A 72,089-nucleotide genomic window follows, 5' to 3' on the forward strand; every position below is an offset into this window, starting at 1 on the left:
CCCCAGAGATAAACATATTTTTGACAAGACTTTCTCTCTTTTTTGAGTTTGAGATGGATAACAGAGGCATAAGACTTGCCTAAGAGGGTAGCATGACTGTTGATTTGAGCCATACTAACTGTAAGTGGTCATGGTGACATTTTTTAGTGTAACAAGGCCTTTGATGGCTGTGGGTTTCATCCTTTTGGCATTCTATAGGATTTGCCTATAGGGGTTGAAGGAAAAACCTTTAATCTAGATGTGGAGGTGGCTGATGCCCCTCTAGATTACAACCTTCTCTTGGGTCGAAGTTGGTCTTACGCTATGACAGCGGTCGTTTCATCGGTCTTTCGGGTTATAAAGTTCCCTCATAAAGGAAAGATCGTAACAATAGACCAGCTGGCTTACTTTTCATCCGACCCAGCCTCTTCTGAAAGTATTTAGCATGTCGGTAAAACGACTATCCCGTATAAGGATGTTGGAGTAGGACTCTTAAAGATGTCGGTTTACTGGGAACTTTTCCCTTTCCTCCGATCAACGCATCGTCTTCATTTGCAACCATTCATATGATTACGTCAGACACCATTGTTTATGATGATCCTTCGATCATTCCTTCTGAATCTGAGATAGACTCGTTTGGTGATGTCATGCCTTTGAGTCCATATGAAATTGCGTATGAGGCCGTGCAATCGTTTACCGACCCATCTTCAACTGAAAATGACTTCATGAATGTGGTCCGTGAGGAATCACTTTTCACATCAAGCTCGGATTTAGTCACATTTTCTGAACTTGTTCACTCTGATGAGCAAATTTGTGAAATCCTATGTGTAGATGATTTACCATGGGAAGATCTCCATCACAGATCTTCGTTTTTACCCGAGAATGATCATTTTGAAAATGATTTTTCATCAATTTTTACGACTGAATATGTCAAGGAACCTCAAAATCCATTGAAACATCCAGATTCAGAGTTAAATTTGGAAAACATCTCTCGAACTATTCCTATTGACATTTCGGTTAAGCCTGGAATTGTTGAGATCATTCATATAGGTGCCTCGTGTACAGATGACGAAATTCAAATATATAAAGCCCTATTTCAAGAATTTCGCGACGTGTTTACCTGGTCCTATGAGGAAATGCCAGGAATTGATCCCGCGATTGTTGTTCATGAGATTAAGACTTACCCGGACGCTAAACCCGTCCGGGAACGTTTGCGTCAGATTCACCCAAGAAAAGCTGCTGCAATTAAAGCAGAAGTTGAAAAATTACTCAAAGCAGGTTTCATTTATCCGATCCCATTAACGGATTGGGTATCGAATATTGTTCCGGTTAACAAAAAGCAGGGAACAATAAGAATATGCATCGATTATAGGGACATCAATCGATCCTATCCAAAGGACAATTACCCAACTCCCTATATCGATCAAATCATTGATGATTGTGCCGGCAGCGAAATATTCTCCTTCATGGATGGTTTTTCCGGATACAATCAAATCAATATTCCACCTGCCGATCAACCAAAAACGGCTTTCATTTGTCCATGGGGGACATTTTCTTATTGAAAATTACCTTTTGGGCTCAAGAATGCCGGAGAAACTTTTCAAAGGGCCATGTCTTATGCGTTTCATGACATCAAGCACATTGTGCAACCCTATCTCGATGACTTGCCTGCTCATTCATTACATCGAGCTGATCACCTTATCCATTTACGAGCAATATTTATGAGGTGTAGCCATTATCGGATTCAGTTGAACCCGCACAAATGTGTCTTTTGTATAGAAACGAGTCGATTGCTGGGATTTTTATTTTCGAAAGCCGACATTTGCATCGATCCCTCGAAGGTCGAAGCTATTGTCAAATTTCCTCCTCCTTCGAGTCTTCGCCAACTCCAAAGTTTGCAAGGGAAAGCAAAATTTTTACGACGATTCATTCCTAACTACGCCGAGGTTACAAAGGGTTTTACCCGGTAGTTGAAACAGAATACTCCATTCTATTGGGATGAGATAGCTCAAAAATCTTTTGATGCACTCAAACACGCGTTGACCCATGCACTGTTATTGCATCTTCCCAACTACAACCAGGATTACTTCTTGTATCTCGCTGCCTCTCATTCCACCATTGGAATGGTCTTAGTTCAGGAAGATGAATTCGGAACTGAGCATGTGATATATTACCTTAGTCAAACCTTAAATCCAACTGAGCTAAAATACTCACATGTGGAGAAATTGGCATTGGCAACTGTTCAAGCTGTCCAACATTTTCGTCACTACATTTTACTACGTAAAACTACAGTACTTTCGAATTGCAACCCTATGATCTACATTTTGACCAAGCAATTGCTAGGGGGAAAGTACTCTAAATGGATTGTTATTCTGCAGGAGTTCGACTTGGAATTTGAGAAATCTAAGTCTAAGAAATCTTTAGTCTTTGCGGAGTTAATGTGTGATTTCCCGCGTACTAATACAGACACTGTGGCGGAGGAGCCCATTGCGGACGAATCCTTGTTTCTAATCAGTACCTTAGATCCGTGGTATGAAGATATCATCGTTTATCTCCAGACCCAGTCCTTTCAGCCGGAAATTTCAAGGTCAGAACGTCGGAAAATACGATTCTAGTCCCAACAATACACGATTATTGGAGATACTCTTTATCGCCGTGGGGCGAACTCTGTTTTTCAACGTTGCTTAACTCACGAGGAAGCTGAAAGCATTCTAAATGACTGTCACTCTGGAGCGTGTGGCGGTCATATGTTTGGGTATGCCATAGCCCAAAAGATATTGTGCGCTGGCTACTTCTGGTCGTCTTTATTTAAAGATTGTATTACTGCGGTCCGAAAATTCCACAAGTGCCAAATATTTGATCAAAAGATGCGCGCTCCACCTGCTCCTCTCCACCCTATAATTTCCGTTGGTCCTTTTTCCAAATGGGGTATCGATTTTATTACATGTAACCCTCACTCGGCCGGGGGGCATGCGTATATCATCCTTGCGGTAGATTATTTTACCAAGTGGGCCGAGGTGATGCCTACATTTGAGGTAGACGGCAAGACAGTTGCAATTTTCGTATTCAATCATATAATTGCTAGGTTTGGTGTCCCGCAAGCGATAATCACTGATCATGGGCGTCATTTTCGAAACGTTATGATGACCGAACTTATAGGCCAGCTTGGTTTACGTCACGATAGTTCAACCCCTTATTATCCACAAGCTAATGGTCTGGTTGAATCCATCAACAAAGTTTTAGTCATCATGATCCGATGACTCATTGGGATTCATCGGTCGAATTGGCATAACATGTTATTTTCAGCACTTTGGGCGTACCGAACTTCAGTAAAAACATCAACAGGGTTCACTCCTTTCCAACTAGTCTATGGTATGGAAGTTGTGCTACCCATTGAATGCGAAATCCTGTCACTGCAAATGGCCATCGAGTTACTTCCAGCCACTTCCGAAGAGGAAAAGTGTTTGTTATACTTGGCGCAATTAGACGAGAATCGACGTGATGCTGCATTGGAGATCGAGACTCACGCAAAATGTATGAAAGCTCAATATGACCGAAATGTGACCCCTCGAAATTTTTTGGAAGGAGATCTAGTCTTAGTTTATGATCAAGCTAATGATAAATTAGGTGCTGGAAAATTCGTTCCTATGTGGCATGGTCCCTATGTTGTCAAGTGAAAGCTAGCAAAAGGGGCCTATGAATTGGTAGACTTTGATGGGGACTCTTTGGGTAAACCCAGAAATGGTCTTTACTTGAAGAGGTATTATGCTTAAAGAATGGGTATGGAGATTTTTAGTTAGGATAGCTTTTCTTTCTGGCTGGTGTGTTTTAGTTTAAAAAGTGTGCTTAGCTTAGAGAGTGTTTTTTCGTCATTATTCCTGCTTATCTTGGTTTTACTCTTGATATTGCAGATGTCGATGCCTCTCCAAACATACATTGGTTTCGCTGATGGTGCTTGTCGTAATAAACGGAACATTTCTTCCACAGCTTGGGTTATCTATTCGCCCTCTGAAGAGTTAGTATCTATGCATGGGGTAAGCCTTGGTCAAACAACGAACAACATTGCCGAGTATAGTGCAGTGATTGAGTTATTATCTGAATCTATTTCATTTCGGATTCGGAGTTTGATAGTGAGGTTAGATTCTGAACTCGTTGTATTATAGCTTAATTGAGTGTATGCCATTAGAAATCCAGTATTATTAAGATTATTTTTGAGATTGCGTCTCTTGGAACGTGAATTTGATTATATTGAATATCAGCATATTCCAAGATCTTTAAATACATTAGCAGATGCAATTGCTTCTCGAATGTTAAGTAGACATTTGCAATAATAAAATATGTAAATTTAAAACCATTCCATAGCATGATTTACAAGATAAGCCGATAATAGTGACATATTATATATTGGAGTGTATCAAAAAATACATCGTCCTCGATCATAGGTTGAAAAACACCTTATGATCAACAAAAATGATAAGTACAAAAAGCAAAATGTCATATGTGCTCACAATAGGCGATCATCCTATCACTGGTGATGATCTCGATAAGAAACCACTGCACGGGCCACTTTGCAAAGGAACCTCCTAAAGGTCCTAGGACCCCAATCACATAGCGCTGAAGTCGACGAGGAATGTCATCTATAGTGGTCTCCAGAATATCTCCTGTCAAGCGCTCAAGATGGCCCTCCAACTTGGCCAAAACCTCTGCTGATTCATCTTGTGGGACTGGCGCGGCTGCAACTGGTTCTTTCCTCTCGTAAGGCCGGAGAGCAGCTGGTCGGTGTGGACCCACATCTGCATTTGAAACTTTTGCTATCAGTTTTGGGACGATGGAAAACTAATAAAAAAAAATTAAAATAGGAAAAATGTTGAAAATGATTTTACCTGAGTCATCCCACTGCTCTCCTGGTTGAAGAGCCATGTCTGGGTCGCCACGAAAATCTACCCTAGCGTAAGGGAAGTCCTAAATAGAAAAGACCTAGTTTTCCAACCACTGGAAATACTCAGGTTTGAATCGAGCAACCTCTGTCCTCTCGTCCGGGTGACGGGCCATAACTGCGACCCATCGCATCAGTTTGGGCTCTCGAGGAAACTCAGCTCCAACAGTAAGATGTTGCGGGATCAACATGGGAACCCTCTCCAGACCAAAACTCACAACCAAAGCCCCATAACCAAAGGTCTTTAGTTGTCTGTTCTTGGCCCTGGTCAGTTGGCCTTTCACATTAGCCAACACAGCATCGCACCAGTTGAAGATGGTGCCTCGAAAGCAATCAACTGCCCTATGCATATGGGATCTGGTGGCAATATGTAATGCGGCACTCCCACAAAGTCTGGTGACAGTAAATGTGATCACCATGAGTTCAGGACGAGATATGGTATTTATGTCTATCCCTTTGTCTCTAGCCTGGTTGTTGCAGAACTGTAGCCGGAGGCTATCGACAGACTGGCCACCTGGCCTAGCCCCAAACAGAGTCAAGTCTTCGCCTCTCTTAGGCAAACCAGTCAAGAAATATATGTCCACCGACTCGATTTCGAGCTGGTGGCCACCAATGAAGAAGCACTGGTCCTGTATGCTCCATCTCTCAACTAGCCACCGTAAGAAATCCACCTGAGCCCTCATGTCAGGAATGGCCCAGAATTTGTACAAGCCGCACGCCCTCAAAGCATCAAGTGAAGGTTGATGGTTCCATGCGGCAGCATCCACGTCCTCATGCTCTCGTTCACGCCAAACTAGCATGATGTACTCTCTGCATCAAGTAAAAAGATAAATTAAAATGCTAGAAATTATTTTGTTTGGTCCAGTTTTGAGAATTTTTGGGTTAAAAACCCTTGCGGCGGGGATCGCACCCTCCGAGTTAGACACAGTGCGTGGGACCGCACCTTGTCTACATGGAAGGTGCGAACCCCTGACTTTTCCCAATGGAGAAAAAGTCGGGGTCCGCAGGCTAGCAGTGGTACACCAGCGGGCCCCCGCGCATGGGTTTTAAGCCTAAAAACCCTCCAAAAAATGAAATGAATGACTAAAACAAAAAATGAAACGGTTAAAAATGATGAGTAGGACGATGTGGATTACCTGGAGAAGACGGCGTTCGATTCCGACGGTTGGATTTTCCACAATCTTCACGGGAAGTTTTCTGAACAAAAGCACTATTTTCTCACCCAAAACTCAAACGGTAAAAATGAATTCACGAAGACCCTTTTTATAAGTTTTTTGAGTAAATAAATTGCAAATTTGTTTATGTTTCACTTTGAAAAGGCATTTTTGCGACATTTTTATCCATTTCAAATAGGTATGAGTAATGTTTGCGTTTTGTTCAGGATAACGATTATTCAGGCGAAATCTATCATTTTCAACGGAAAAATATTTAGAGTCACCTTTAAGCTCTTTTCTGACTCCTGAAACATGAAAAGATTGCCGAATTTTTCTTTTAAACTCGTTAAAATGGAATTAAAAGACGTTCCACTTACAGCCTGTCGGATTTTTGTCGTTTCAAAATTTGATATTGGTTATAAAACAACGTGTCATTGATCGCTTTTTTACTTTTTTGGGTCAAGGGCACTAATGACGAAAAGTACTCCTTGGTCGTAAAAGATCAAGCGGTTCTCTCAAGTATTATTTTATACTTTTTCGGGCTTGGGAGACACCAATTTACGAAAAAGGTCAACCCTGGAGTTTTCTTAAGTTTTTTCAGACTCTCTAAAATTGAAAAACGCCGAATTTCTCCTATATTGGACTCGTTAAAATTTCACAGTAAAGGACCTATTCAATTACAAACAGGAACGAACCACTCCTTCTTAGGGTCCGAATTTAAACTAGGTTGGAATCATCTGAAGGATGAGCTTATAATCAAGCAAATGTTATCCTCCTCAAGCTTGTCAAAAATAAAGAGGTACTTGCCAGAAATGATGGGCGAAAAGAGAGAAAAATGAGCCTGCTTGTTATACTTTGTAACCACTCTTGAACACGACACTTTTATTCACCTGGGTGGGGAAATCCTTTGCCTAATAGTTGATCAAACCACATTGAAAGTCTTCAGCCGGTTTCTGGGTATTAACTTTGGGTCAATTGTCACCAATCCATCTATCATGTCATTATGTGTTCAAGAGGTCACTGCCAATAAGCCATTCATCTGCAAAATATCTGTCATCCATATTGACCATCCCTGAGTCAGTCCTTGCAACTAAAAATTTCTTCAACTTGATCTATGATTTCGTGTTGTGGGCTTGCCTGCGACGGATCGCTTTCTATCGACTTCAGCTCATTATCTAGAAAGACGATCTAGAAATCGTCAGTACCTTGGAATCTGCATGCCTCAATGGCAGGTTTCTCGCCTTTGATGACAGGTTGCATCATTGACCTTCGATCAAAGGACTCCGTGACATGCTCGACATCAACACATTTATTCACATTTCATGGATTGTACTGGGTACTTTGAGAGCCATTGACATCACTGGTGGTTTCTCTCACACTTGTTAACAGTTTACATCATTGACTGGTAATCAAGTGGTTTCTACCATGTTCGACATCAACACATTCATTCGCATGGATAGAATCATACTGTTTCGGGAAGTAGAAATGAAGACCCTGGATCTAGTTTCCACAATCCAGGCTGCAAGGAATTTTGTATTCATTATATAATGGACTATTGATAAACAGATGGCTGCATCCATACTATGTCCACATGAGTCTATACTTGTGATGTTTTACAAGATCATTCCTGTATCAGAGCAGTAGTTAGTTTTTAAGTCAGTTTTAATCTGAGTATGGGAATGCCTACCTCAACGATGATATGATCTCATATATATATCTTGCATTGAATGTTTTTACAGGTTCCAACCGGGCTCTCCACAAGACGATCCTCGAAATGATAAAGTACTTCACTCTTCCTAAATGTTAAATGAAATCCTCATCTACTACAGACTTCGCACTTTAGGGGGCAATCTGTTACACAAAAACATCGTCACCATGATTCTTTGCAGTTAGTATGCATCTACCATCACTTGTACTATCCTCCTAAGCAAGTCTCAGACCTCAGCTCTTCAAGTCAAGCTTTGAAAATAAGAGAAAGACATTAAAAATCAATGAAACTCAGGTTCCGCACTTTCTCTCACTGTTACCTGCGGTCCCACACCTTCTGTTTACAAAAACTGTAGACCTGTCCGCTCTGTCCCTAAAGGTGTGGGTGTGGACCCCTGTGAAAGTAAAAAAGGCGCAAGTTTATTCTAAAAAACTCACTTTGGGTTAATTCTAGATTATTCTAGAAGGAATTTTGACGTGGATTTGCCGCTCTTAGGTGGTTCATGCATCCCAAAAGAGAAGGAGCTAATCCCTTGAAGAGAGGAGCTATCCCTTTGAAGGAGGGCTTTATCCCTTTGAAGGAGGACCTAGTAACTTCCCTCCATTGCACTATAAATTCATGCATTGGGCTGGTTGCTAAAGAAGTTGGAAGCTGAAGATTTTTGAGGGTAAATGCTGGTGAAATTAAGAATTCCTAGTTGAGCTTAAGAGGAGAGATCACATACCTTTTTGGCTTCATTGGGAAGTGAATGAAACTTGTCAAAGTAGAGGAGACTTCTTGCTGGACCCTGGGAGGAGCTTGTATAGCGTCAAGGCACAGGTTGTAAAGTTCTTCTTCTTTTGAATTAATACAATCAAACTCATTTTTCTCAACAAGTATCTCATGTTATTTGTTTCATGAACTCCTTGACTTTCATGTTAAATATGTTTTATGATATTGGCTTTTCAGATGCTATTTAATTTGTTTGCTTCTTTGTGTTTGCAGATTTGCGACAAAGGAGCTCATTTGGATCGAAGGAGCGAGGGCATCCACAAACTTGCATTGGACTTAAGGTAGGCCCTAAAACACTTGTTTGCCTTTGTTTATAAAAGCATATTTAGAGAAAGATGGTGTCTGGTTGGTTTGCTTGTTATTAGGTCTTCTTTAGATTCTAGGAAGGTCTATCTTGTCCGCAAGATCGACTTATTCTGTATGACAGCCCCGCTACTCTTTACTTTGGTTTTATGTCATTTCTTCAATGTCTTTCTATGGTTTCAGCTTCCTTCAGGGTTCTGGTCCTTCGTTGTTCTACCACAACTCTCTCCTTAACTTAACTCCACTCGTGCCTTTATGCTCCTCCACCTTCACTGTAACACTAAAGGCTTCCTCTTGTACTATCGATGTGTACAAAACCATAACACCTCTCTGTTACTCTTCTTTGTATTTCGCCTCCCTTCTAGATCTGCACCTACAACCTATGTTACACAGAATAACTCAAGATCATATACAATATACATCTCAATTACTCAATACACACACATGAACTCAAAATCGAGTTGTCTATTTAATAAACATGTATTTACACAGGAACTCTTTCCTTGGCCTGATCTTCTGTATCAGTGGCCTTTGTTCCTGCTTGTAGGCTTACAATCTAATTGATTGACTTCTCTAACTACCTCTCTAACTAGTGACTGACTAACTCGCTCTATGTATTTTAGGCTTACATTTATACAAAAAGGTTATGTTGAACTAATTCTAGTTCAGATCCTTAATCTGTTGAACTAACTCCTCAATATCCTCTAAGTCCACTTTTAACTCCTACTTATCCCTAAGAATCCTCTCTAGCTCCTCAAATCATGAGACCAATAAGAGTTACAATTGATTTCCAACTCTCTCATCATCATTAATCACTCATGTTCTCCTACATTCGAGAGCATTTACAAATATCCTCACACTTATCTAATTAATTCCTACTTTAACCACTCAAAACATTAATAATTACATACATAGGAATCCAAATTCCTTGAAAATACAAGATCCCCTATGTCTACTAAAATACAATGATGTTTCTAAACCAATGCTCTAGCATCAGACTCCCAAAGCACAAAACATTCATGATCTCCTGATCATGTGTCTTCATATGTTGATAGAAAAACGTTTAGGGTCCCAAACTTTAGTTTATAGTTGTCTGAATGCTCTGCACCTTTATTGTTGTTGTATGTCAGTTGTCTTCTATTCCATCTTCCTCCCCTTGTCAATCATTTTCAAGTTCTGATTGATCATTCTTCTTGCTACTGTCAATCTCCTCCATATGGACTGCTTCATCATTAACTTCCATGACTCTTCAATCTCCATCTCTAGCACATCCTTGGGTTGGTCCATACTCTGCCATTTATTGCTACCTGTTTCTCTCTGCTTCAGGTTGTTGTTTCTATCCACTAACTCTTCAAACTGATGTTTATTATCTTCTCTTTGAAGTTGTCGGATTCTTACTGCCACCCCTTCATCCTTACCCTCTTTCATGATTATCTCTTTCTGCATTGAATCCTATTCTTTCTAGCAATTGAACATCTTTGTTCCATGGATTAAACTTTTCCACAAAATCCTTTTCTTCCATCTTTACTTGCCTTCTCATCTGTGCCAAATTTTCTCCAGCATCTGCAACTAAACCTGCACTCACAAAACAATTATTAAGATTAAAAACATAAGGCCTCTCTGCCTCTTCTTCCTTTGGCAACACATCAGTATGCTACTTTGATTCCTCCTCCTCTATAAGCACATCAGTATTATGATTTTAATTCTCAAAAGAATTCATGAGACTGTAAACTATTCTCTCATCCTCACCATCTGCTTCAATGGTTTCTTCCTACTCTTGTCCACTGTAGTGAACTCCTTCCTTTGCAATCATACTGTCATACTCTGAATTTCCCAGCAAATACTCCAGCAATTCAATTTCTCTGTGACACTTCATAAGTGTTTCATCACCACTTATGATTCCTGCATTTATACTTAAATTATTAATTTGAAAATTATAGAGTTCAACAGTCTCAATTGTTGCTTCACATATCAGTTCTTCAGACTGAATCTCTTCTCCTTCCTTCACAAGCAATTGTTCTTGTCTTGTAACAGCTTCAAACATCAATGTTTTACTAAAGTCTTTTTGTTGTTCCAAGTCCCCTACATGACTCAGAAATATTTTGATGGTCCTCTCTTCAACCTCTTCAAGCCCTCCACTTGGGTGCTTGATATCATTCTCCACTTCTTCTTGCTTTTGGCCACCATCATGAGTCAAAATTCCTCTGCTTCTAGCCCTTGCATTATGCTGAAGAGTAAAACTTTTCCCCAACTGTGTACAGGAATTTACATGAGACCTATCTATCTCATCTTCTTTCATAATATAATTTAGATTCTTCCTGTCTTCTTCCTCCTTTATAACAATATCAGCAAATTGTCCTTTTTCACATGTTTTACCTGTAAACATACACAAACTATCTGAATTAAAATCATGTGACCTTTTTGTTTCACTTGAAGTTTCAATATTCAAGTCTTCATCTTCACCCAAAACTTCACCATGCTCTGGTTCACAAATGGACACTTCCATTTCTAGCTCAGCCTCTCTGAGTTCTTCCACCAGGATCTTCACTTATCTCTATCATAGCCTTCTCTGTAACTTATGCCACTTCACTGGCTTTTTCTTCAAGACCCAACTTAGTCTTTGGTTTTCCTCAAGTATCATCATTAATACATTGAGTTGTTCTTTCATCTCAACAATCTCTTTGTCAATTTCCTCTTGACTCATCCTCTTTCCATTTACCTTGGCATTCTCTTTCTTCACTTTTCTTCTGTTGTGGTCTTCCTCAGAACCTCTGTTATCTCTGTTATGACTATCAGTAGTCATCTTCTTCTCTATCTTCATGAGTTCCTCACTCATTTACTATGAGCTACATTAAAGCCTCTGCAACAGCAAGTCCTCCCTACTGCCACTTACCTCACCAAGATTTCCTCTGTACTTGGTCTTTTGGCAAGCACTTGGTTCTCTATTCTCTAGAACCTCTTTGAGCACTTCTCTATGCTCCTTCTAGGCTTCAACTCATTTGCACCTTTTAATAACACAATTGTCCTCTTGTACTTCAATCAAAAATGAAATACTAGGTTCTGACCACCTCTTCTTTCACTCAGAAATTCTTACCAGCTTTCTTCATACCTTAGTAATTCTACCCACATCCTTTGTGGAATTGCCTTTGTGAGCTGCAATAATACCTCTACAGTAACAAGTCTCCTTCTTGCTACATATGCCTCACTAAGCTTCTCTCCTCTGAACTCAGTCTTTTATCATTTATCTTGTTCTTTCCTCTGGAACCAATTGAGCACTCCTTTCTCTAGGTTGCTGCAATCTTCTCACCTTCCTTTGTTGTCACCTGTGTATCAATGATATTCAAACCAAAGGTAATTTCCAAGCTTTCAAAAGCTTGCTGCTGCAAAATTCCTATGGTCACCTTAAAATGCTTTTTCTCACTTCCTTCTGAGAACACTCTTATCCTCTCTGTCCAACCTTCAGTTGGATTCTTCAGGTTCACTGCCACTTGTTTATCTAGTCTTTCATTCACTTTGTTCTTTAGAACATATCAACTTTCCTTGTCTATCTGCTTCTATCAATATTTACTCTATCTTTAACCTGCAAAACTCAAACCAGAGTTAAATAAACAATACCTGTATGATTTCACAAGCAGTCTCCATCCACTCTTCACATTCGAGTGAATCTCCATTTTCCTTAAGAAAACAAACATCACTATGTTTTCTTTATGCTTCTGCAATGTCTTCTTAAGAGTATCACTTACTCTCATCTTATCTCATGCCTTCTACTTATCAGATTCAAATAACCTGATCTCCTCCTGCCTGTATACACATCTTTAAAACATAACACATAATTTCCTTATTCAGCTCTGATACCACTTTGACGCAGGAAAAACCTATGATACCCACAATATGCATATAAAATGCATAATCTCATCTGTCCCAGGAATTTCAGTGACCAGCCTAATCAAGCATTCATAAATTAAGGTTTAAGGCCCCTTAATTGAACCCTCATGTGGAACAAGTTAATAACTAACCCTAGTCTGACCCTTAGTTAATCCTTTTGTGTGATTGCGAAGTTCAAAGGACTCAATAGAATGTGCACTCAAGATTCTTGATTTGTGATATGCGATTTCCCTTTCCACCGTTGATTTCGTCCATCAAATCAACAGCTATCACAATATTGAATCACACCATCATGTGACTTCATCGCCTCTCGCATGCGATATGCAATAACACAATCGGACTCCAAATAAATTAAAACCGTGCCTATAACCTCCTCGGGTCCGCTCTCCACAAATATTTTCATTTCAATCTCCACCGTCGATCTTACCTTGAATATGACGGTTGATGTCTTCCCTTGATCAACAAACTTGTTCAGTGATCCTACACCATAGATCGAAACCCATTTGATTCGATGGTCCACAATGATATCGCACAGACCACCTGCACGACATTTAACTGCCTTATAGATCTGATAATGATTATACAACATTAATCTATAAATGTTTGTGTCTACCCTTAAGGTTAAAGTTCGATATCTTTACAACCCGATATCCATTGGATGATGAAGGCCATCAAATCCTACAGTCTGCAGACCTTCAACTAGCATGTGGGTTATCAACCAACTTAACCCCCCATTTGACTGTGACTTGAGCATTGACTTTTGCGATCAATGGCTAAGATCAATTACGGGACTTCAACAGCAATTAGGGCTTTCGTACACTCTCTACCCCCGTTGCTCTTTACTTTGGTTTTATGTTGTTTCTTCAATGTCTTTTTATGGTTTCAGATTCCTTTAGGGTTTTGGTCCTTCATTGTTCTGCCACAACTCTCTCCTTAACTTAATGCCACTCATGCCTTTATGCTCCTCCACCTTCACTGTAACACTAAAGGCTTCCTCCTGTACTGTCAATGTGTACAAAGCCGTAACACCTCTCTGTTACTCTTCTTTGTATTTCGCTTCCCTTTTGGATATGCACCTGCAACCTATGTTACACAGAATAACTCAAGATCATATACAATATACATATCAATTACTCAATACACACACATGAACTCAGAATCAAGTTGTCTATTTAATAAACATGTATTTACACAGGAACTCTTTCCTTAGCCTGATATTCTGTATCAGTGGCCTTTGTTCCTACCCATAGGCTTACAATCTGATTGATTGACTTCTCTAACTACCTCTCTAACTACTGACTAACTAACTTGCTTTATGTCTTTTAGGCTTACATTTATACAAAAAGGTTATGTTGAAATAATTCTAGTTCAGATCCTTAATTTGCTGAACTAACTCCTCAATATCCTCTAAGTCCACTTTTAACTCCTACTTATCCCTGAGAATCCTCTCTAGCTCCTCGAATCATGAGAGAAATAAGAGTTACAATTGATTTCCAACTCTCTCATCATCATTAATCACTCATGTTCTCCTACATTCAAGAGCATTTACAAATACCCTCACACTTATTTAATTAATTCCTACTTTAACCACTAAAAACATTAATAATTACATACATAGGAATCCAACTTCCTTGAAAATACAAGACCCGCTATGTCTACTAAAAGAAAATGATGTTTCTGAGCCAACTCTCCTGCATCAATTAGTCATTCAAGTAAGTCATTTTTAGTTGTATTCCTTATTAGCTAGTCACATATTTTAACCCGCCACTAAATTAGTGATTTATGTTAGTCGTTTTTAGTTTGGTCACTTAAGATTGCTCATTTTTTGTAGTATTTCACTTGGAAAAGTTGTGGTGACTAACGTTTTTAGTCACCTAGTCACTAATTTCTCATTTCTACTAGTGAAAAGTCAACTATGTGATTTTTAGAGTGTTGGATCCTTTCTTCTATAAACACATTTTATTTCAAAAGAAAATTGAACTCTTTACAAATTGGAATATGATAAAGTGGTAGATTTAAATCTCACCAATCCATCTCCATGCATTGTAGTGACATTTCCCCCTTTCAATGGAATTCTTCCACACTTTATAATACAAAACCTCATGAAAATATAACTTGAATAATTTCTATAAATACCAATGATTGACTATTGTGTTACATCTCTATTACTCTTTATGCAATATTTGATAATGTTTATTTAACCATATTTTTTATATACATATTAACTAATAAATTGGAAATGTGACATTTCACATTAGAATTAAGAAAAAATAAGATATTAAGGACATCAATTTCTATTCATTTAGTAGCATAGTTGATCATATTAATAGTAACAATATCTCAAAAGAAAATTTAAAAAAATCTAATTTTGTTTAATGTGCTTCATGCTAGTGACTCGCTTGAGCACTTAATCATCTGTGTACTCAATAATGTTTTCAAACACTAACTAAATTTGTCCCGCTTAATGCCAAAATTTTTGAGGATTTTTTTTAGTTATAGATATGCAAATGTGCTCAATAGAAGAGGGAATATGGTACCAAATCATTAATGTATTTTCTTTTTAGCTAAAAGCTAGCATTAGACTTCAAAATCACGGGAATTCCTTAAAACAAAACCCTAATATCTTTAGATAACTCTATGAGCTTCATGAGAACCATTCCAAACTCGTCAAATGCATTAATGCTTCAAATAATATTCCTCGACCCTAATTTATAGCTCAACATATCATTCTCTATATTTTAAACCACTTTTGTCTAATCCTTACTGAGTAAAACCCTAGCTTTAAAGATTCTCAAATAAATAATTTTTTGGCCAGCAAAATCATACAAGAGGCCTTGTTTACTTAATTTTTTCTTTGTTGCTAAATTACTCATCTCATAGGCCTATCTAATACCTATGATAGATAATGTACCTATGGCATGCTCAACCCCTTTTCACATGCATGCAAACAAAACTAGAACTAACAGACACGTGGAATAGGGAAATACCTTATCATAAAAGGTTGTTGGGTGTTTTCTCCTAGTGGTTGGAACCTTTGAGATCTAAATCCTTGGTATTGATACTTTCATCAATCCTCACACCTAGAAAACACCAAATACTATAACTTGCATCAATGTTAGCATTATCAAAATAAAAATCATAAAAGCATAAACGTTTTCATAATAGAAAAAATAGAAACATGGGGAAACATAATTTCTTTATGATACCAAATGGCTACAATAGTTGACATCCTATAGGAACTTGTCTTCAACCCATCCTTTCACCAAAAATCATAGCTAAGCTCCCTACTAGTGTTGGATTATCAGAAAGTGGAATTGAGTGTCAATCATTTTACTTATGTTCACGTCTCTCTCTTTGCTTCATGGAGATATTTTCTTTTATATATGAGTTCGCAAAGAGAATACATCAATATAAGCACTTTCTTGACTAATTTTGGTTCAATGATTTCATCCTTATCTTGATATTTGATCACTTTTTTGCCTTGTAAATCCTTATCCATGCACATTAGCAACCCAATTTTCTCATGTGTTTCTAGAGTGTTCAACTCTCTCTTCTAGGCCAATTGGAGTGTTGCAACTCTCTTTTTTAGTATCCCAAGGGAATTGAAGGAGTAAACTATGACCTTCTCTAGTGTTTCCACGAAACTTGTGTTGCATTCTAGCCTTCGTCCTATGTTTCTTCTCTAGTAGACTTAGGCTCGAGTTCCATTTTGATCTATAACATATTCCTCCTAGTGTGTGAGGTTAGAAAATAAAATGGTGGCCAAAATACATTATATCAATATAGTTATTTTGGGAGACAAAGGGAGTCAAGGATGCATAACATATAAGAAGTTTCAAAAGTCATAATCAAATATATATGATATACGTTCCTAAAGTAGGCATACCCATACTTTGTATCAAAAGAATAGAGCATGGTCACCAACACAATACATTGTGGACCCATGTCATCAAGTTTAGAGCATAATCATGAAAAATTTACAATGTGGATCACTATCACAATATATATCAGTAGGACTGCAAACACCAAGAGAGAGTACCCAAAATTTTGTCCCAAAAGTACATGATACATTCTCCATTAGAAGTTTGGTGAAGAAACATGCATGAGTGAGGTAGCTTTAATACCCAAAGGTCTTCAAATTGTCTCTATAGTACAACCCTACTACATGCGATTGCATGAATTGATGTCAAGCATGCAAGGGAATTGTCTAACTACTAGGAATTAAAGGACCTTATTAATAGACATGAGAGATACCACCAATTGATGAAAATGATTCCAAATATACCTAGTATAATATAATGAACATGAATAAATGACATGATGTCAAACATCATAGAATTGGTTAACAATGGCCAATGAGAGAAAACCATTATTAACTCAAGGAATCCTACCACTAAGGACTTTAAGCTCTAAGATACTAATGTACTTCTAGATCTACATCCAAATCATGAGTTGAAATCTATGGGAAGAGATTCATTAAGGTAGGTCCTTGGTGCATCCCCCATCATTGGACACAAAATTGACACCAAGATAAGATAGATGACAATAGTTAATGATGCTTGATACACAATTGATATGGGGATGGTTGATCTAAAAATTCAAAAATCACTATAGATAAATGACTCTAATTAGGACTTCCCTTGAACATATAACGACACGAGACAAATGTGAACTTGGAAACTTGACTAAAGAAAACCATTCAGACACAATGGTGACATAGAAGGCATCATCACAACACATGGGACTGGAAGGTTAACCAATCGAGTGAGATACTGAATTGATAAATGGGTGACTTGATGCATGGTGATGGTTTCACTTAGAAGCTAGGTTAAGAATGATTGTAAGAGGATGTTCAAGGGTGACTGATGGCTACCTTGGTAGAATGAATATGAAAAATACTTTCCCACTCCCTTTTGTACGGATGATCTCCTTCACATTTTTATGAGCATGAAACAAAAGATAAGTAAGGTCGATAGTGTTTTTTTTTTCATTTAGTTTTAACAATCCTAAAAAAGAGTTAAAATTATCCTCCTATCTATGTGTTGGGTCTCCAAAATGACATCCATTTCACCCTACTTTCTTTCACTTTTCTTTAGTATTTACTATATTTTGTAGATCCATAACCATGCATTAAGACCATCTTCATGATTAAATATGGGTTTAGATATTATTTTCCAATACATTTATTTTGGTATTTTGGGTGAATTTTTGGTTAAATATTAGTAAAAAAACATGTATTCACTTATGTATAAAATTTGGATGAGTTTTGTGATGTGTGTAGGCCTATTTGAAGATTCCAACATAGTCATATTTGGCCTCTAAGTCTCAAATTCGATGTCCTCTTCAAAATCTTGAAGACTTAAGGAATATTTGAGATCATTGATCAAGCACAATTCATGGAGAAGACACATGGAAGTATTCATAAGTGTCTCCTATCAAAGCTAGGAGAGTTTTGTGAGAGGATATGAAGAGATTCTAGTTTCTAGATGTTAAACACATGCTTGTAACCACATGAGATATAATGTGAGAGGATATGAAGAGATTCTAGTTTCTAGATGCTAAACACATGCTTGTAACCACATGAGATATATGTGGATCTAGGAGAGATTTATGGATCTACATTTATGAATTAGTTATCTTAATTTTTTTTATAAATAAGAGTGCCTTATCCTCTCAAAAGGTGTGTTAGGTTTGAGAATGCTAAAGCTATGCTTATGCTTGATGTGTTAAATATTCTAACTATTAGCTATGCTTATGCATCATGTTATGAATACAATCCTTTAAGTATGGTTAAACTTTCATGATGAGATATTGTGTTTGATCAAATAGCATCCTGAACTTTCCACCTCTCATGCACTTTAGGATGCCCACCTGATGAGTATGAGTGTATTTTCATGTTTCATTTTTGTAATATAGATTAGTTTATGTTTATTTCAAGTCTTTTTATTAGATTCTTTGTTCCATTTATGTTCTTTTGCAGGTCAAGTGTCATTGTTTTCATTACATAGATTCATTGATTCATTGCATTTAAATTTGTTTGCTTTTAGATTCATAGATAGCCATCAATGATTCTAATTTTACAAAGCATACATCAATAATTTCAAATGATCCCTCACTGGTTTTAGAATAGGTTGCCTTTAAATTTCATAGTTTAAGAATTCAATACTTTCTTAGTATAGTATTTGCTACTTTCTAGATTAAATTTACTTTCAAGTCAATAGAATAGATTTACTTTCCTATTTATAATATAGATTTACTTTCATGTCACTAGAATATATTTATTTTCATGTCAATAAGTTTACTTTCACATCAATTTCCATTTCAATTTCATAGATTAAAATGTTTCTTTCTAAGTTCTGAATGTGATACTTTTGAAAAAGAAAGTGTGTGCATACTCATCTTAGACATTTTTCATGAATAGGTTTTATTTCAGTCTTGCAATTTCTTTCAATATATTAGAATTTCCTTTTGAAATTGAAAGTTGATTCCTAACATATATTGTACCAGTGTACTTCACAAGCATCCGAACCTAGATTGACATTTAATGCAAGTAATTTAACTCACAATTAAATTACCCAACATTTTGGCATTATTGTCGAGGAAGTATACATAGGCATTATCTTTCAATTTATAATGTCTTTTTAGCTTTCAATCTCATTTTTAGCTACATATGTAAAGCATGATAAACAGGATGCATGAATTTCAATCAATTTTTGTACTATAAGAGTTTTCGATACTAATCCATTTGTGGACATGAGATCTAGAATGACAATCAAGCGTTTATTAGAGAGAAAGGACCACATTGAATATTGGTTTCAAAAAGTGACTACACCACAACATTCGTCCATTTTTCAACAAATCCTGGCACCAAATCCAAATGTATAGTTAGTTTCTCATATCCTAGTGGACATTGAAATATCTTTTTCAAATTTGGATGTGAGAACACTAGAGATATTGATCCGTAAATGGTTTCATTGGAAATACTCATACATTTGGAAAAAACTTTTCTTTTTCAAAATAGAGTAGGATAGAATAGGAAAATAAAACCAAGCTTGGTGAGTTTTTGAAATTTTTGTTTTGAAATTTGATTTCATTTATTTTCTTGGAAATTCTCATTTGGTGGTGCAGTAAGAGCCACCTCCTTCACTAACCACTTATTGGAAAATATACAAGAGAAGGGATGTTCATGAAGGAGGAAGACAAGTAGAATTCTGAGAGCTAAAGTTTGAGGTCTGAGAAAAATTCTTATTGTTTTGTTTTTAAAATTTTAGATTTCAAATGAATAAAGAATTACCAAAATTCCTAAGTACACTTCTTGCGTCTTGTTGTGAATTGGAAGATTAGAAAGGAAAATTGGATAAGTTACCATTGATTTTTGCAATGAAAAACATAAATTTGATAAAATGACTACGAGATCTAAATTTACTATTCATTCTAAAAAAATATTGTTTAAAATTTGATATCCAACCAACAGATTTGTCTCAATATAACCAAATAAATTTTTTGATTAAAAAAAATCAATATTAAGTTTTTCAGAGAAATGGATAGTTTCTTTTACTTTATTAAATAAATTAAAAAATTAAAAAAAAATAAACACACACACACACACACACACACACACACACACACACACACACACACATATATATCATTTAAAATTATATTAAAAAAATAATAAAAAAACATTAAAAATTTGAAAAATAAAATTATAATACAATTAAAAAAACTAAAACTAAAAACAAAACAATAAAAAGAAAAAAAAAAAACATAAAATAATAAAAATAAATCTAAAAATAACCAACAATATTTTTTTTTTACATAAAAAAATAAAATAAAATAAAATAAAATAAACCAACCAAACGCACTCACAAAACATTAAAAAAACTAAAACTAAGAACAAAAAATCAAAAAAATGAAATGACAATAAACATAAAAACCCATACATATTAAAAACAAAAAGTCATGCACATTAAATCAAATGACGACTACAATTCTATATGCATGTGGTAATGGTGAATTAGTGAAAATGAGGGGTGTTCGTGAAAATCTAGCTTATCATCAATTTGAATAAGAAAATGATTGAATTATAAAAGGAAAAAAGCAGGGAACTAATAGTCCCATAGACTATTTTTGGTCTCGCAGACGTTAAAATATCATTTCATTTCATTTCTCCACTACTCATGTTTCGAATTTGATTCGAACTTGCAAACAAAAAAAAAAGAGTTATGTGGGGATGCAAATTCTTGGTTATGTAATGGTCATTCCATGTTGAAGTATGTTGCGAAGATATGTTCTTTTGGCAAAAGAATGAATTTGAATTCAACCGAATATATCCATAACTACTTAACATTCACCACATGTGGCTCAATGGTGAGTTGGTTAAATTACTAGGAAGAAATCCAACGGAAATCTTGGGATAGTTAATCATCTGTCATTTTTGTCGCATTGTTATCATTTTGTTGCCTAGTTAATATTTCCAACTTAAATAAAGGTTTTTCCAGTTTCATTAAACAACACATTCATGTGGCCTAATTGTAAACTGTTGAATTTGTAATATACATGTCATGAGTTAAAACCACAAGAAGGTCATTTCTTAATGATGTAACATTTTGATAATCCACCATTAATATAGGTAAAATTTCACTGCAATGTGAAAACATAAGATTTGTCCATGTGGCAACACATAGTTGGTCAGCCTAGTTCACATCATTACATAGTCAAATGCCCAGTCAACATGAAAACTCAACTCGCCACATCAACATTGTGCCTCGTCAACATCCCAACTTAGCATACACATCAACAGTCCATGTCAGCTGTCACATCAACAACCTAGTTAGCTTTCCATGACATCAACCATATTGTCACATGGCACTCTCTAGTGCTGCCATGTGGCGCCCCTGCACAATTATTTCACTATTTTTCAAGAACTTTAGATGAGCATAACTTTCTCACATGATATTTGTTTGATGTGATTCAAGCGTCATTGGAAATATCTCGATGAGATATATGTCATGAAGTTATTTCCATCAACTTTTGAAACCTAAAAAAAGTCACTTTTTAGGGATTTTGTAGCAAATGGACTTGGAAAAATAATCAAATCATTAAAAGCATGTTTTTAATTTTAATTTTATTTAATATGGTCTTTTAATCACTTAAAACATATATAAAATGAAGAAATTATCAGCAAAACACTAATGGGTAGTCCAAGGTGCACCACTTCCCGAAAGGTAAAATTGCATTTCATTTTTATTTTATCTTCTATGAATCTGTATTATTAGCACTATTTATGAATTTTTTGCGTATATGTCGTATGAAGAGACAATGATCACCTCTTTCCTTCAAGAATCTTACATTTTATTGCATATTAGTGCTAAGTTTTTGTAGGTTCCAGGATTATTAAGGAAGATCAATCTATGCATAAGTGTTTTCCAAAAACCAATTTCTTTTCTAAAAAAAAAAACATGAAGAAGTCAAGTCCATGTCAAATTACATCCATCATGTCATTACTACTCATAAATTTTCCTCTCTTTTTCTAAGCTTACAGTCCATCCATGAATTTCTATCTTCCTACTATTACATCATAAATTCAAAACCATTTCCCTTTTTGCAAGTTTTATATTTTCCTATCTCACCTACATTTCATCCCTAACCCTTGAATAAAGTCATTTATCTCACTTACAATGTTGAATTACCTCATAGTCCTCTTCCTTTTTTCCAAATAAATCCTTCTTGATAAGTGCAAATATTTCATCTATGGAACTTACCTTATTAGTTTATACTCGCATTAGATGATGAAGAATTCATTAAGGCCTTCCTTCTAACAAGTCTTGAACCATCGACTTCAACACATTATCTAGTTTCGAGACTAAAGTTATTTTTTAGTACCTTGAGACTTGCATGCCTTAATGGCAAGTTCTCTCATTAATAAACAATGAGAATACATCAATGTGCCCTATTTGTTGGATCTTCTAGGTGACTTGACTTCAACTCATTTATTTGTACCTAATAAGATATACATGGATGTCTTGGCTTGCATTGACATTAATGGTGAGTAGTCTCGTGTTGGTTAATGACATTCATTAATGACTGGTAACCCAACAATTTATTTCTATGTTCGACATCAACTAAATTTATTGACATAGATAATAATTATTTCATGGTACAGATATGAATGAGGGCTATATGATTATGCAGCTTGCAATAATGTTCCAATAAATCAAGATTCAATTTTAAAGTTTAGCAATAGTCTTAGCAAGAAGGCACAAAAGTCTAACTTCAGATTTCATCCTCTATTCCTACAATCAAGAAGAAACATACCAAAATATTTCACTTCACATTCCATGATCTAGAAGTAACAACCACGACTCACAAATTCATATCTCATTGACTTTTCAAGTAGGTGAAGGTATGTTATTTTCTAATCTTTAATCATTAATTCCTTGAATGCTAAAAAAATGTATTTGGAAAATTTCCCATGTTACATTGCTTTCCCCATTTTCAAAAGACAAAAACACCTTCATATGAGGGGGATATCCATTACCATTTTCATTTCCATATTCACCTCATACATTGTTGATTGGTGTGTTTCTCCCAACTTATTGATGATGTTCTTTGGTTCAAATATGGATATGTTTTCGAAAAAATCAGATTATGAGCAAGGATTGATTGAAGTATATGAATAGGTATTAATTCTGAATGAATTTTCAAAGCATTATTTGTTGTAGAAAGAATAAAAATAAAATAAAAATTACACAAGAACCAACACCTGAAATACTTATGGTTTCCACACAAGAAACAACCACAAAAAAAAAGTATTTTCCACTTAGATATCTTTAAGGAAAAGAAGACTCTCCACAACATCAAGGTCTTGAGAAAAATAATTAATTCAAGAAGACTTTACAAGTCTTGTAGGTATCTCAAAGTCACAAGATGACTTAACCTTTCACTCCATAAAAGGTTGCATAAAAGAGAACAAAAGACTATTTTCCATGACAATCAATGCTAAGTTGCATGAGGACATGCAACATTTTCAATTGAGGGGAATGTTGGGTCTCCATAATGACATCCATTTCACCCTCATTTCTTTCACTTTGCTTCAATATTTACTATATTTTGTAGCTCCATAACCATGCACTAAGACCATCTTCATGATTAAATATGGGTTTAGACATATCATATTCTAAGACATTTATTTTGATATTTTGAGTGAAATTTTGGTTAAATATTAGAAAAATAACATGTATTCACTTATGTATAAAAGTTGGATGAGTTTTGCGATGTGTGTAAGCCTATTTAAAGATTCCAACACAATCAAATTTGGCCTCGAAGTCTCAAATTCGAATTTCCTCTTCAAACTCTTGAAGATTTGAGGAAGATTTGAGATCATTGATCAAATACAATTCATGGAGAAGAATCATGGAAGTTTTCATAAGTGTCTCCTATTGGAACTAGGGGAGATTTGTGAAAGGATATGAAGAGATGTTGGTTTCTAGATGCTAACACATGGTTGTAACCACATGTGATATATGTAGCTCTAGGAGAGATTTGTGGATATACATTTATAAATTAGTTATCTTATTTTTTATATAAATAGGAGTGCATTCTCCTCTGAAAATGTGTGTTAGGTTTGGGAATGCTAAAGCTATGCTTATGCTTGATGTGTTAAGAATTGTAAAGATTAGATATGCTTAGTATTCATGTTATGAATATAATCCTTTGAGTATGGTTAAGCTTTCATGATGAGAGATAGTGTTTGATCAAATAACTTCCTGAAATTTCCACCTTTCATGCACTTTAGGATAGCCATTTGATGACTATGAGTGTATGTTCATGTTTCATTTTTGTAAAATACATTAGTTTATGTTTATTTCAGGTATTTTGACTAGATTCTTTTTTCCATTTAAGTTCTTTTTCAGGTCAAGCATTATTGTTTTCATTTCATAGATTCATTGCTTTCCAATTCATGTTAAAGATTCATTGCATTTCACTTTGTTTGTTTTTAGATTCATAGATAGTCATGAATGATTCTAATTTTATAATGCACACATCAATAAATTCAATTGATCTCTCACTACTTTCAGAATATGTTGTCTTTAAATTTCATAGTTTAAGAATACATTGCTTTCTTAGTATAAGATTTGCTACTTTCTAGATTAAATTTACTTTCAAGTCATAGAATAGATTTACTTTCCTGTCAATAATTTAGATTTACTTTCATGTTACTAGAATAGATAGATTTACTTTCTTGTCAATAATATAGATTTACTTTCATGTTACTAGAATAGATTTATTTTCATGTCAATAGAATAAGTTTACTTTCAAGTCAATTTTCAATTCAATTTCATATATTAAAATATTGCTTTCCAAGTTCTGAATGTGATACCTTTGAAAAGGAAAATGTGTACATATTCATCTTAGACATTTTTTATGAATAGGTTTTATTTCAGTCTTGCAATTTCTTTCAATAGATTAAACTTTCCCTTTGAAATTGAAAGTTGATTCCTATCATATATTGTGCTAGTGTACTTCAAAATTATACAAACCTGGATTGACATTTAATCCAAGTAATTTAGCTCACAATTAAATTACCCAACACTATGTATTTTTCGAAATAATTTTTAACAAGTTTGAAAAAGGGGTAAAAGTGTAACCGTGTATTTTTTATGGTTTAATGAGTGAGTGAATGGAAAATAAATGGTTTTATGCTTTCATCTTGGATACGAGTAGGAAAGAATGCAAGCAACTCAACATTTTTAGATATTTAACGATCTTGAAAGAACATCAAAAGAGGATCATGTTTTTTATTATTCAACTCACCAAAAGGAAGATCCTTCTAGAGAGTTGAGTGGCATGCTTGTATGAATATAGTTATGATGCTAATAGAACTAACCTAAGAAAATAAATAAAGTAAATATTAAGTGTCTAGAAGAAGTAAACTACTCGTAATAGCAGTCTCTCTATAAGCTATAAAATGGGTCACAAGATTAAGGTGATGAAAATGAAAATACAAGAGGAAAAGTGTGACTATAAAGGTGATACACACAATGAAGGAAAAAATAATGTAGCACTATGTTGCAAGACATTAGTAACCATGGGAATAGGCAACCAAAAATCAACATGAAAAACAATGAGGAACCCCCTTTATGGGCTATATATGGCTAGAAATAATGGGAAGAGAGATAAATGAGGCTCAAATTCATTGTGGTCATGAAAGAGGGTTCTAGGGCCTATGAATGATCGCAACATGGACACCAAGGTGGAAATCATGTGATACTCTAGGGTTCCCATGGAGTTTAGGCTCTATTGTGCTAGTTACGACATATGGAAAAGGAATGGTTAATGTCACAACTTAATGGGGAAGGACCTAACACATTGAAACAATAAAGAGAAAGAAGAATTGATATGTGTCCTATCTCTATATGCCAATTTTGAACTCATACCTTTAGTCGAAAGTGTAGAGCTGGAATGATCATTATCCCTATCCAAATATATGTCAAAAAACTTTATAAAAGAATCAATATCCTGAAAAGATAAATATAAAATGATAATAATATCCCATAAATGAAATATCTAATAAATAAATGAAAGCCTAGTGTGAAAATGGATATTTTTGAACCACTTCCCCCCATAAAAGGATAAATTTGTGACCATTGTGTGCATTATTTACCCAAGCGAGAAAATTTGTGGAAAACCAACTCCTTACTAGAATTTGTTTCTCATATTTTAGGAGTATCATGCCATCAATTGTGATTCTTTCACCAGTACGTAAGAGATCTTGTCCTCGTCTTTCATTTAATTACTTTTTTGTTTCATTTCCATAAAAGTCAAGTTTGAGGGAGACACTTTTTAAGGTCGATAACACTCAACATTCTACCATAATATTGCTAGGAAATTGAAATAGGGTTTAATTCTCCGATGTAAGAGGGATAGAGCATTGCAACTTTGTGGAAGCCTAAGCATGGTTTTGAAACCCCCAAAAGTCAAATCTAGTCTCAGTAAGGCATGGAAATTGTCCCTTAATTTTTTCTTATGATGTGACACTAATATATGTTTATTTATTATGCATATCCATCATCATGATTGAGTGACAGAAGAGGCAACATGATGTTAATGATTTGGAAGCCATGCGAGACCCAGGGACACTTATAACTTTACACAATTGTGGCCTCCTATAATTCTTTAGAATGTAGAATATGAAGGCTCAACTCATGTTGTTATAGAGAAACATCTAATGGTGGGATCCTATGGAGCATTGCTTTGAAGTGAAAAAACTTTCATTGAGCATAGATTTCAAGTATATATACTTCATGATGATCCTATCAAGGTAAGGATACCCAATAGTGTTGTCTGGAGGGAGACTGACTAGGGAGAGACCCAGAAATGACTTCATTATTGATTAGTGTGTTCCCATTGCAAAATAAAAATAAAAATTGGGAAGATTTTGATTAAGGATGTCATCAAACATCTCCTATTGATGATCCTATTCATGATGACCTAAGTGGTAGGTTCAACTAGTCTGCACTTGGCTTCCAAAAGCTGAGTGGATGTTGTTATGTGATGTGTGCCCTCAATGATGTTAAAATCTTGTGAAGGGTTGCTAGCCAACCTAAAAGGTCATTTTAAAAAATGTATAAAAATAATAATAAGTATTTTGGATATGGTAGCATCATTATATCATCCTTCCTTGATTGTGTCCCTCTGTTATGACCCCAAACCACATCACCACGTATAGGGAAGTTGGAGCCACAAATAAATAGATGGAATGACCTGATGACTAATCCAGGAGGTGGAGTTCAGACATTAGCATATGAACTATATTACTTCAACTAGCTTGATGAGAAACTAATAGTCATAAATGACTATGCATATCAGGCATCCAATTTCTACTATGATCTCGAGTTAGTCCTGCCTCATGGTGAGTAATGAGGTGATTTGGGTGACTATCTGATGTTTTTTTCTTTTTATATTATTTGCTTTTTATGAATTTTTCAAGTTCTTTGGATTCCTTTAGTATTATATTGTACTAATGCGTACCTTGTTTCTTGGCATACATGTCATACCTCAGAGACCAAAGGGGGAGTCTCCCTACATTTTTTAGGGATAAACTAGAGAGGTTGTGCCTACAATTGAGCATGATGAGGTATATATAGGCAAGGATGATGATCAAAATGAGTTGTAGACAGTGGAAACTTAAGGATATCACCATTGTTGTTCCATTCACTCATCTAAAGGAGGTTCTGAGGCACATGTACATAACATAGTAGGCATGTCTAGTACGATGGGCCCTCTTCTTCACTATGTGGCCATGATTATTTTTCTTTATTGAGCTCATGGATACTTGGATGATGATTATTCATTTAGCCTTTTAGTATTATTTTACACCAAACAGAGAATTTTTAGGCATTAGTGCTTAGTTATGGGCCTATGACCCAAAGCCTGTGTGCCCAATTTTTAACACTATACTAGATTTATATGTTATTTATGTAAGAAAAGTCATATTTCTATATATACATATGTGTATTTTCTATTACTTATGGTTGATTACAATAATTATGCAGATATTCCCATGTGTTTATGTACATGCATGCTTGTTTAATTATGTCTATAAATGTTACAAATCCATTTGAACATGTAGTTATCAAATCGATCAATTAACAGATTAGAACTTCTAGGGACATGTTGATAAATAATATAGTCAAATGATAAATCAAGAAGATGTAGCCTGAGAGAGTAATGAAGTGTAACAAGATGCTTGAAATTGTAAATGTGATTCAACTAAGATACCACAAGTTGTGAGCCTATATTTACCACTAGCTGATGGATTCTTAGAGTTATGGCATCGCATAAGAGTTCAATGAATACACTATATTCCACAACAATTTTTCTAGCAGGGCCTAGAAATATGCCCCATGAATTCAAAAGTTCATCAGTGGGTGAGCCGATCACACAGGAAATAGAATAAATGTTATAGGAACTATGGCAAGCATCATTGACATATATTACATATATTGAAGAGGACACAAACATATGAAAATGAAGAAAAATAATGATAATCAAATAGTTGGAATGTATCACACATGTAGAATAAAGTGAAATCAAAATCTGATTACATATGTACTGAGCATGATGTTGAGTGTCCTAGGCATAGTACTTCTTTAGATAGAGCTTGTTACGGATCTTAGAAAGAGGATTTCCATCATAATTGACCAACAACTATGTCCCATTTTTAAGTACATATTTAATAATCAAGGTACCATGTTAGAGGTTTCTAACTTTGTGACACCTAATTTATTGTGATCCTAATCATAAACCAAGACCAAGTCACCTTCAAAATGCACACAAGGTCAAATAGCTTTGTCATATTGGAGTTTGAATCATCTCTTATGGGCCTCGTTGGCCAAATTTGTGTCATAATGTTGTTTATCTAGTTGGGCCAAGTAAAGGAGGTGTTCTTCCTCAGTAGAGGTATCAAAGAGAAGTTCGAAAACTAGTTTTAATGATGGTATTTCACATTCAATTAGAAACACCACTTCCATGCATAGATAAGTTGGAAAGGAGTAAATATTGTGGAGTTTTTGTCCAAGGTATGTATTGGGTAATTTAATTGTGAGTTAAATTACTTGCATTAAATTTCAATCCACATTCGTATAGTTGTGAAGTACACTCAGACAATATATGCTAGGCATTTAAATCCTACTAAAAAAGGAAATTAACCTATGGAAATGATTGCAAGACTCAAAGAAAATTTATTAATGAAAAAATCTAAATGAGAACACACACACGTTCTTTCTAAAATACTATATCTATAAAAGCATCGAATTCAAAACTTGAAAGAAACAAGTTATTCTAATTCTATAGTATGAATCTTTTTGAAATTCTATTGGATTAGGAAATGAATCTGATCTACTAAACTTGAAATCGATTCTAATATATTGAACTTGAAATAAATTCTAATTTATTGGTCTTGAAAGAAATTATAATCTATTGAAAGCAAACGAATTTAAATTAAAATGCCTAAAGCCTATTGAGATTTCCGATATATCCATACTAAATAGATCCAATCATAACTATCAAATTATCTATGAATCTGAAACTAAGCAACTTAAATGAAATAAGCACAAAATAACATACAAAAAGTTCATAGAAAATGATGCATCTAATCAAAAGACTTGAAATAAAATTTGCAGAAAATGAACATAAAAGAAACTAATCTCTCTTGCAGAAATGAAACATTAAAATACACTCATACTCATCAAGTGGCCATAATGAAGTTCATGAGAGGTGGAAAGTTTTGGAAATTATTGATCAAACACCAAATCACATCATGAAAGCGCAACCATATCAAATGATTTTATTAAAATAAATAGTATTCATAACATCAAGCATAAGCAGAACCCATCCTTAACATTCCAAAACTCAACATTGAAGCTTGAGCATATCTACCAAACTAATTAACACCTTTGAGAAGATAAGGCACTCCTATTTATACAAAAACAAAGATAACTACTTCATGAATGCAGGTCCACAAATCTCTCCTAGATCCACATATCTCTCTTAGATCCACAAATATCTCATGTGGTTACAACCATGTGTTAACATCTAACAACTAGAATCTCTTCATATCCTCTCAAAAATCTCTCATATCTTTGATAGGAGACACTGATGAAGATTTCCATGATTCTTCTCCATGACATGTGTTTGATCAATGATCTCAAATTTTCCTCAAATATTCAAGAGTTTGAAGAGGAAATTCGAATTTGAAACTTAGAGGCCAAATATGACTATGCTGGAATCTTCAAATATGCCTAAACACATAAAAAAACTCATCCAATTTTTACATATAAGTGAATACATGTTATTTTTATAATATTTAACCATCAATTCACTCAAAATACCAAAATAAATATATTGATAAATAATATGTCTAAATCCATATTTAATCATGAAAGTGGTCTCAATGCATGGTTATGGAGCTACATAATATGGTAAATACTAAGAAAAAAATGAAAGAAAAGAGGGTGAAAGGGATGTCATTTTGGAGACCCAACATTTCCCCCCAATTAGAGATGTTTCATGTCCTCATGCAACCTTGCATTAATTCTCATGGAATGAATTCATTTTCTATAGCCTTCTGCAACCTTGAGGAGTGAAAGATTTGTAACTTTAAGATACTCTAAAAGACTTGCATTTTGTCTTCAAATTTTTTTTTTCTCATGAGCTTTTCTCTAAAAGATATCTAAGTGGCACCCCTTTTGGTTGGTTATTGTGTAACAATCATAAGTATTTCAAATTTTGGTTCTTGTGTGTGTGGAAAAACTTTCATTTTGTTCTTCTTATTGTCACAACAAAGAGTACTTGAAAACACATTTAGAATGAAGACCAATTCATATACATATCAATTCCTCATAATTTGAATATTTTCAAAACATATTAATCTTTGAATAGAATAGAAACACTAGTCAATTGGAGAAAACATGTTGGTCAACAATATGCATGGTTATGGAATATGGAATTGACAATTGTAATGAATATCACCCATCCCCCCCCCCCCAACTGAAGGTGTTTTCTATTCTTGGAAAATGAGGAAAATAATTTGGCATGGGAAATTTTCCAAAGACATATCTCTTAGCATTCAAGGAATTAATGATTCCATATTAGAAAACAACATACGTTCACCTACCTAAGAAGTTAATAATCTATGCATCTTAGAGATCTCGGTTGTGACTGCTAGATCATGAAATGTGAAGTGAAAGAATATGATATGTTTCTTCTTTTCCTCTTGGTTGTAGGAATAGAGGGTGAGATTTGAAATTGGAATATTTGTACGTTCTTATTGCTAAAACTAATACTACTACTTCTAAACTCTAAAATTGAATCTTGATTTATTAGAACACTACTACAAGTTTCTGAAATCATATAGTCTTCATTCATATCCGCATCATGGCATAATGTTTATCTATGTGAATAAATTTTGTTGATGTTGAACATAAAAAGAAATTCTTGGATTACTGGTCATTAATGAATGTCATTAACCAACACAAGACTACTCACCATTAATGTCAATGAGAGTCAAGATGCCCAAGTACATCTTACTTGGTATGAATAGATGAGTTGGATTTGAGTCACCTAGAAAATCCAAAAAACAGGGGACTGATGTATTCTCATTGTTTATTGGTGAGAGAACTTGTCATTAAGGCATGCAAGCCTTAAGGTAAAACAAATATGTCTAGTCCTGAACCTAGATAATGTGCTGAAGTTGATGGGTCAATACTTGTTAGAATGGAGGCCCTAATGAATCCTCCATCATCTAATGTGAGTATAAAAAATTTATTTAGAGGACCATAGATGAAATATTTTCATTTAATAAGCAAGATTTATTTAGCAAAAGGAAAAGGACAACAAGATAACTCCACATGTAAGTGAGCTGAATGATTTTATTCATGGGTTATGGGTGAAAGTAAATGAGAGAGGAAATTATGAAACTTGCAAAGGAAAAATCATTTTGAAGTCATGATCTAGTAGTAGGAAGATGGATGATGGACTGTAAACTTAGAAAGGAGGAAAATGAATGAGTAGTAATGACATGATGAATGTTCTTCTAACATGGACTTGACTTCTTCATGTTCTTCTGAAAAATAAATTGGTTTTTGGAAACCACTTCTTCATAGATTGATCTTGTTTGATCATCTTGGAACCTGGAAAAGCTTAGCACTAATCTACAATAGATCGTAAGATTCTCGAAGGGGAGATGTGATCAGTCTCTCTTCATATGATATATACACAAAAAATTCATAGATATTTCTAATAATACAAATTCGAGAAAGATAAAATAAAAATGAAATGCACTTTTACCTTTTTGGAAGTGGTGCACCTTCGACTACCCGTTAGTGTTTTGTTGATAATTTATTCATTTGATATCTGTTTTAAGTTATTCAAAAACCAAATTAAAGAAAAATTATATTAAAAACATGTTTTTAATGATTTGATGATTTTTCCAAGCCCAATTGCTACAAAATCGATAAAAAAAATTGACCATTTTTTTACTATCTCAAATTTTAATGAAAATAACTTCATGACATAGATATCATTGAGATTTTTCCAACAACGCTTGAATCACCTCAAACAGATATATGAGAAAGTTATGTCCATCTGAAGTTTTTTCAAAATAAATAAAAATTTGTGTACGATTTCAACGTGGCAACACCAAGGAGTGCCATGTGGTAGAACTAGAGGGTTCGACGTAGTAATGTAGACATTGATGTGGCATATGACATGGACTGCTAATGTGTCATGCTTTCATGTATTGTTGATGTGGTAGTGGATGACATGGAAGACTAAGTTGGCACGTTGATGTGACAGGGCGACATGGGAGGTTGATTGTGCATGATGAGTCGGCAGGTTGACTGGGCCATGATGTAAATTGGGCAGACCAATGTTATGCTACCACATGGAAGTGAAATTGTTGCAATGTTAAGTCAAAATGTTGAAAAAATAACAAATTTTGGGCTTCAAAGGTTTTGCACTTCAAACTTACTACAAATTTCCACAACTTACCATTAGAATACATTGATCAAATGTATTTTGAAATGTGAACAAACTCTATTTACATTTTAATATTTTAATGGTGCAACTAAATCGCTAATGCTACGACAAAACGTCATATGGCCGAAAAACTACATTCTGGGATTTCTGTTGGATTTGATCCAAAATCTCTGTTATGCCAACAAACTATGCAAGCTTTGTGTCCCACAAATTAGTCACATTGCCACCGTGATATTTGATTTCAAATTTAACACACCTACCCAAAATATGAAACCGTTAGTTGGCTTACAAATTATACAAACCAAAGCTTAACCATTGCACCAAAGTTGAATGCTTGGTCAAGCAACATGATCATAATTTTTTTTTGTTGTAGGTTTTGGATAACGCTAAAACCAACTTGAATCCAAAGCTACATTCGCCATAGCTACATAAACCAACATCGCAAACATGTTTGTAGCAACTTGTTTTAGTCGTCCTTCATTTAGTTTACGTAATGGGTTTCTATGGTTTATGCCTAAGGTTATGTTTTTTTGTTTTTTTGTTTTTGTTTTTATGTTTCATTTAATTTTTTTTAATGTGTTTTGATTGTTTTTTGTGTTCTTTCTAAGTTTGTATTATATATTATTATTTTTTTTATTTGGTGAGGTTAACCCATGACCTATGTCATGGGATTTTGTGTATTATTATTTTTTTATTTGTTTTGTGTTATGTGTTCTATTGTTCTATTTGCTTTTATTCATGTGCTTCTATATTATTTTTTTTGGGTTGTTTTATTAATTTGCGTTTTTATTATATAGTTTGTTTTAATTTGTTGTTTTTTATTTGTTTTATTTATAATTATGTTTCGTTTTTATATTTTTTTAATGATTATATATATATATATATATATATATATATATATATATATATATATATATATATATATATATAATTTTATTATTATTATTATTATTTTAACTATATTTTATTTAAAAAATACTAGTTATTTTTTTCTTTTTTCTTTTAATATTAATGGTAAAACTAAAAATCTTATTAGAAATATGGAGATCTATAAAAAAATTTATTATTATTATTATCATTTAATTAAGAAAACCCTCTTTAGCAATTTTGAGACAAATCTAATTATGAACTAGAAATCAGAATTTAAGCAATTTTTTTTATAATGAATAGTAAATTTAGATCTTGTAGTCTCTTTTATGAATTTTACTATGAAATTTCAAAGAAAACTTATCCAAATTTTTCTTGCTAATATTCTACGTTGCAACAAGGCGCAGAAAGATTTCATTCTTTATTCATTTGAAATCTGAAATTTGAAAAGCAAAATCAGGAGAGTTGATCTCAAACCTCAAATTATTAGCTCTCAAAACTCTACTTGTTCTTCTTCTTCACAAATCTCCCTTCTCTTATAGATTTTCCTGCCAATGGTTAGTGAACAAGGTGGCTCTTATTGCATTACCAAATGAAAATTTTCAAGAAAATAAATGAAATCAAACATTAAAAAAAACTCAAAACATTAGCAAGATTAGTTTTATTGATTTATTATATCCTACTCTATTTTGAAAAAGATTTCTTTTCTTGTCAAGTGTAGGAGTATTTTCAATGAAGTTATTTACGAATCGAGATTTCTAGTATGTCGATATCCAACTTTTGAAAAATATACCTTAATGTACACTAGGATATGAGAGATCAATTGTAAATTTGGATTTGGTACTAGGATTTGTTGAATAATGGAAGAATGTTGTGGTGTAGTCACTTTTTTAAACCAATCTTTAATGTAGTCCTCAATTTCCTGGTTCTCTTCTTTAGTTATCATGCCTTTAATTTCTTCTGGAAGTTCTTCATTCTTTAAAGGGTACCAAGGATATGGAGACAAACATGCCAAAAAATAGTCAATTTCTTACTCGAATGGTTTCTCCTCATCAGCTACAGTCCATGGCTCTTGGCTCTTATCTAAATGTTTTATCATCATTTTAGATCTCTTTTCCATAAATGGATTAGTATAAAAACTCTTATATTACAAAAAATGATTGAAATTCATTCATCCTATCTATCATGTTTTACATATGCAGCTAAAAAATGAGATTGAAAGCTAAAAATGCATTCTAAATTGAAATTTAATGTCTATGTATACTTCCATGACAACGATGCCAAAATGTTGGGTAATTTAATAAATTACTTGCATTAAATGTCAATCTAGGTTCGTATACTTGTGAAGTACACTTGCACAATATATGCTAGGCAATTAACTCTCAATCAAAAAGGAAATTAACCTATGGAAATGATTGCAAGATTAAAAGAAAATCAATTAATGAAAAGATCTAAATGAGCACACACACACACATGCACGTTCTTTCTCAAATACTATATCTATCAAAGCATCAAATTCAGAACTTGAAAGAAACAAGCTATTCTAATTCTATACTATGAAATATTTTTGAAATTCTATTCTATCAAACATAAAGGTAAATCCTATTCTATTAGACTCAGAAATGAATATAATCTATTGAACTTGAAAGAAATTCTAATCTATTGATATTGAAAACAATTCTAATTTATTAAAAGAAAATGACTTGAAATTAAAATTCCTAAAGCCTATTGAGATTACTGATGTGTGCATACTAAATAGAGTTAATCATAACTATCAATTTATCTATGAATCCAAAACTAATCAACTTAAATGATATGAGCATAAATAAACATAAAGAAAGTGCAAGGAAAATGAAGCATCTAATCAAAATACTTGAACTAAACTTTGCAAAAAATGAACATAAAAGAAACTAATCTATTTTGCAGAAATGAAACAGTAAAATATACTCATACTCATTAAGTGGCCATCATGAAGTGCATTAGAGGTGGAAATTTCATGAAGTTATTGATCAAACACCAAATCTCATCATGAAAGCACAACCATATCGAAGGATTATATTAAAATCAATAGTATGCATAACATCAGACATAAGCATAATTGATCCTTAGCATTCCAAAACTTAACAATGAAGCATGAGCATAGCTCTCAAACTTAACACCTTTGAGAGGAAAAGACACTCATATTTATACAAAAACTAAGATAACTAATTCATGAATTCAGATCCATAATTATCTCATGTGTTTACAACCATAAGTTAACATCTAACAACTAGCATCTCTTTATATCCTCTCGCAAATATCTCATAGCTTTGATAAGAAACACATATGAATACTTCCATGATTCTTCTCCATAACATGTTCTTTATCAATGATCTCAAATCTTCCTTCAATCTTCAAGAGTTTTAAGAGGAATTCAAACTTGAGAATTAGAGGCCAAATATGATTGTGTTGGAATATTTAAATATGCCTATGCACATCACAAAACTCATCCTACTTTTTTTTATAAGTGAATACATGTTATTTTTCTATTATTTAACAATAAATTCACTCAAAATACAAAAATAAATGTATTGGAAAATGATATGTCTAAACCCATATTTAATCATGAAAGTGTTCTCAATTCATGGTTATGGAGTTATAGAATATGGTAAATGTTGAAGGAAAATGAAAGAAAATAGGGTGAAATAGATGCCATTTTGGAGACCCAACAATCTGATAAGACCATAATGCTAAAAAGAGCGTCATATGCCAATTAGGTTTCTAATTCCCTACCATTTGTTGAATTACAATATTAAAAAAATTATTAATAGCTTCTAGTTGACTATTATCCTATCGATATTAGGAAGTGGACTTTTCATGGTGAAACCCAAACTTGGTTGTTAATTCAGTCATCATTTTGTTCCAAAAGTAAGACCCATGTTCTGTTACAATTTTCTTGGGAACACTAAACTTAACGATGATGTGGTTAGAAGTGAGATGTGGCATGGTGGTACCATCATTGGAAAAGGTAGGCATGGTCTCAACATATCTGGTAAAGTAATTGATGGTCATAATGATGTAGTTATGTCCATTCACTAAGGTAAGATTACACTGCATGAAATCAATACCCCATTTAGAAGGGGATGACAACAACCATGGGGTGAAGGGGAGTTAAATGAGCATGCATTTTGCAGGTGAATATCTAATACGGATGACACTTTTGGACTATATCCATAGAATAATTGAAAATTGAAAACCATAAATAACCAGAACATAAGATTTTTTGGGTAATGACTAACCTGGAAAGATGACTTCCACATGCTCTGTCATGGAAATCATTCAACACACGATGAGATTCATCATGAGTTAAACATTAGCGTGACACTAGGTCAATCCAATGGTGGTGATAAAGTGTGTCAATTAAAATGATATATTGTTTGGATTGATGGTGTGTTCATTAAGAACCAATGTAAGGATATCAAATTTCTACCCCCACAAATCCTTTATTAAGGTAGTAGATAATGTGTTCATGTTTATCTTCACCCTCTTGGATAAGTAAAATACAAATCATCAAATCTGAGGCAACAAGATATAGGATGAAATCTCAGCTGTAGTCAAGAGGAATGAATGGCAGGTTTGACAACAAGATCACCTTTTCTAAGGAATCAATTTTTTTATTTTGTGCATGGTCATCCCATATAAATTGTGTATCTTTCTTGAGAATATGCATGAAATCCTTCATGAGTTCAACATAGTTAGCAATAAAATGACATAAGAAATTTTCCTTTCCTTATAAGCTTTGAAGTTGACTAATAGTGTATAGAGGAGGTAGATTAGTAATCATCTCAACCTTCAAAGGATCAACCATGATCCCATACTCGGATATGATGAATCCTAGTAATTTCCAAAAATAACATAGAAAATGCACTTGTGAGGATTCAAATGAATATAATAGAAGTGACCATGCATAAAACTTTCCCGTAAACGCAATGGTTAATCAACCCTTCAATGGTAATGGTAAGAAAGCAAATCTAGAGTGGCCTCTAAAATTCATTTTGTGTCATGAAAACAATAATGCATGACATGTTGAAAAGTGCCACCAACATTTTAAGACCAAAGGGTATTTTCTTATATGCAAAAGTACCCCAAGGAAAAATGAAACCCGTCTTATTTTTGTCTTCTAGTTCGATATGAATTTGATTATAACCATAAAATCCATCCATGAAGGAAAATATATCACTTCCACAACATTTATCGACAATATGATCAATGAATGGGGTAGGGTAGTTATTCTTTGGAGATGCCTCTTAGGTCCCTATAATACTAGTGATTACCCCATTACTATTGTCACTGTATCCCCTTATTGTTATTGTTGTGCCCTTATTGTCCCCATATTGTTATTATTGTGCCCCACAGAAGCCCATTATTGTTATTGTTGTTCCCTTATATTACTATTGTTATGTCAACTCTGATTATATTGTGACCCCTTAGACTCCTATATATAGAAAGGAGGTTTTTTCATTATATCATCCAAGAATTGTTCATTTGTGTAATGTAAAGGAGGTTTCCCCTCGAAGAGACTTATTTTGAAGTCTTTGAGCTAGTTGCATAACATTTGGTATCAAAGGTTTTGATTCTAGGTTTCACTACTTCAAATAGGTCATCGTGGAATTTTCACTATAACATTTTTTATATGAACCTTCAAAAAAAAAAAACCATTTGAGATGAAATCTTGATGCACATCATGGCTGAATTTTAGAATAACATTTGGTATCAAAGGTTTGGATTCTAGGTTTCACTACTTCAAATAGGTCATTGTGGAATTTTCACTATAACATTTTTTATACGAACCTTCAAAAACTGGAAAAAAAAAACAAAATAAAAAAATCCATTTGAGATGAAATCTTGATGCACATCATGTCCAAATTTTAGACTGTGTCTCGCTACATCTTCGGATATATGAACTGAGGAAGTTAGAGTTTGTTCAGGATTCTGAATTCCATATCAAATAAGTGGCCTTAGGAAAATACTCATCACTTTCTCTCTGAGAATTGGATTCAAATTTTGTAAAAATTGATAGAAAAAAGATAGATGATAGTTTTTTGGGTATCATTTTCAGGGCCTAAGGTCAAAAAAGTGACATGTGGCAATTCGTACAAGTTCACTCTACTGAACTAATCTATAATTAGGTCATTGTGGGAGATTGGGCATAACTCTTTCTTGAAAAATCTAATCTTGACCAAACTTGTGTCATTGGAAAGAGGACTCAAAGAGATACCGCAGGACAAAATTTCAGATCTTGGAAATATGAAATTATAGAGATACACTAGATTCAATATCAAGCTCCTACAAAGTGAAAAAAGGTGTGTACTCCTTTTAAAAGTTTGCATAAGTTTTCTTTGAAAAAATATTTTGAAGTGATTAAAAGGGCATAGTGAAGAAAATTATCATTAGTTGATGAACTGAAGAAAGAAATGGTGACCTTACTTAACAGGAAGACACTTCATTATAAAAATGGATCATGATAGTCTTAAATAATTTTTAGAACAAAGATTATCTTCAGAAGAGCAGTAAAAATGGGTCACAAAGATGTTGGGTTATGACTTTGAAATCATCTACAAAAAAGGGAAGCAAAATGTTGTTGCAGATTCACTCTCAATAAAGAATTAGGATGTGAAATCATTTATTTGTCCCATCTCTATCATCCAACTAGATTGGATAAATGAAGCAAGGGATGAATGGAAGAATGACGAAGAAGTATGGGCTCTCATTCAAAAGTTGTAGCAAGATCCCAGTACATCTGATACATTTTGGAAAAATGATTTGTTATGTTACAAATATCGCTTATACTTTTGTAATAATTCCCAACTCAAATAAAAGATTCTTCTAGAATTTCACACCTCTCCCTTAGGAGGGCACTCAGGACTTTTAAAAACTTAATGCCCCTTGGATATTTTGTTGGGTAACAGATATTAGCTAAAATTTGTGCTTACAATTTTAAGTTTTTTTAGTGGTCACATTTCAAGATCACTTTTACTGATCATTGTATTTTGACATCTTGAATCAATTAATAACTAGAAACACTCCCAATTATTTTTCTGGACCCCATAGCCAATACGATTCAAGCATGTAGCTCATTATTCCTAATTTCCTTATATATAATCACTATTTTTTAATTTTTGGCATGGAAATTAGTCTTTTAGAGCCATATTTGTATGATGTCACAACATATTTATATGATTCACAAGGTGAGAAATCAATCTTTGGTGTAATTGAAAATTTTAGGTCTGATAATTATAGGTCATTTATAGACTATAAATGTCTTCAAAGTTTCACTTCTAATTGAGTTTTAAGCTGAACATGTTGAGTATTTTATACATAACTATTTTTTTCTCCAACCATTTTTCATAACTTCCATAACCATTAGGTAAGGACTTGCAGCTTTGATGCTATTTTGATTGTTGAGTAAAATATTTGCCAAGACTTTACAAAGTATTATAATTTATTATACGTTGAGAATTTACAATTTATAAAGTTTTAAAGTCTAAAATTTTAAAGTCTAATTCTTTGAAGGGTGCTAACTCAATAGAAGAGCAATTGTTTTACAAGGAGGTTGGTGGTTCGGTTCCATAGTGATCTGATATTCATGTGGAATGGTGAGGATCAATGTTTGGTGTTGAAGGCTCTTTTGACCATCACCAATGAGGTTATGGTGACAATTTTTTACCTTCACCGAAATATGAAATGGTAACTGTCAATGAATGTCATCATATACATGCATCAATAGTGACAACCATGAAATACCCATCACCATAAATTATTGTTGTTCATATGAAATGGTGACAGTTGCTATCTGTCATCATAATCATTATTCATTTTTATTGATCGTTGTATTTTGACATCTTGAATCAATTAATAACTAGAAACACTCCCAATTAATTTTCTGGACCCCATGGCCAGTATGATTCAAGCATGTAACTCATTATTCATAATTGCATTATATATACTCACTAAATTAGTATTTTAGAGCCAGATTTTTATGCTATCACAACATATTTACATGATTCACAAGGTGAAAAATCAATCTTCGATGTAATTTCATATTTTAGGTCCGATAATTATAGGTCATTTATAGGCTACAAATGTATTCAAAGTTTCACTTCCAATTGAGTATTAAGCTGAACATATCGAGTACTTTATACATAACTATTTTTTTCTCCAACCATTTTTCATAACTTCCATAACCATTAGGTAGGGACTTGCAACTTTGATGCTATTTTGATTGTTTAGTAAAATATTTTCCAATACTTTACAAAGTTTTATAATTTATTAAAAGTTGTAGAATTTACAATTTATAAAGTTTCAAGGTATGAAATTTTAAAGCCTAATTCTTTGAAGGGTGCTAGCTCAATGGAAGAGCACCTACTTTACAAGAAGGAGGTTGGTGGTTCGATTCCATCATGCCCTGATATTCATGTGGAATGGTGATGATCAATGTTTGGTGACGAAGGCTCTTTTGACCATCGCCAATGACGTTATGGAGAAATTTGTTTACCTTCACAAAAACATGAAATGGTGACGGTCAATGAACGTCACCATATATATGCATCAATAGTGAAAACCATGAAAGACCCATCACCATAAAATGTTTTTGTTCATATGAAATGTTGACGATCACTATCTATCATTATAATCATTATTCATTTTTATTGATCGTTGTATTTTGACATCTTGAATCAATTAATAGCTAGAAACACTCCTAATTAGTTTTCTAGACCCCATGGCCAGTATGATTCAAGAATGTAGCTCATTATTCATAATTGCATTATATATACTCACTGCTTTTTACTTTTTGGCATGCAAATTAGTCTTTTAGAGCCATATTTTTATGTTGTTACAACAGATTTACATGATTCACAAGGTGAGAAATCAATCTTCGATGTAATTGCAGTTTTTAGGTTTGATAATTATATGTCACTTATAGGCTATAAATGTCTTCAAAGTTTCACTTCTAATTGAGTATTAAGCTGAACATATTAAGTATTTTATACATAAATGTTTTTTTCTCCAACCATTTTTCATAACTTCCATAACTAGTAGGTAGGGACTTGTAGCCTTGATGCTATTTTGATTGTTTAGTAAAATATTTCCAAGACTTTACAAAGTTTTATAATTTATTGAAAGTTGTATAATTTACAATTTATAAAGTTTCAAGGTATGAAATTTTAAAGTCTAATTCTTTGAAGGGTTCTAGCTCAATGGAAGAGAACATGCCTTACAAGCAGGAGGTTAGTGGTTCGATTCCATCGTGCCCTAATATTCATGTGGAATGGTGATGATCAATGTTTGGTGATGAAGGCTCTTTTGACCATCGCCAATGATGTTATGGAGAAATTTGCTTACCTTCACAAAAACATGAAATGGTGACGGTCAATGAATGTCACCATATATATGCATCAATAGTGACAACCATGAAAGACCCATCACCATAAATTATTGTTGTTCATATGAAATGGTGATGGCCACTATCTGTCATTATAATGATTATTAATGACGGACCTTGAGTGTCACCACAAAACCTATACTTTTGTGAAGCCACCTTTGGTGATGTTCAAGTTTTGGAGACGGAGACTAAGGTTCATTGCCATTGCTCAATTGAAATGGTGATGGTCACTATCCATTATTATAAATCATTATTGGTCATGGAACTTGAATTTCACCACAACACCTATACTTTTGGTGATGCCATCTTTGGTGAGATTCAATTTTTTGTGATGGAGGCACTTTTGAGTGTCACCAATGAGCTTATGATGATATTTTTTTACCCTCACCAATATCCTTTTTCCTTGTAGTGTTCCTTAGAATTTTCACCATTGAATATAACTTCGAGACTTTGCTACAATCTCTAATTTGTTGGTCTAATGTGGTTGTTGGTTGTATTTGTGTTTCTTATAAAATAAAATCATCTTCTTCTAGTAGTAAGCAGGAGAGATCCCTTTCTTTCCCATACATAGGAGCATTATTTGGGAAATCAACCTTCGTAACTATTTTGACAAACATTTATTCCCTATATAGTCACCTTTCTTCTCCACCAAAGACAGGGATGGTATCATAGGTAAGATCCATCTTGATGGAACCTCTAATATTTGATCCTCAAGGCCTGGAAAAAAGCATACTGAACCTTGCAGGGATATTAGCTACCAAAATGTCCATTACTAGAATTTGTACTCGGATCTAGGCCAAATTCACCACTAATTCCTTTATCATTTCCAAGCACTTTACCCTCTTAGAGTCAAAAGAGTAGAGATCTTTCCATGGTCGAGTTATATGCAAGCCTAGTTGCTCCATTACTTATAGTGGCATCAAATTATGAGAAGAGCCTGAGTCTAACACGCATTTATGGAGCAGGAGGTGATGTACTACTAGAGTAATGTAAAAATGTGTTGTGGATGGATCTTGTTCTTCAACATGGGGTCCAAAGATGACCATTGGCCTTTCTTCTTTGAGGTTTAAACTATCAGGTGATTGGAAAGAAGTAGATGGAAACATGAACTAAGAAACTTGGGCCTTATAGGTGGGTTGTTTCAAGACCTCAGGTAATGGGACCCATATTTTAACTTTCTCAAGCTCTTTTTGAAGATTAAAGATAGCAAGGTCTTTTTCTGCAGTGCTAACCTCTACCAACTCTTTCTATTTTTCATAGATGGGCCTAGAAGAGGGAGGTGATTTCTATTCTTTGAGGAATTCGGGCTTATGGAAGTTTGGATCTGAGGATTCCTTCTTTTTTGAGTAATTGGATATAAGGGCCCCTTCCCCTTATCAACTGGCTTAGGAGGCACTTGGGAGGAATTTCCTTCATTTTGGTTAGGCCCTATCGAACTCTTTCTATATGACCAAAGATCATATTTATTATGTATTTGAGCCTACATGAAATCTGTGAAATACTTGCAGTAATCATAAATCTCATCATCGTCTAGTGTTGCATCAATATAATCCCCCTCTTATCCATATATTCTTACTTCTTATTAGTCATTTGAGAAAGAGGAATATAGGTTCCCCTCAACTTCATCGACATCTAGCATCTGCTCCTCTAGGTCATCTTCTATATATAATGGAGGATGGATGTGGTCTTGTTTTTTTTTCCTCTCCCTTTGCAATATCTGTAGGGGAGTGTTGGGAACGGGTTCCCCCAAGAGCCACTTTGGGGCTAAAATTCCATGTTTTGGGACAATTTTGTAAAAAAGTTATAAAGTCTCTGCATTTTGTAGTCGCAAAGTGTGAAGGTGTCAAGAGTCATAAAGGGTTATCCACCCTTATTTTATAAAGTTTCAAGTTGGTTGTAAAGATCTATCCAGAGTCCGCGGACCAAGGGATTGTATAAAAAGGAGCTAAGTAAGTAAGCTCTGAGGAGAAGAGTTAGGAAGGAAGTAGCAAAGTAGAGTGGACAAGTCTAAGTGTTCTCGAGTCTTAGCTTAGGTAAAGGCTCTATAGCTGAGTGTGCAAAGGCCTAGGGTAGAAGTCCACAGCTAAGTGCGCGGACCCTTGCAGCTATGTGTGCAAGGTGGATAGAGTCTGTATTAAACTAGAAGATATCAATAAAGAGAAGTATTCTACAATTATTGTGTATTTATTCTCTATTAATGAATCTGATTATGTTACATTACGATCTAGATTTATTTTACAATGCTTATTTGATGTGCGAATGTATGTGATTATATCTATAAGTTGATTGCAAGTAAGAATATCAGATTACGCGACGATAACTGTAATTTCCTAGTAGAATAAGTAGACAATTGAGATAACTTGGGAACCTATAAAATACATCATCATAGAAGCACGGAAGTACCTAAACCACTGGCTAGGGCTGCATGAGGTCAATCGTACACCTTCGCGAAGGCACTAAAGGGCGAGATAGAGGGTAGATCAATAAGCCCTAAGGCTTAGCAATCTACATGAAGGTAGGAGCAAGGGGTATAAACTGACATCATGACCATCTCAAGGTGTGGAAACTTAGTTCTAGCATCCCCCTATTACACAAAATATTGTCACCATGACTATTTGCAGTCAGTATGGGTCTATCATCATTCATACTATCCTCCTTAGCAAGTCTCAAACCTCAGCTCTTCATGTCAAGCTTTAAAAATGAGAGAAAGTCCTTAAAAATCAATAAAGCTCTGGTTCTGTACTTTCTCTTACTGTTACCTACGGTCCCACACCCCATGGTCATGTTACCTGTGGACCTGCCCACTCTGTCTTTAAAGGAGTGTGTTCGGGCCCCTGTGAAAGTCAAAAAGGCGAAAGTTTATTCTTAAAAACTCACTTTGGGTCAATTCTAGATGATTCTAGAAGGAAACTTGACGTGGATGGTTTGCTCCTAGGTGGTTCATGCATCCCAAAAGTGAAGGAGCTAATCGCTTGATGAGAGGAGCTATCCCTTTGAAGGAGGGCTTTATCCCTTTGAAGGTGGACCTAGTAACTTCCCTCCATTGCACTATAAATTAAGGCATTGGACTAGTTGCTAGGGAGGTTAGAAGCTGAACATTTTTTAGGGTAAATGCTGGTGGAATTGAGACTTCCTAGTTAAGATTGAGAGGAGAGATCACATACCTTTTTGCCTTCGTTGGGAAGAGAGTGAAACTTGTCAAAGTAGAGGAGACTTCTTGTTGGACCCTGGGAGAAGCTTGTACAGCATCAAGGCACAGGTTGTAAAGTTCTTCTTTGATTTGAATTAATACAATCAGATTCATTTTTCTCAACAAATTGTCTTATGTCATTTGTTTCATGAATTCCTTGATCATCATGATAAGTATTCTTTATGATATTGGCTTTTCAGGTGCTATTTAATTTGTGTGCTTGTTTGTGTTTGCAGATTCGCTACAAGTGAGCTCATTTGGATCAAAGGAGCGAGGCTTCCAGAAACTTGCATTGGACCCAAGGTAGGCCTAAAAAACTTGTTTGCCTTTGTTTATAAATTGAATATTTAGAGAAAGATAGTTTTTGATTGGCTTGCTTGTCAATAGATATCATTAGATTCTAGGGAGGTCGATCTTATCCGCAAGAACGACTCATTCTGTGTGACACCCCCATACTAGTTCGGTGAAACTTCAATCTACGCTCCATGGGGCTAATGCTGAAAAGGCCAGTAGTGTAGGGATTTGTTTGGATGACTAATGTTGAACCTGGGTCAGGGCCCACAAAGCCAACAAATGGTTCCGTTGTTGGGACTAGAATCTGCATGAGAGATGTATGATGTCGCATCACTAGAATCCAACTAAGAAAGAGATTGAAGGATGGTTGGATAAGAATATCCACGAATTCACGGTGCAGGAAAACAAAAATCTGCCACTGACAAAGGAATAGTGGCTAGACAGATACCTGTATACAAAAATCCACGAGATCTTTTTATGTTCCTTTCTAGTTGATTTATACGAGTGGATCGCGAAGCTGGCAGATAGCCGAGGAAGGTGGAGGCTTGGCAGTCCTATTGTTTGGAACTCGGATTTAGTACAGAGACTGGAAGCCTCCAAGGATAAGAACACCCGTGCCGTCGATCATTGGCTCGATCTTATCATAGGAGGTATTGTGACTGAATTTGCGGTCGATACCTCAATCAGTTACAGCGAGGCAGAGTGATTCTTTTTCAAAGGTCCACGAGGTAAGTACTTGAAGTCTTTAAATACTTGGATTAAGATTTTATTTTGCGAAAAGAGGATTATGCAACTACCTTAATGTTCGGATCTATGCAAAGTGGAAAGACTTATAGGAATGGAGGAAGAATGGGTCTTGAATATAGCCCACTAATTTCACCTCCTTTGAGTGATGACAAGGGAGTAGCATAGGCTTCTCCGTGAAGTGCAGTTAAGTTGATAAAACAAGGGTTCCTACGACTACCACCTCCACCTACACCGCCTCCACCTTCACCACCATCACCTGTGACTTCGCCCACACCACCACCACCTCCACCATAATTTAACATGGTGAATTCAATGAAGTTTCCATTGTTTAAGGGCTTGGGAAGTGAAGACACAGACTAGTTCTGGTTCATCGTAAAAGCTACAGACGATCACATGAAGAACACGACATTGGTTAGTGCTTTGCAGGATCGTGCACTAACTTGATACATAAATTACTCTAATGATAACCAAAAAACTGCATTGGCAGAAAACCAGACTACACTGAATAAATGGTTTAGTAGGCCTAAATCCAAGGCACAATCGATTGTGGGGTTTAAGGAAATTGCGATGAAACCTAGCGAGACACCTTGGGAGTTGGATTAGGGATTGAAGTGAAAAATCCGTGAAGCTAATATGAATTTAATGGATGGGAAACACCGCGAATGGTTCGTGGCTTTGCTCCTACATCACCTAAGGGTTGCGCTGTCATAATAGAAGATTACAACTCAAGCAGAGGCCTTGGAGATTGCAATAAGACTGCATGAAAAACTAATGCATGATCCGAATCTGGGGGTTCAGCAGATCCATGCGCAGTTGCAAAATCTTTGCCTCAAAATGAAAAGTCTGAAGTAAGATAGAATAGTTCGGCTAGAGGTGCGCAAAGAGATATGGTGCTTGAAATGTAAAGGTCAGGGGCATGACAAAGACCATTGCTCGATCTCTGTGAACTATATTGTAGGAGGAGGACCAATACCTTTAATGCCAAAAGCCCAAGCAGGACCGAGTGCGAGGCCTAAGTTGTGGTGTGCTATATGTCAAGTAGTAGGAAAACATACGAATGATAATCGTCATTTGTTGTAGAAGTTTGTACAAACACCGCAACAACTGTTCTACAACTTCTTCAAGTCGGTAGGGCATGATGAGTGCACTTGCCAAAGTTATGAGTTTATTATGAATAGAATACCCGCCTATGGAGTTCAGGTAGAAACACAGCTTCCTGACCAGGGTGTTGGGATGGCACGAATAGTATTTCAAGGGCACGGACGAGGCCGTGGTGGAGAAGGACCTGGTAGAGGTCCAGGCCAGCTAATCTACTACAATTGTGGAGGACCAAGACACTATGCCCACAAATGCACTAACCCAACACGTCCGTCGTGCAAATATAGCACTCATTTTGATCATGGGACTGAGGACTATCCTACAATGATAGCAAGGATACGCGACAAAGGGTTGCTACCCTCATAGCCAACTGAGAACCTACAGATGATGAGGGGTGAGCCTCGCAAAGAGGATCCAAATGTGAATATAGTGCTTCGAAGTGGAATTGCAATAGGCGATGATAAGGGGAAACAACTTGAAGACAGCGTGTGGGTTCACAAAGCTCTATAGAAGGAGGCTAAATTTTATTTGGAGCACGCACGTGAAACATTCATCGAGGAAAAGAAGAGCTTCGCTAAGGCCTCTACCTCAGGGAGCTAGGACAAACATGTTTAGGAAATGGACCCTTCTACGCTTGCGACCTTTCTAGAGACCTGCATGAAGCTGTTGCGCGATAGAAAAGGTATGAAGGGGTTACATGAACTTATAAATAGATACGTCAGAAACACTCTAGGTGAACCACGCGTGGTATGGAAAATTGGTAAGCATCAAGCAAGGACAGGACATGAGATGAGACTCACCACGCAGATAGGAGAATATGAAATGGATCAAGTTATTCTAGATCTGGGGTGAGACACAAATGTTTTGCCAAAGCAGACTTTGGAGCAGATGGGGAGACCTATGCTGTAGTGGTCTTCGATTCAGTTAAGGATGGAAAATTAGCAGAATATCATCCCTATGGGATGGTTGCAGGGAGTAACTCTAGATATTGAAGGCATGAGTGCATTGGTCGATTTTAAAGTAACAGAAATTGTGGATGACAGTAACCCCTACCCGGCACTCAATGGCATTGATTGGGCTGCTGACATGAATAGGGTAATCAACCTAAAGAAGTAGAAGATGATATTTGAAAAGAAATCGCTTCACATAATAGTACCCCTAGATCCTACAGAAGGATCGTGCTATACTGAACCAGTCCACGATTACGAAAGTGATGATGATTTGGACTGCATATGTAAGATAACAGCGTGAGACCAATATTGGGTGAATCTGACAGCGGATGGATGAATTACATGGGATCGCAAGAGTTCTTGCACCTCAGACTTGGACGAAGAATTAGAGCGCTGGTAGAATCAACTACATGAAGTAACTATGCTGAGCTGTAACATGATGACCTGGTCGTTACGTTGTGTGTCGTTAGAGGTAAGAAATCTACCCACTTATGATGGCTTGAATGATGTGGATGTGTTTTTGGAAGCATTTGAGAGGGAAGTACCAAAGAATCAGCACTTCTAGGCATTGTACTGGGCACTGCGCGCTATGCCTGCGAGATAGTGGGGTACACACAAGGGTAGTTTTGATGACTAGCGTGAGTATAGGAGGATAATGAGAACATGCTTTGGGAAGCCAAAGGTATGAGTGATGGAAAAGTATGATCGGAAGGATGATCCATGCATGCACTTGGCCAAATGGGCTAAGGCCTATGGAGCGAAGCCCCACCCTCAATGGGTGCACTTGTTTTGTCACACCCTAGATGTCATCCTGATGAACTGGTACTTGGAGATAGAGCTCTGCCATGGCACAAGAGAATGGGATATTTTGTGCGAAGGGTTCATAATGAAGTTTAGCTTCAAAGACGGGTTTGACTGTATTGATGAAGCACTACAAGAAGTTAAAGCAATGATCTTTAGGATACTGTACGATCCTTTGGATCTGATTCAACCCGATTGGACTACTCATTTGAGCCATGCGCTGGAATGCTATAACGTGATTGTTGAAGAAGAAGACGAGGACCCCCGAAAGATTAACAACCCTAAAACCAAGAGTCACCACAAGGTCGAGGGACAGCTAAACAGATAAATATTGGCATGGAGGCAGAGAACAAATTTGTGAAGATTGGAGATTACTGGGATGACATGATGGTAGATAATGTCTCTGAATTGCTTTGCAAATACCAGGATTTGTTCCCTACCAAGTTTACGGAGTTAAAGGGGATATAGGAGACCTGGGCGTTATGAAGATCACATTAAAACATGACACGAAGCCGGTTAAGAAAATACCTTACCGTATCAATCTGAAGTATAAAGAGAAGGTCCGCTTAGAGTTAGAAAAGATGCTCGCAGCAGGCATCATTGAGCCCGTAGAAGAATCTGATTGGGTGAGCCCAATGGTGGTACATGAAAAGAAGTAGAAGGATGAAATAAGGAAATACGTAGATCTCAGAAAGTTGAATGAAGCTTGCGTGCATGATTCTTTCCTGACTATGTTCACTGATGAGGTATTGGATAATGTAAGTGGCTAGGAAGCATACTCCTTCAATGATGGGTTCTTTGGGTACCATCAGATCAAAATTGTACTTGAATATAGAAGCAAGACAACCTTCATTGACTGAATGGGGATGCTTTTAGTACACCGTAATGCCTTTCAGTTTAAATAATGCGCCTGCGATTTTTTTGTGCGTAGTCATTGTTGCATTCAAATACTTCATTCATGAGTTTCTGGAGGTGTGCTTTGATAACTGGACTGTGTTTGGGTTGGTAAAAATCTATGTGGCCAGTTTCTACTTAATGCTAGATACTTGTCGAAGGTACTGGATTGTGCTCAATCTGAAGAAATGTATGTTTTGTGTCCCTTTTGGGACTCTACTGGGTCATGTGGTATGCAAACAAGTATTGATTGTAGACCTCGCAAAGATTGCAGTGATAATTAACCTGGAGGCACCGAGCAGTGTGAAACAGTTCCATGCAACCTTGGGACATACTGGGTACTACAAGAAGTTTATCAAGGGCTATGCCCAGATCACCGTGCCTATGGAAAAGTTGTTGAAAAAATATGTCATGTTTTGTTAGAACGAGGAGTGTCAGAAAATCTTAGATGTGCTCAAAGGAAAAATGGTCATCGCGCTGATTTTAGTCTTCCTGGATTGGAAGAAGGAGTTTCATGTACATGTAGATGTGTCATGTATAGCACTGGAAGCAGTACTAACATAGGCTAGTGAAGGAGAATTGGACCATCCTATAGCATTCACAAGAAGGAGGTTATCCAAGGCTGAGAAGAACTATTCCACCACTGAATGCGAAGGACTAGCCATAGTATACGTGCTCCAGAAGTTTAGACACTATTTGCTGGGTGGACATTTTAAGATGTATATGGATCATTCTACGTTGAAATACTTGGTCAATAAGCCTATGTTGGGGGGAAGAATCTGTAGGTGGTTGTTATTGTTCCAAGAGTATGATTTTGAAGTTATTGTGAAGCCTAGATGACTGAACACAGGACCAAACCATCTATCGCACATCAAAATGGGAGAAGAGCCCACTAATTTGGAGGAAGGATTGCCTGACGCGCAACTCTTTGCAGTGCACATCGTAGATGGTCACTTTGAAGACATCATACACTTCCTAACGACAGGAACTACCCCAAAAGGCTACACCACCCAGCAAAAAAAGGAGTTAGTGGTGCTTGCAGCAGACTTTTCTGTCATTGCAAGACATCTGTACAAAATGGGGTCTGATGAAGTATTGCGACGATATGTATCGGAGTTTGAAAGAAGTAGCATCCTCATGGACACTCATGGGGGTGCCGCGGGAGGGCATTACATAGGAAGGGTGACCGCATAGAAGATTCTACATGCAGGGTTGTGGTGGCCAACCCTCTATTAAGATTCAAAAGTCTACTGCAGGGCATGAGACATGTGTCAAAGGACTGGCAGGACATCACGAAGAGATGAGCTACCTCTGAACCTGTAGATGATGTTACAAACTTTCAAGAAATGAGCAATAGATTTTGTGGTACCCATTCAGCCTCAAGGAAAGAAGACGGGTGCGCAGTACATTATCACTATGACTGAGTATTTGACTCAATGGGTAGAGGCACAGCTTGTAAAGGACTGCATAGGCGCGACCACTGTGAATTTTCTCTTTGAGTATGTAATGATGCGATTTGGGTGTCCAAATATTTTGATGAGTGATCATGGTACGCACTTTTTGAACGAAATGATCAATGCACTGACGGAGGAATTTCAGGTATATCACCATAAAATCATGCCTTATCACCCACAAGCTAATGGGATGGGGGAAGTATTCAATAAGGTACTGGAGAAAAAACTGACCAAGGTTTGCAATTCTCAATGAAATGATTGGGACATGTGCATACCCGCAGTACTATGGGCTTATCGAACTACGTGCAAAAAGTTGACTGGACAGACACCCTTTAGGCTTGTATATGGTGTTGAAGTAGTGATGCCAATGGAATCCATTGTTCCTAGTCTACGCATAGTGGCACTCATGGGTATGAGGGATCACAGAGCCCTAGAAGAGAGGCTCACATAGCTTGCCGAGCTTGAGGAAGAAATATTTCTAGCTGCATTTCACCAACAGGTCCAAAAGAAGCACGAAAAAGCATGGCATGATCAACACATTAAACTACACACCTTTAAGGTAAATGATCTAGTTTTGTTATATGAAAGCAAGTTTGATAAATTTCCAGGGAAATTCAGGATGCACTGGCTAGGGCCCTATGTCATTAATGATATTACCAACGGTGGAGCAGTTTAGTTGGTTAAATTGAATGGAGATCCCTTCCTAGGAAAGGTGAATGGTAGTTGATTGAAGCCATACACCAGTGATCAGGCCAGGTGACTATATAGAGGTAGCATAGTCTTAGCACTCCAAGCAGCTGAAAGGAGGTGTGGAACAAGGATATGTCATAGGGTTCACAAAAGCACGGAGGGAGCTGCGCTACCTAGGGAAAAACCACACAGGTCAGCTGGAAAGTGACAATTAAAGTCATTGTTCATTATTTGACGATGAGAATGTGGCCAAATGGAGCGGGCGGGGGGTGGTAGCATTCAAGATGACATTTATGGGTAAGATCCTTGAAAATCTATCGCTAATCCAGCATTAATGAACTGAATTTGGGGGGAACAGTCGGATTTGACTTCAAAATGGCCTATAAATTACATGTGGTTGCCCAATGAAAAACACTTGGCATTTTGAGCATTGAGTTGGTGAGCTCTCAAACGTGCATGAACTGCACAGTTTTCAAAGAATTGCTTGACTTCCCAGCGTTTGATCGATTTCCAGAGTCTCGCCACAATTTCATCCATGACATTATCCCAGGATCAGAAGCTATTGACACCGAAGCAGTGAGAGCCGAGGGGGTTGTGCTGGAGGTTTTTATGGAGGTAGAGGGAGTTGCTCCAAAGGTTGCAGAGGTACTAGCTGAAGTCCCCAAGTCACCATGGATGCCTAGACCAAATCCTACCCTGACCAAGGAGAGTGTGAAGGATAAGAAGGGCAAACAAGCTACGACACCTGTGTGCGTGTCGCCTAAAAGAAACCCATAGAAGCACAAGCCCACCACACATGAAAAGGGAAAAACTATTAACTTGGAGCGAGAGGAGGAAGAGATTGTGGACATCCCGATGGATGATGATGATTTGGGGGTGGAACTAGAGGACACTGAAGTCAAGGGTTCTGACCCTATTACTAATTTTCCCAAATACATCCCTCCGCACAAGCGCAAGACCAAGGTGCTGAAGGACATTGATGAAAGCAAGGTTGCCTTGCACATAGCTCTCCTGCTGGGCGAGATTGTGTTCAAAGGACTGCACTTGTGGTAAGTTCCATTGTTGAAATTGGAAGACTAGGACTTAGTTGTCACTGAGAAGTTCCCTCACTTAGTGACAGAATAGCTAATGCACCGCTTTTTTCATACAACCACCAGGATGACTGTTTTGGAACCATGGAAGTGGCTCAGGGGTGTAGACAAGGCAGGTCTGCTCAACCTGCTATGGGTGCCACACTACAATTGCACACCCATTAAAGTGTTGGTAATCAAGCAGCTGCTATGCTTGGTGCACAATCGACATTTGTGGCTAGAGGAGCTGACACCCATCACCGACATGTTGATCCATAGGATCACATGGCTACCCTATACAGTGGAAAATCTGGCCATGATGTTTGGTGGAAAAGGTGGCGAGCACGCCCTCGCGGAGGCCATGAAGGATAAATTCAAGCTCATGAAAAAGCCACAATGCTATGCCATCTTGAGTATCTGCGATCCCGCAATCAAGGTGGCCATGCAGATTTTGGCAGGAAAATTTATGTGGAAGTGTCGCACAGATAAATTGAAACTGATGCTATTTCTCCAAGTACCTCTACTTTCGTCCTATCTAACTAAACTATGTGTACTGCAGATTTTTGAGGTGTAATGTTAAATTTAGTACACATGGCGCTTGGAATTATGTTTGAGGAGGCTACTGAGTCAAGAAGGCAGTTATGAAAATTCCTGTTGAAAATTTCATAAGTAAGCAGAAAGGGACAGACATGAGAAATAAATTGATTGCCAATCAGAACTATATCAGAAGGATCTACTTTATTTGAGGATGAAAGAGGTTTTCCCATATTGTAGGCATCTTGAGTAACTAAAGCAGATGGCATGGGAGATACTAGAACTACTTTCAATTCTCTTAACAGGATTTTCTATTGTTGTTTGACTTTAATGAGCTCATGCAACATGATGTTAGCTTTGGTCTTTTTCATGTCTTCCACTATATTGTATTCAACCGTATCCAAGATTACCAGCATTTTTGAAGCATTCAGGGAGTCTGGAGGAATAGGGTCGGTTTTGCTAGTTTTAGATTTTTAGTTACTATTTTATCTTTTGCAGGAGTAGCAACTTTTTGCTTTTGATTAGTGGTAGACGTGTTAGGCGAATTTTTTCTTCTGGTAGTTACTAGCATTGCTTGTGCCTCTTCTTTAGTTGGGAAAATAAAATCCCACATCTCATTTAGTTCAATTTCTTCTTTTGTTTCAAGTACTTCTTTGTTTGGCAAATATTCTACTAATTATTGGTCAGATTCATCATTTGAAATGGTGTTTGGAGGTTGTGATGCAGAAGTGGAGTTCATTTTGAATGATCAGAAAGGTATTTTAGGAGGAGAAGATTCTGCGACCTGTTTTTTAATTTATACTATTTCATTTGACATTGTTTTTAACACTTTCTGAAGGCCTTCTAGATCGAAAGGTCCTTTGAATTTTTCCTTTTAGAGTCATCTTTAAATGTTACTTTCTTGGTCTTCCTCTCATCTGTTTGTGATATTTTTTCTAAAGCTAAGATTCTTCTTTCTACAGACAGGGATTCTTTCATGTTTTCTACAAGGGTAGCCTGATTGGCCCTATCTACAAAGATTTCAATATTAGAAGGAATAGATGATATATACCATTCTATTTGTGCATCTACAATAGGAATAGAGGTAGCTGGGATTTTGTTTAAAAATTTGTTGAATCTGGAGTTGAAATCTTTGATCTTTTCATCTGTATTAGCTTTTAAATTACAAATATCATTGATCAAGGATGCTACAGTTCTGTCATCACCAAATTTTTCAAGAAATACTTCTTGAAAGGTATCCCAGTCTCTAATTGAACTCACTGGAAGGGAAAAATACCAAGACCCAACAGATCCTTGGAAGGTGTGAGAAAACAATCTAATTACAACATCTTCATGTGCAACCCCATTGAGATTCATGGCTAACATAAAATCGTTTAGATGTTCTTCGGCTAGGAGAGCATCATCAGGATTATACCTAAGCAGCCATTTTTCTAGATTTGTTGGGAGTGCATTTTGATTTTCAATGAGGATAACACCAGGATTCGTCCAAGGTTGAGCAGGTTGATTGGCCATAACTTGAGTTAAGTACTGAGAAAATGGGAAGGTCAATCCAGAAGTAGGTATAGATGGTGAAGAACTTACAACTAGGTTAGTACCGATAATTATAGTACTAACAAGGGAAGTGGATATTTGAGGAGTAGAGGATTGAGTAGAAGTTGATGAAGGAATAGATAGGTGGAAAGGTGAAGTGATCTCACTAGTATATAATTCAGATACTGATGAAGTGACTTTCCTACGTCGTGGAGGGATAGGGAAATCAAAAGAAGTGACCCCAAGTTTCTCACTTTGCAGTCTAGTCAATACACCAGTTTGTTATAATAAAGAGGTAATGCTTTCTTCAGATAATTCGGGTCTCTCTAGCTTCTCAGCAGAAATGGATATCTATTCCAGTTTTTGTATCAAAGAATGAACTTTGGGAGATTCGGGAATATAATCTGCAGATGGTGGTTGCCTTATTACTTCAGGAGATGAGGGAGATGTTTCTATAACTTCAGATTTCTGGTCAAGGGATTCTGAATGAGATCTAGAAGGTATAGAAGTGGTGGAGGGGTTTTGACTCTTGTAAATGCTTTTCAAATGATCTTTAGGTTTATATGCCATTCACAGCTGAAGCCCTCCTTCTAGCGCCAAAATGTTGCGGCCTCAGAATTCTACTGCTGAAACATGGGGGATAACCACCCAGTCCAGACCTTAAGACAGATCCTTTTCCGTTTAAAGTGGTGGCTCCGACTGGGGATAATGGGACCAATTTCCCAATATGGGTTTTAAGATGAGAATGGGTGGTTCATGAGTGATTTGAAATAGAATAATGATAATCTAATTGACTTATTCTATGATGCAATTTCTCTAACTTAACTTATTCTAATATAAACTCGGGTGTTCTTGCATGGTATGTGATCTACAAATATATCCTTTTAACATGTGATAATAAAGATTGAACACAATTAAATGGAGATGATAACGTAAAAGATAATTCCTTTGACTAAATAGTTAGTCAAAGGAATTTATAAAATATCTCACATGTCTAATGAGTTATGTATGAAAATCTAAACCTCGGTTATGGCATCAATACAGAAGTGCAATTAATGCTTCACAGAAACAATAAATATCACATATAATTCATGAAAAGAAAGTTTTTCCACTAATTAAATATAAATAGAATTATGCATGCACGATAATAGTACTAGATGTATGAAGTCCTGCTCATTTGACAAATGACATAGACCAAATTCTTCCTTCAAATCAATTTGCCTCCCAAGAATACAGAAGTGCATCAACAAAGTAAAGTAGTCTGATATCTAAAAGAAAAGATCATGTTCCATCATTTCACCAAAGCATTCACAAACTTGCAATAGTGCATTCTTTGCAAATGTTTTTGATAAAACTCTGGACCCTTCTCTAAATGCATGAGAACGGTATAAATACTATTCTAACTAAGTATGCAAAAATAGATTATACAAAATTTGAAGACGTTTCAAACAACCTTCCTCCTACATAGATAACTATCTCCTAAAATAAATAGACATCAACTAAACAAAAGTAAGAGGATGACTTTTTGTTTGCCAGCTTGTCCTTTAAATCGCAAATATCAATCATCGGTTGAATTTGAGGAGGTGGCCCGAAATGAGATTTGAGTTGTCCTGTAAAGATTGCATCGGCAAGAGGTGGCAACATCCTTTGAGTCTCATGGAGGGAACAATTAAGGGTCATGATCTAGCTATGTGGCTTGACCAGATACTGCTAGTACGACTCCCAGTCAGTCATAGTCAGTTTCATAATTGCATATCTTTGTTTCCCCACTTTTTCTTGCTAGCCTTTACTCAGAGCAATTAAGTCAGGCATTTCTTTCGAATTACCCTCCTTCATGAGATTGGTAGCAAACAGGGTATGATTTACTGCCTTAATGATGTTCTTTGATACTCCAGCTACCCTCGTGACTGCCAACTTGTCTTGTTTTATCCTAGCATCCCAATTAATGAAGAGGATGTCTTTATGAGTTTCCTCAATCTCGGGCAGATTGGCATTTTTTCCCTCTTCTGATTCCTGTCATTCAATGAATTTAGAGATTTTGGTGTTTAAATAATTAAACTCCATTCTCCAGTCAATAGCTCTTTCTGTGAGTTGGTCGCTACTAATCAAGTAGGGAGTGATGTGTGACAGCTTCTAGGAGAAATACTCTTGATGGTTGACTAGAAGAGAATTTAGTTCTAGAGCCTCTTTGATGAATTCCTCAGAAGTAGGATCATCCTTGTACCTATCCAAGGATTGTTGTAATTCCTAGATTTGTATGTTTTTGGCTGATAAGTTGGCTTCATGGCTTATTTTCAAGACTTCCATCTCCAACTGCAATTGTGCGAACTGCTCAGCTGCTTGCTTGTTTGCACTTGCTTTTTATGTCTCAAGCTTTGCAATTCTTTCCTCTATTTCCTTTAGCAGAGTAGACACCTCAGTAGCCTTATTCATAGTGGTCGATGCACATGCTCCTATGAACTATGACAGTCTAGTCAAGTTATCGGCCAGATTTTAAGGCATGTCCTTCCAAACAATGTCCATTGGCTCATCTCCAGGTGAGAATTCAGTTGCATCTACCCTTCTCCTTTTCCTTTTCCTTTGGACTATAGCCTTGTGGAGAGGGCTATAGAATACATCAAGTGGAGGTATCTCCGTCACTTTCAGAACAATTTCTGATGTGGACAGAGCAAGGATGATTTTAGCATGTTGGGATGTTCTTGCTTCTTGATCCATAGGTGTAGATTGTGTGTCAACATCCTTGGGCTCTATATATTGATGAATTTTCAGAGGAGTCTTGAATTCCTTAGTTTCTTGAGTAGTTGGATCTTTGGGGTGGTCTTTCAATTTCTAATTGAATTGATCCCATTCCTGCTTTGAACTAGTGCCTTGGGCTTTTGAACTTGTCTCTGTGGCCAGAGTGTCCATTACCTATTTTTCGGTTGGCTTCCAACTGGACTCAGTTGTATTGTCTGCATCCTAGAATTTCCCTATGTTTGTTGTATTCTCATTGTTTACCTAAGAGTCCTTTTGAGAGCTAGGGTTTTCACTATCAACAGTGTTACTTGGGGTAGGCTTATCCTTGGGCTTTAATAGATGCATTGGAATGACTTGAAACCTCTCATTCCTGAATTCCTGAAATCTTGGGAAATATTCGGGTTTCAGGTTAGCCTTTTCCCATTCAAGTGCTTGCTCGAAAGAAACTGCTAATTGTAACAAATCCTCAAAGTAATTATCTCCATGATTGTATACCTTGAGCTTTAGTCATCTAGTGACATTATATGTCACTTTGTTTGGATCGAATTTTCTTGTAGGAAATGTATGAAGCTCGAGGGCTTCCATTTGTGTTGATTCCTTTGTAGCATGAACAAAATTAGCTAAAGTAAAAGAGCCGCATTTTATAGGTAAGTAGGCCATAATGACTTCTTGCCATCTTTAAGAACTTTGGTCAGGCCCTTTTCCACAGTCTAGTAGGCAATCTCCCTTGCTAATAGCTTATCATAAACATATAAGAGAAGGACATGTGGATCAGCAGTGCTACCAAAAACCCTAATGTAGGTGAACCATTCCTCAATGAAATACTTTCCTACAGCAAGTAGGTCTGTTGTAGCTTCTTGGGAAAACCTAGCGGCTTTCTTATTGAAAATCATTTGGTGTAGGGGCAACATGGTCAAGAATGTTGTGCAAAAATAGATAGCATCCATAATATAAGCACAAAAATAGAAGGGGGGGGAGGTTATCTGAAGAGGAGGCTTTCTTTTGTCGATATTCAGTAATGGAGGTGGCTAAGTTGTCAGATGGGATAGAAGGCCAATTCATGATATAGGAATTAACACAAGCATCAATCAAGGGAATCCATTCTATTGAAAAATTAGTGTTATTTGGCAGTCCATACAGTATGCATAACATTGTTGTTGCATAATTGTAGGGGTTTGCCAAAGAGGTTATTGCATACATACCTGATTTGTCATACTTCAATTTGTTGTCTAACATTCTCCAAATCTAAATTAACTTGAAGGGGTCTGGATTATTCTTTGCGAAGTTAGCCACAAACGTGTTGTCATAGATTTCTTGTGTCTTAGGTATGTGATACATAGCCTTCAAGTATTCTACTCTGAACGATCCTACGAACATCATCCTTGAATTCTTCAACTACCTATCTTCAATGATAAGGTTTTCGACCACCCATCTGATCATGTCTATGTTGGGAAGGATTTTGGCTCTTGCTCCTATCCTATGAAGGAAAGAATAGGAAGCACCCCTACGTTAAGGTCCTGAAGGCTTTGTTGACCTAGCTGTTGCTCTCATAACAGTAATTTTAGGATGCTCTTCCTCCAATCTATTGTAAATTACTTCCCAAGCTATTGTGCCTCCAGCTACATCACAGACTGTACCAACAAAGATAGGAGCCTCTTGGTATCCTCTCTCTCAACAATGGTCTTCTTAGTTTGCTTCTGCATCACCTTTCTTAAGGACATGTCTTTTGTCGCTTGCCTGAAACAGACAAGATATATCAGTGTAGATGATATCAAGTAATTAAGACTGAAATCCTCTATGAAATGACCTTGGACCGTGAGAAATCTTTTTATGATATATTCTATTATAAATACCTATAACCTGGAGAATGATTATCCTCTCTCGGGTCGCTAAACATTTAATAACCTGTCAACTCGTTTGTTCCTATTATTTAAAACATAATTATTTCTCATGTTTTACCTCCTTAATCACATATCGTGGTCTTTAAAGGGGTACCATGTAATGCTTATCAGATATATCGGGTGAAATGCGATTATGAAATTCGCAATATCGCATTTCAAAAATTGTTAACGTTTGTCCTAAGGCATGTTCAAGTTTTTTGAGAATTGAGAAATGCAATTGCGCAGTGACAAGATGAGGTTATCGTAGTGGGAGACATTTTTGCATATTGCAATTTCGTAAAGGATTTACAAAATAGTGATGTGAAAAAGCGTGATATGTGATTTGCGATATAAGTTTCCTCCTCAGCTCATTTTGCAAGGTTTTGCTAAGTCTTTCCTTAGAGTAGGCATTATTGTCCTAGGCTTAAAATTTTAAAAAGGGTCTCCCTTTATAACTCAAATGCTAGCTATTTTTAAATAAAAATGGGGGGGTTGTTTTGTATTACAACAATTGGCAATTCACTTGCAAGAACCAGTTATATCTAAGTAGTTTTCTGAAATTTCTAAAAACTTTCAAAGTAGTTGGAGTTATAAGAATAATGATTTCTTGAGTTATAAGGTAAACAACATTTCTCTTGAACCACCATTACTTTCTCAGGCCCATCTACTTAATTACTTCACCCCTGTAATGATAGAAATATAAATGTTAGCATCATTCAATAATAAGGTTTAAAATAATATAGTAGCTGCCTCCTGCACATTAGTTTTTTGTTTTTTTACTCATTTATCACAAATAGAGCCTTTGTTGCTAGTAGGCGTTCATAGCCTTGACAGGGTTACCTTTTAACCAACAATGATCCATTATCCCATCTATATGAATTTTCATATTTCAAAATGATATTCGTTTGAATTGAATCTCTCTTGGACTTTGTCCCTTCTTTTTTACCTTTTGAGTGTAATCTTTTTCCTTAAAATCCATTGTCTAGGTGTGGTAACTTACTGATGACATTGCCATTCATTGGTTTCAAATAAACTGAACAAGATGGCTCTTGATGATACCCATTTTCTTCTGATCAAGAAGATCATTAGCTATTACCATGTTTTGACATGTAGTATTGGTAATATCAGTTTTAATTACTTCCCTATGAACATGGTAAAAAAGCTCATAATGAGACTCTTTATCTTTTAAGTTTTTATATTTTAGAATCACTCTAAAAAAAAGGAAAATTTTTTAAATGGGGTGGGCCATTGGCCTTTTTAATGGTTTTGGGTGATAATGATAGACTTTTTAAGATACTGCTCTATAAGGAGTCCTTGCTAGGTTAAAGATTCTTTTCTTGACTGATAACAAAACCTTCATATCCTATAAAGGTAAGAGTTTTTCGTAAAATAATTGTTTTTAAGTAAGATTAAGTTTTTCCAAAGGGATGAAGTTTATTTTAGTACTAAAATGTCCTAATTGTTCCTTTTAACTCCTATTTTCTTATAAAAGTGAAAAATCAGAAATGTTATCAAAGACTTATTTTGAAAAGCTAGGAGTAAATACTAGTTAACCGTTATTTTCCTAAAAAGAAATACATTACAAAACTGGAAGTGGTTATCTTGTAAGAAAAGTACCTTTTCAACATTTTCCTGTTAATGGGCAAAGAATATTTCCTACCAAGCAAATCTTGTGAAAAAAACATTGATGGTCCAATTTTTTCAATAATTTGAAAAGGGCCAAGCCATAGTCTTTGGAATTTGGTATGTCTACCTTTTTCCTCATGTGCCTTGTCCTATTTCAGAACTAAGTCACCTACTTCAAGGGATTTTTTACTGGCATAAGTTGTATCAAAAGAAGCTTTGACTATTTGTTGATGATGGAAGTGGGTTGCTTTAGGCTTTTCTCTTTCTTCTTCGAGTTTGAGAATTTGAAATTGTCTAGCCTAGAGAGAAGATGGAGTGCTTTCATTGATAAATTGTACTAGGGAAAGAGATGGGATTTCTACATTTGTGGGAAGGACAACTTCTTTTCCATAAACTAAAGTAAAAGGAGAAGAACCAATATAGGCTTTCTAAGTAATCCTGTCCGCCCATAGAGCAAATGTTAATGCTTTATGCCAATTCCTATGATTTTGATCAATAGTTCTTTTGATAATTCTAATGAGTTTTTTGTTTGTTGATTCTTCTAATCCATTACCTTGAGGATAATAATTAGCTTAATATTTTAACTTCAAACCTCGCTTAAGAGAAAATTCAACCATTGCATTCCCAAAAAAGTAAAATGCATTGTAAAACAATAAAGCTAAGGGTAAGCCAAACCTGGTAATTATGTATTGATCAATGAAATCTGTGATGTTTTTTGTATTATCTATCTTTAATGAGGCAACTTCTACCCACTTAGTAAAGTAATCAGTAGCTGTAAGGATGTACCTATTCTTCTTGGAAGAGTTAGGAATAATCTCACCAATTATATCTAATCCCCATTGTTCGAATGGTTGTTGGATGGTAACTGGTTGTAAAGGGAATGCTGGCTTTATTTATCTTCCGGCCGTATTTTGACAAGTTTTGCATTTCCTTGAATATTCATGTGCATCTTTAAATATCGTTGGCCAGTAATATCCTGCATGCAGGGTTTTGTGAGCAGCGGCATTTCCTCCAAAATGTCCTCCAACTAATCCATCATGTAATTCCTACATGACCTTCTCAACTTCCGGTTTCTCTAAGCATCTTAGCAATATTGAATCATAATTCTTCCTAAACAATATGTCATTGACTAAGTCATATCGATTTGACTTTAATCTTAAAGCTCTCTTTGTTTTATAATTAAGGTGCATAGGAGTGTTTTGTCAATTTAGAGTGTCCTAAATTGCTATATTAATTGTCAATCTGGGAGTCGTAAACTGTTGAAGTGTGGCGCACTATATGTGCAAGATAACCTATTTCTTACTTTTTGTCATTTTTTTATTTTTATTTCGTTTTGGGTTTATCTCTATTGATTTCCTAATGTGAGATGGAAATTCTAAAAGTCAAGTATGGATATAAATGTTCAAGGCCATAATTTCCTTTAAAATGATTTCCAAAACTTCAAACTTTTCAAAAAGGTTTTAAAACATGCAATGATGAAATTAATTCCTAAAAGAGAATGAAAATGTGCCACTATTCTAATTAAATGAAGAGTGAACTATTGATCATGAAACCATTATCCTTGTTGTTGTCTAAATACAAAAGAAATTGTACTCAAAGAAATCCAAAAATTGCAAGCAAAGTAAAGCTAAAATCAAATTACATCAAATCATATTCTGACCCCTCACCATTAGTCTCGCTATGGCTTTCGAAGGTAATCATAAACAACTTGAGCAATCTGATATCTAATATGCAGAAAATAAAACTAATATCAAATTACACACTCATACTTCAATCCCTCACCATTATTCTCGTTATGGCTTTCGGAGGCAATTGATAATGATATGAGAAATTTAATATCTATCTTGCAGAAAAATAAACTAATATCAAACTACACACTCATACTTCAATCCCTCACCATTAGTCTCGCTATGGCTTTCGAAGGTAACTGATAATGACATGAGAAATTCAATATCTAATTTGCAGAAAAATAAACTAATATCAAACTACACACTCATATTTCAATCCCTCACCATTAATCTCGCTATGGCTTTCAAAGGTAACTGATAATGACATGAGTAATTTAATATCTAATCCTAACTAATAAAGAAAATGAACAAAACTAAAATAAATAAAACAGTGTTGGAATTAAAAACTAAAAAAAATAAATCAGCAGAAGGACAAGAATGATTCCATGTCATTAGTCATTGTAAAACTATGTGAAAATGCCCAGGCTGCCTACTATAATCTAGAACAAAGACACTGATCAGTTAACAGTAGTATAAAGCATGAAAAATTATGGACAGAAATAAAACGTTAATACCATAAGAAATGCAATATATACACATGAATAACTATGGCATAATGAACGTAAGGAAATAAAGCATGAAACTATATAGCAATAAACAAAACCTCGGCGTGTGCAGGGGCCCTCTGCACAACCTCGGGCAACAGCTATCAACCACAAATTATGCTTATGAACAGAGTCTTCTCATGTATTCAAAACACAATCATAACAAAGAAATAATGTCATGGCACAGTGGGCTTTCTTCACAGCAAAATTACATTACAAAGGCTAACTACTATGCGTATGGAAATGCATTATTTATAGCAAATGTTTACATAACTGATTTCCTAAGAACTGTGCTGATAGAGGACACGTGAACAACGACATCTAGGGATCTAGCATCATGGCTGCCGTGGTGATTAATTCTATTGAGGGTGGCTATTGGATTCGCCTTATGGAGCAGTCCACAGGTGTTGATATGTCCCTAGAGATCTAGGAACGGCCACGCAAGTCTTCACGTGGTGAAAAATGGAGTCATGTTACCATAAGACTCTTCAGTTGACCACCACTTGACCCCCGTTGACTATGGCCTCCTCTGATGAATTCAACTGAGCCAATAGGACTCAGTCCATGTCCACATCATTTCAAACTTGCCCATGTGGCTCGATTTTCCTGAAGACACATGTAATATAGACTTTAACAAAAAGGTTGTGGAAAGCTGAATTGGCTGCGAAAAGTGACAAGATTTCGAGGTCAATGAGAAAAAAATCTAATTCAAACAGCAGACACAAAACATAGTTAGGAAACCACTTGATATGCTCTTTTAAACTAATATGCAATGATGTTGACAGCTTAGGAGGTCCAGATAAATGGAAAAAGTCTAGAAAGGTGTATAGGGAAGATGCAAGTTTGGGGCTCAACATACCCCCACTGTGAAGGTGTTACATGTCCCCATGCAACCAAAATTTTGATCATCCTCCCTTTAGTCCATGTGCTCTGAAGCTTCTGCTAGTACATCCAGTCCTCTTCTCCTCTTCCTTGGTACTACTACCATCCTGGGCTTCCTCATCAAGCATCTGAATTTGAGACTGATCAATTCCCTACTCAACTTTCTGCACTTTTTCTTTAATTTCCTGTTCTTTTTCTGCCACAGTCCCAGATGTAACATAGTTTTGTCATGAATGATCTTGTCCAATCTGCTTTTGTCCTTTAATGCTTCATTTGCATTTTTAATATGTCTATTTAAAACCTCCAATTCAAAGACTTCTTGTTTCAATAATTGGACTAGAGCTTCTTGTGCTGTGTGAGGCTAAGTGGATGATGTGCTTGGACCTGCAGCTGTCTTCTCTAAGGATTCTATATAATTGTACATCTCCTGCTTATTTGGGTCTACCTCGGGTGTATCCTTCCTTGGGCTGACCCCAAAATCCTGTTGAGAGGGACTGATTTCAAACTCTGGCCGAGAAGGACTCATGTCAACATCTAGCTGTGAAATGGAAGTATGGTGTGGGCTATGGTTAGGAGAGGTTGCTGGAGGCTTTTCTGGGGTTTCCTCCCCAAAATCAATAAAGTGGGGCCCTTTGGTTTTTACTGTCTTTAATTTCCCTTTAAGCCTAGAGCTTCTTCTTACATGTTGTGGACTAGTATCTTCCTCCATACCCATACTCTGTTTTCATTTTCGTTTCTTCTTAGTTGCAGTCACTTGTTTTCTAAGATAAGCTAACCTTTCAGACAGTGTTTGGTGGTCTTCTTTTTGAGAAGGCTCTGAAGTTTGATATACAGCTTCTATGTTTCATTTCCCTTTTGATTTTCTTTGGTTTCTATCCTTTGTTCTTTCCAGCCTCTCTTCTTGATAACTTCTTTGGTTTTGCTAATAGAAGGGTCTTCAATTATTACACTTGTCTCCTTCATTCTACTCCTTCTTGCTTTAATGCTCTCAGGTACCTCGGGTGGCTCTTGAAAGTAGTTTCTCACCAAAAACCGTTCCCAAGTGTCCCTATTTTTCTTCAATTGGTCTTCAATTAGAATTTTCACAAGCCCATGATGATACAAATGGGGCTCTATGTCTTCTATATTCTTTTGGACTGTTGTGCACATCTTTTTCATGCTCAACAATAAAAAGTAGGGTAGATTGAGGGTTTGGTTTTCTAAAAAGTTCATCAACAACTGAGTATGATACATATACATTGCCCCAAAACAGCCTTCACAAGTAATGAACTTTTGAATGGCCCACTCCTCTTTTAAAGCATGGACAGGAATTCCTCGTTTGAATATAGTTACGTCCATACCTGGGTTGCGTAGTATGACTCTCCAAGCCTGCTCGTCAAAGCTCTTATTCTTGAACCAGCGTTCACCTTCCTGGGGAAGTTCTGTAGCAGCTGCTATAGATGCCTCGGTGATTGTAAACTTAAGGTCCCCAATTTGCACCTCCTGGCCGTTAAAAGACCTCGCAAAAGCCTTTTTAATCTCCTTATTGTGGCCTTTAAATTTTTGAATGAAATGTAGCCATCTTGCCTTCTTCAATAACTCTTTCACTTGTGAGTATCCTTCCAAAAACTTAGGCCCTTCCGGTTCTGTCGTCAACAACAAACCCATCCCTCCTTCTGTTCTTAAAATTTGTCTGCGTGAGGAGGGTTTAGCAGAAGTGACATGGTTGGTTATGGGAGTGAATAGAGTTTATGGTGAAAACCAGTGACTGTCAGCGGAAAACAAAGGACAGACAGCGGAAGTGAATTCATGAAATGGGGTGAAGGATTATGTGAGCAAGGTGGAAATGCAGCCGTGATGTTAATAGAATAGTAGGGAGAGTACAGTGCATCTAGTGGAATTTTAAATTGGGTGGCTGCAGAGTAGATGCAAACATGTTCATGAAACGGCTGCGGATTTTGTGCGGCTGAGAAGAGCCGTAGTCAAATCAACCACGTCCTTATGATTACAGGTGGAGTGTTAAAATGCAGGCAACACAAATTAAATCTGAAGGCTAATCATAAGACCGTTTCGAAAATAAATGCATGTTTTGTGGAGGAATGTTGTGGAATGGTTATGGAGTTATCACGGCAATCATTACATATAGTGGAGCTTATGGTTTAATAACTATGAAAAAATGTTCTTTGATTGCTATTTGAAAGAAATTTTTACTCATACCTTGGAATTTTTGCCATTTGTTGTCCATTAACCCTTGATCAACTGCTCCTTATTGATGCCTTTAGGTGCTCCATGTCTTCATAATATGTCCTCGGTTATACCTGCATTTGATTTCATGATTATTGAACTAACATCTTGACTGTCAATTTGAAAAACAGAGTGGTGGCTGCAGAAACTGCTTCTGGCTGCGAAAACTGGTTCCAGCTGCAAAAACTGACACAACAACCACTTGACTGAATGAAGATGGATAGATGATAACTGATTGAGTGAAAATGGTCATGAAAGAAACTTTTATTGGTGAAATGAAATGAAATGGATGAAATGGAGTGAAATGAAATGAAGTGGAGTGGAATGAAGTGGAATAAAATGGAGTGGAGTGTCACAAAACTTGTGAAATGAGAGAGAACTTTTTTTTTTTAGAAAATATAGGGTGTCAGGTGTTCCTGATTTTCACTCTATATTTTTTGTATAAGACTGCCAATCTGTGATTGGTTTTCAAGCTTATACAATTTATTTATTTATTTATTTATTTATTTTTAATTTTTTTTTCGACAGAAAGGAACAAAGGCTAGGCTGGTGGAGAAGAAGGATTCTTCTTCACCAGCCTTATTGCAGAATTATCTTGATACATTTTGACAAATTCCTCTTTTGAGGGTGGCTCATGATAGATCTTTAATCTGTGGCCATTCACAATAAGAGGAGTTTGAAATTCATCAATGGTCTTGATTCTTACCACTCCATTGCTAAAGATTTTGTCAATCTCATATGGCCCAAGCCAATGAGTCTAAAATTTTCCTTTAAAATCTTTAAACTTGGAATCAAATAGTAATGCCCAATCTCCCTCTTGAAACTTTTTCTCTTTGATGTATTTTTCATGCCACTTAGCTCTTTGATACTGAACTAAATCAGTTCTTAGGATTGCTTCTTGTCTGATCTCATCTAGCTCATTCAACTACTCCATTCTGTGCTTTTGGGCTTCTGATAGATCCATCCCCAACTGAATTGCCATCTTGAAAGTTTTGACTTGGAAGTCAATGGGGAGTAGGACTTCTTTTCCATAAACAAGTTCATAGGGAGAATGTCCTGTTGTATTCCTCCATGTAGTTCTATAGGCCCATAAGGCTTTAGGAAGCCTTTCTGTCCAATCTCTTCTGTGTAGATGAACAGTTTTGGTGATGATGCCTTCAATAACTTTGTTTGTAGACTCCACTTAGCCATTTTCTTGCGGATGGTAAGGAGTAGATTTTCTGTGCTTGATTTTGTATTCTTCCATCAGCTTCTCCACCATGTTGGATGTGAATTGACTTCCCTGATCTGTCACAATTTCTCTTGGAACACCAAAGCGATTAAAAATATCCTCATAAAGAAAACTAACAACTGAATTTTCAGTAGCAGAAAGTGTAGAACTATAAAAAGGGTCTCTTTCACCTCTAATTACCTCACATTAATATGTCAATCCGGGAGCGTTTTGTTATTTCAAAGAGTGTCTCAGTCTGAGGCTATCATTTGCCAGAGTAATGCTAGTAGTACAGTGTTCAGAAATACAAGAGTAAATGCTTGTCTATAGCTTAACTTCTTCAAAAGATTAAATCACACATTCAAAAGACTAAGCAACTTATCAGTCAAGGGTTTGGTAGCAATAACCCATCCCTTTGGAAACTGATGGAAAATGAAATCAGAGAACAGATCGTGGATCTGGGAGCCAGACAGTAAATGTCAATGCCCACTACAACCTTAGATCATTCTTCACACCAAAATAACAAATGACAGGAAATGGAACGACCGATAAGAAATGGAACAGTAATTAAGAGATCAAACAACAATTCTGCAATGGAACAGCAAATCCGAAATGGAACAGCAATTCTGAAATAGGACAGCAGCTAAGAAATAGAATAGCAACCAAGTCTCACAAGCAGTAACAATCTTAATCTATCAGATCAAATGCATTAATCGTAATCAAACGGCAATCTTTCACTCTTAAGGGTGAATCGAACAGCACACACCAATGGAACAGCACTGATTACTGATAAATTATGGAACAGCACTTGAAAACCATATACACACACAACACACTTAAATAGTAATCTGATCCAAGTATCAATCTCAGTTAGAAAGAATACGACTGCGTTTCAAAATAGAACAGCATTGTTCATAAATCCAACAATCGTAAAGAACATAACTCCCAAGATGAATTCCGTAACGTTAATGAACAAGTGCACAGCACAAAAGCTCTGTAATGGAATAGTAACAGTATTCTGTCAAGACTAGAAATATTAGATCAACTCTTAAAAGAACAGTAATATGATGCAGAGTCAATACAATAGTTCTGTCTGTAGAAACCTTAATGAATTAAACATAACAGAGCATGTGATGTAAACTTATAAAACACATCAGATTACCAAATAACGTCGATAAGCAAACCACGCATAAACCAAACGTGATAATACAGGAGCAAGTGTCCTCTAGGGCCGGGCCCTTAGCCTCCAGGGGTACACCGCTTGAAGTTAATCCAGACTCAGAGATGAAGTAATAACCAAGTTTGTATTAATGCATAAAGCAGAATTACAATAAACCAGTTCTTAACGAGACTCGATGATCAAAGTTTTGATCTTAAAAGAAATTGCATAAAAGCACAACCGTATCTAACTCTCCTCGAGCTAACAGTGCTGCCCCTTTTATAAGGGTGATGGTGGAGATGTCTAAGTGAAAAAATAGATAAAACAGCGATCCCTCAGGATCAAGGATCCTGAGGGATTCGCCGAACCGTTATTCCTCAGTCATTTCTTTTCTCTCCTGCACCGAGCTGATATCTCCACCTCCTTTTCCGGGTTGATTCACTTTGATTTGCTTTGCCTTGTTTGCATTCGGTCTCCCGTAAAAGGGACAGTAGTTAACCCGTCCTTGTCCTTTCCTTTGGAACGGCAACTTCTCGTTTTCCCTCCTTCCTGCATAAGGAAATGACAATTGTCAGCGTTTTAGTCTTGCATATTAATCTCACATGTTTTATTATAATTCTTTATCATTTTCCAAGTTCATGATGCAAAAGGTTTGCAAGTTCTAATGAAAACATACTGAAATAATCATCAAAAACATACCTTCTTTAGTACTCCATACATCCCCCTACTTACCCTGTTTCATGCCCTCATGAAAACATTGTAGTTGACATGCAAGGCAGTGAGAGAATAGGCTGGAGATGGAATCTCATGTGGAGGCCTACAACCATGATGAGTAACTAGGTAGTCAAAGAAATGGCCTGTCTGACCCTCGGGCATCTCATACAGGGCTTGGTATCCGGGTGCAGGGTGCGAAATAATTGGACTCCGGAACCTATATCCTAACTAGGATGGCCCTGCCCTCAAAATGATTTCGCCATAGAGGTGCAAGCGATTGGCAACTAATTTAAAATTCTCATACTTAAACGGTTCCCTGAGCTGGATATTTGGATTAGAGATTTGATACCGAAATTTAGCTACATCAATGGCAAGGTCTTTGATAGAAAGAAAGTATTCTAATCCCTGTCGAATGAGTGCCTCATGCATGGGTCCTAATGTTTCAATTACACTCGGAGTCTTCATGAGGTTTCTATGTGCTTTCCACAACTGTACTGGGTTCCTAGGCTCAACCCTTACCCACAAATCTAAGCCGTTTTCTTGCCTCTGGAAAGTATTATAGGCTTTAAGCCATTTAATTTGATTAACCCCAAATGAGATGAACGCCTGCAATTTGATGTCTCCAACAAAAGGGCCAGGGTTCAGCTCGGTCTCCTGGTCTAATACAAGGTTATGTAAATAGAACTCACATAGTAATCTCTGGACTTTTACCCCGTAGTGCTTATAGCAGTCTATAAAATCATTGACAGTGTTAATTTGTATGGGAGCACCTGCTTTAATAGCCTTTATTTTTAGTTGCAAATACCGTTCCAGTAGAAACAAGGCATAATTTTTGGCAAGGGCTCTACATGTTAAGACATCATTGTATAAAGAACACAAGGTATCCATCTACTTGATAACGATATCTAGCCTACAAGTTACCTTTGCGACTTTCTCTTGTTCCCTTCGCCAACCTTCAAAAGCCTAGCTTTCAGATTGATTGATGTTCCTAAGCTGCTGCTGTAGCTCTTCATACTTTTCGCGAGGAACCGTTTGCTCTCTAAGATTTTCTGCTTCTTTTTTAGCTTCCTTCAACCCCTTTCGTAGGGTTACTATTTTTGGATCTCTTCTCCATGTAGCAGTGGAGGCTGGGAGTTTTACCTGAACTTTCCTATTGCATTGCTTTGAGTTCATAACCCTTATCACTCCTGAAAGTGGTGCCTCCATTTGAATTTCCTTATCATAGGTCATCATCTCATCCATTTCTATTTTAACGTGAATATCAGTCTATTGTTGTTCCTTTTCAATTGGAACAGCAGTCTGTTTCTCAGCATCATTTGGAACAGCAACCTGGTTCTCGACAGGGTTTTGAACAGTAGGATGAATTCTGGTCCTCCGCCCCTTTGCCTTGCGGGGTTTTTCTAGAGTGGTCACCTTTTTCCTTCCTAAATTCCTTTTCACCCTTTGCCTTGCTTTCAGGATCCTAATCTGCTCGTGGAGCTGGACTATTATATTCAATAATCTCTGTTG

The sequence above is a fragment of the Pinus tabuliformis genome, chromosome 5_2 (assembly GCF_031772625.1).
Source record: "Pinus tabuliformis cultivar Carrire ecotype Pingquan chromosome 5_2, CPIR1, whole genome shotgun sequence".
NCBI classification, from domain to species: domain Eukaryota; kingdom Viridiplantae; phylum Streptophyta; class Pinopsida; order Pinales; family Pinaceae; genus Pinus; species Pinus tabuliformis.